The sequence below is a fragment of the Hibiscus syriacus genome, unplaced genomic scaffold, assembly GCF_006381635.1.
Source record: "Hibiscus syriacus cultivar Baekdansim isolate YM2019G1 unplaced genomic scaffold, ASM638163v2 tig00016637_pilon, whole genome shotgun sequence".
Taxonomy (NCBI): domain Eukaryota; kingdom Viridiplantae; phylum Streptophyta; class Magnoliopsida; order Malvales; family Malvaceae; genus Hibiscus; species Hibiscus syriacus.
Window position 1 is genome coordinate 732505 of NW_024062389.1, and position 72089 is coordinate 804593.

General features: G+C 34.7%; 3 protein-coding genes across 5 annotated transcripts; 1 reads left to right on the forward strand and 2 right to left on the reverse strand.

Annotated features, from left to right (window-relative positions):
* The first annotated feature begins 23899 nt into the window (after window positions 1–23899).
* On the forward strand, window positions 23900–26830 carry LOC120208585 (3-oxoacyl-[acyl-carrier-protein] reductase FabG-like). 2 transcript variants are annotated; one of them, XM_039207813.1, is made up of 5 exons: window positions 23900–24022; window positions 24133–24201; window positions 25413–25779; window positions 26094–26323; window positions 26447–26830. In XM_039207813.1, the coding sequence occupies exons 3-5, from the start codon at window positions 25443–25445 to the stop codon at window positions 26723–26725; spliced, it is 846 nt and encodes a 281-aa protein (XP_039063744.1). In that variant the 5' UTR covers window positions 23900–24022; window positions 24133–24201; window positions 25413–25442; the 3' UTR covers window positions 26726–26830. The 2 variants fall into 2 exon arrangements, with proteins under 2 accessions (XP_039063744.1, XP_039063743.1); XM_039207812.1 differs by having other exon boundaries at window positions 23900–24017.
* A 1168-nt stretch (window positions 26831–27998) lies between these two features.
* Window positions 27999–31941, reverse strand: LOC120208586 (cationic amino acid transporter 4, vacuolar-like). Of its 2 annotated transcripts, none has more exons than XM_039207815.1 (14): window positions 31293–31397; window positions 31047–31258; window positions 30824–30908; window positions 30577–30717; window positions 30384–30502; window positions 30202–30298; window positions 29903–30075; window positions 29725–29791; window positions 29437–29595; window positions 29082–29343; window positions 28774–28882; window positions 28564–28676; window positions 28354–28429; window positions 27999–28274 (listed from the first exon to the last, which is right to left on the reverse strand). In XM_039207815.1, the coding sequence occupies exons 1-14, from the start codon at window positions 31365–31367 to the stop codon at window positions 28094–28096; spliced, it is 1869 nt and encodes a 622-aa protein (XP_039063746.1). In that variant the 5' UTR covers window positions 31368–31397; the 3' UTR covers window positions 27999–28093. The 2 variants fall into 2 exon arrangements, with proteins under 2 accessions (XP_039063746.1, XP_039063745.1); XM_039207814.1 differs by lacking the exon at window positions 31293–31397 and adding an exon at window positions 31710–31941 and having other exon boundaries at window positions 28001–28274; window positions 31047–31248.
* Window positions 31942–36092: 4151 nt separating this feature from the next.
* LOC120208573 (BTB/POZ and MATH domain-containing protein 4-like) lies at window positions 36093–39671 on the reverse strand. Its single transcript, XM_039207802.1, has 4 exons — window positions 39269–39671; window positions 38787–38793; window positions 36952–37231; window positions 36093–36361 (listed from the first exon to the last, which is right to left on the reverse strand). The coding sequence occupies exons 1-4, from the start codon at window positions 39640–39642 to the stop codon at window positions 36093–36095; spliced, it is 930 nt and encodes a 309-aa protein (XP_039063733.1). The 5' UTR covers window positions 39643–39671.
* Between the last annotated feature and the right edge of the window lie 32418 nt (window positions 39672–72089).

Here is a 72089-nt window from a genome sequence, read left to right on the forward strand (position 1 = left end):
CCCAAGAATACCACCAAGCTCAGGAATGATTGGATATCCTTGAGCTCTTTAATGAATGAAATAAAACTGAACACTAAAATTACCAAAATACCCTTGTGACCTAGACTAAGTAGATGTTGGATTAATTAAGTAATCCAAATAAACATGGGTGTGGTACTGATCTTAAAAGTTCTGGATCACCTATTAAGCCGAGAAACCAATGCTAGTGTTATATCAGTACCTGAACGACATAGATGTCACTTGGATGCATGTTTGTATCTTCAAGTTTGGTTCGATAATAGTTTTGGAAGTATTCAACTCAACTCAACTCTAGAACGCATTCAATAGTAAGGAGTTGATATTTGTTAGACAAATCGACCACGAAGACCAAATTGAATTGAACGAAAGTACAGTATGTATCTGAAATTCATAAACGTCTGGATTACCCTGAAAACCCCTGTATATTACGGGAATGGACATGACTGCTAAATGAATTAGGTAACCTCAATGACTGAGGATTTAGTAAGTGATTTGGATAAGTCTGGAAACTCTGATGAGTTTACATAGTGTACAATTACAATGGTTTATGATTAAAACAATCAAGTACGTCAACATTACACGATATTGTGGGAGCGTGGAAATGAAATGAAGACATTGGAAGATCTATTCAGTGATGATTCTGAAAATGATCTATGGACAAGAATTTGTGGTATTAAAGAGTAAATACCCTGGAAGAACAATGAATTGATCAATCAACAAGCATTAGTTTTGGGAGCTATTCATCTAAGAGTTGTTTGATAATCCGATCAATCAACATAGATTGTAAATGTCCTGAACCTTTATTTCTTCCTTACCAGCTCAAGTCATATTCTGAATAATTGATGATTTTGTCAGTTATTGAACTCTTCCAATAGTGATTCTGAATTCTGATATTCTTTTGGTATACTGAAGATCTGTGTTCCTCTATCTGCTAAGATTATTCAGTACCTCTGAATAATTTCTATATACTGATAAATCATTTTATAAGTTACATGTTTTAATAAAAGTTTTAAATTTTCTGCCATTTTTACACTGGGTTGCTTTGGTGGGCCTAATGTGACACTTCAGATCGGATCGGGTTATCTGTATCGGTCTGAGAGGGTTACTGGTGGTCAGTTCTCGAGAGAGGCTGATCACCAACGCAGGCGCAGTGCTAATCATAATTGTCACGACATAGCCCCCGATTTTTGGAGTCGTTCTTCCTTTGTTTTTAATTTCTTTATGTATTTGGGGTTGTATTAAAACGATGATACTTGGATGACTTTTTGATAACACCATGACTATCTTACTTGGTGTTAATCTTTGTTTTGCCTAGACAATTATTTTCTGCTTTATGAATGATGAATTATGATTTTGCTCATGATTGTTTTGTTCATTGTTTGAATATTTTGCCTTGACACTGTAAGAGCCTTGAGAGATTGTATGGGGTCTTGGTGAAACATGTCTTGGCAATTTAAGAGCGTTGGGAGATTGCCTTTTGTCTATATATTGATTCTTAGATTCGAGAGAATTAAGACAGATCTATATTAACAATGGAATAGATCTGAGATGGTGATGTTCTAACTTGTCTACCTTAGAGATAAGGAGCAGGTTTCAATCGACTAAAAGGGATAGACGCTAGAGTAGGATAGACAACGACTATAGTTCACGCTGAGAGGTATTGCTACAACTACATTCTGAAAAACCAAGGGTTGTAGTTAACACTGAGTAGTATTGCCATAGCAATCGTCTAAGAATACTTAGTAATCCTATCGGGCAGCTTAAGCATGTCATAATAATTCATTATAGACTTAGAATAATAGTTAGTCTACACAAAAGATTATCATAAGTGCTATGTGATAAGTCTGAATATCCGAGGTTGTTTGAATTATATTTAAATCAACGTTTGTCTTTGTCTTGTTTTGTTTTGTTTTGTTTCAATAGTCTGCTTATTAATTTTGTCTCGACCAAATTTTTCTGCAATCATACTTTATAGTATTTTCTTGTTTTATTAATAATAGTTTTCTAGTTTGACAAGATAGTAGGAATTAGCTTGTGACAACTAGTTCTGGTTGTGGTGAAGCTTAAAAACTTTTGACCAATCCCTGAGGAGACGATAACTCACTTACCCTATATTACTTAATTCGATTGTGTATACTTACACAAAATTGCTTGCCTTAGCATATACATTTACAAGCGATCAAGTTTTTGGCGTCATTGCGGGGGATTGGCAACTGACGAATTTTTTATTTTTCGCCATAACAAGTTTTTCATGTCACCTTATATCTATTTAGTCTAACGTATTTTATTATTTACTTTTGTATGTTTTTATTATTGCATGACCCTGAGATCCACTGGTAAACCATTGGAACCATTCAAACCTGAAGTTGAACAGTCGTTCAGACAGAGGCGACGTGACCAACGACCAGAGAATATCTAAACCAACTATAATTATAAGGCAACAACATGGGATTTTACGAAGATCCTGATGTAGCAATTAATCTTCAAGTTACAAGACAAGAGCAATACGAGATCATTTGAATCCAATTCTTGATGACCTCAATCTAGGCATCGTGGCACCTGAAATACAAGCAACTCATTTTAAACTTAAACTGATGATGTTTAATATGTTAAATTATATCGGTAAATTTGGTGGGTCACCTAATGAGGATGCTAGACAATATATTCGTACCTTCCTTGAAGTATGTGATTTATTTCGACAATAAGGAGTGCATGAAGATGTGCTTAAACTAAAACTTTTCCCTCATTCCCTACGCGATAGAGCTAGAGCTTGGCTCAGTGGAGTTCCTTCAGGCTCAATGGAATCATGGGCAGATTTATGCAAGAGTTTCCTACTTCGATACAATCTTCTCAATATGAATACACAGCTTTGCAATGATATTGCAAGTTTCTCCAAGGAGATGATGAATCAATGTGCGAATGTTGAGATAGGTATAAAATTCTACTTCGTAAATGTATCAACCATAGGTTTCATGACTGGACTCAAGTAGTGATGTTTTATAATGGAGTTAATGAACCTACTCGAATGATGTTAGATGATTCAGCAAATGGCACCTTACTTGACAAATCACCCGAGGATGCCTTTGATATCCTCGACTAGATAGCAAATAATGACTATCAATTACCAAATACAAGATTGGGAACTGGCAGAAAAGCATCTGGAGCATATGAATTAGAGGGTAAGGATTCGGTAGTTGCTCAACTTTCTGACATAACTAATATGTTGAAAAATTTGTAGCGTCTTAATGAGGTAAGAGAAGTCAAGGTGACCAATATCGCATGCATATTTTGTCACGACAACCATCATGAGAGTGAATATCTGGAAAACCATGAGTCCACAAATTTTGTGGCCAATTATAACCGGAGCAATAATAACCCCTATTCAAATACGTACAATCTTGGTTGGAGACAACATCTGAAGTTTTCATGGAGTAAACAAGGGAACAATAAAAATCAAGCAGAAAGTTATAATAGGCCACAAAAAAGTAACTCAAACCATCAACATTTCCAGAATCAGCATCATCAGCTGCCCTGGCAAAACAATAAAGGTATAGCTTCTTCCTCTAATACTAATTCCAATACTAACTCCATGGAAGTGTTATTGCATGAATTTATGGCCTCGACAAAAGATTTCAAGGCTTTAACAAAAATCTTAATGCATGAGCATTCTGCAACAATCAAAAACCAAGGAAATTTGTTACAAACTACGCTTTTGCAAAGCCATGGTTCATCTCTAAGAGCATTGGAGAATCAAGTGGTCCAAATTGCTACGGCATTACATTCTCGCCCGCAAGGAAATCTCCTTAGTGATTCTAAAATCACTAAGCATCATGGAAAAGTGCAATGCAGTATGCTTACACTAATGAGTGGAACACAGGTTAACCAAAATGAAAGGTTTGGGGGAGAACAGTTAAACAATTCTCGCAATGGCATAACACAACCAGATGATAGAGCTAAAAATGAGAAACATGATGAATTGCTCAAAGAGGATGAAGAGGATGAAGGCTCAGAAAAACATCATCCAAATAACGAGAAATTCATGTCCAAGGCCAGAGATTCCTCAAAACCAATAGCAGATATTGTGAGACCTCCACCACCGTTCCCTCAACGATTAAAGAAACATAATGATGACATCCACTTCAAGAAATTTGTTGATATTCTAGACCAGTTGTATATCAACGTGCCCTTCCTTTAAGCCATCGAGTAAATGCCTTCTTATGCCAAGTTTCTTAAAGACATCATTACAAAGAAGAGGAAGGTAGAACATGTTGCCACGGCAACAGAAATCTATTCTACAGTGAGCAAACTCCCACCAAAATAAAAAGATCCTGGCAGTTTTATAATACCATGTTCAATTAGTAATAACTTTGTAGGACGAGCTCTTGTTGATTTGGGATCGAGTGTAAACTTGATATCAAAGTCCATATTTATGAAACTAGAGGGGTATCACGCTTGTCCAACCACAGTTATCCTACAGCTAGCCGATCAGTCTTATGTGCGGCCTGAGGGCAGAATAGAAGATGCCATAGTAAAGGTTGACAAATTCGTATTTCCAGTTGATTTTCTTATCTTGGACCGTGAAGTTGATGAAAGTGAACCTACCATCCTGGGACGACCTTTTATAGCCACTGGAAGAATCCTAATAGATTGGGAAAAGGGAGAATTCACAATGCGGGTAAGATAGCAAAGCGTCAAAATCAATGTATTCAACTCCATGAAATATGTGGACGACTCAGAAGAATGTCAATGCATTAGAGAATTGAATTCAATAGAAGAGGAAGAAAAGGTAATTCTTGGCCACGATAAACCTCTAAAGCTAGACGAATACAACGATGTGTGCCACGACCCTATAACCGTGATATACGAACAAGAAAATCTCGGCCCATGCGAATTATTTTCAACAGACGATTCTAAGAGTTATGGCCCTGACAATAGTAATCTGAATAAAGCACACAATGGATTCCCTGAAACGATACCAAGGCAGAACACGAAGGAAAGTCAAATGAACAATCAAGTCTCCTTCATAATAGATCAAGTACAAAATTCGAACCCTTAGATTTCAATGAAGTTAATTCTCCAGATCATCTTTACAACATGCACCCAAATTGGAACTTAAAACTTTGCCATCATATTTCAAGTATGTATACTTAGGAAGTAATGAAACTTTACCAGTAATAATCTCTGCCAATCTAACCTCTGAATAGTAGAATAGTTTGTTGAATGTTTTGTCACAGCACAAAAAGGCTCTCTGATGACCAATGGCAGACTTGAAGGGAATTAGCCCTACCATATGCATGCACAAGATCAATCTAGAAGATAGCCATAGTACTTCGGTAGAACCCCAAATAAGGCTCAACACAATCATAAAGAAGGTAGTCATGAAGGAAATTATAAAATGGCTGGATGCAGGAGTGATTTACCCTATATCTGACGGTTCATGGGTCAATCTGATGCAGTGTGTGCCAAAGAAGGGTGGTGTAACCGTGGTTAAAAGCAAACATGATGAGCTCCTAACTACTAGAACAGTAATGGGCTGGCATATATGTATGGATTACAGGAAGCTTAATAAAGCCACAAAGAAATACCATTTTCCCCTACCATTTATAGACCAAATGCTTGATAGGTTAGCAAGAAAAGCATTTTACTACTTCCCTGATGGATACTCAGGATATAATCAAATAGCCATAGCACCGGAGGATCAAGAGAAGACTACTTTCACATGCCCATATGGTACCTATGCATTTAGACGAATGTCGTTTGGGCTATGTAACACTCCAGCTACCTTCCAAAGATGCATGATGGCCATCTTTTCAGATATGGTGGAAGAGTGCATGGAAATATTTATGGATGATTTCTCCGTCTTAGGTGATGATTTCAACCGATGTCTTGGCAATTTATCAAAAGTACTGAAACAATGTGAAGAAGCCAACCTAGTACTAAATTGGGAGAAATTCCATTTTATGGTAACTAAGGGAATAGTGTTGGGTCACAAAATTCCATGTCAATGCATTGAAGTCGATAAAGCCAAGGTGGAAGTAATCGTAAACCTTCCCCACCCACCAACATGAGAGGTGTACGCAGTTTCCTTGGACATACATGCTTCTACAAGCGGTTCAAAAAAGATTTTTCTCAAATCTCAAAACCCTTGAGTCTTTTACTTCAACAAAATCATCCATTTGAATTTAGTAACGATTGTCTGAATGCCTTTACAGATTTGAAGAAAAAACTTTCAGTAGCACCAATTGTTGTCCCACCTGACTAGAACGAACTTTTTGAGCTCATGTGAGATGCTAGTGATTATGCAGTCGGAGCAGTGTTAGGGAAATGGAAAAGTAAAATCTTTCATGTTTTCTATTATGCAAGACGTACTCATAATGATCCACAAGTAAACTATACCACCACTGAAAATGAACTTTTAGCAGTAGTATTTGCATTCGATAAGTTTAGGCCATATCTCATAGGCACTAAGGTAATTGTGCCTAGAATAATCCGATGGATATTATTAGTACAATAGTTCGATTTAGAGATCAAGGATAGAAAGGGTACAGAAAATCAAGTAACAGATCATTAGTCTAGACTAGATAACAAAAATGATTATCATGACATAACAGAAATTCAAGAGGGTTTCTGTAATACCCCCAAAAATTTAGATAATGACCAAAATGCAAATTTTGAAAGTTTGATGGTCAAAGTAGAAAATTGGGAAAAGTTTAAGGAATTTAGTGGTGATTTTCCCAAAAAGAATTTTATTCCATAAATGGATTTATTTAGTGACCAATTTATAAATTTGGTAACGTTTGGTGACCAAAGTATAGACTTTAAAAAGTTAAGGGACCAAAATGTAATTTTAGAAAAATTACAAATAGGTCACGAAAATAAGGAAATAAAAATATTATTTTCATATTTTTAAAATGTTGAAAAATAATATTTAATGGTTTAATTCTATGTTTAATCTGAACTGTTTGATTAAAGTGACTGAATTATAATTTTTGGAAAATTACAAGGGCAAATCGGTAAACAAATTTATTATTTGTTCATATTTGACTTATGGATGAAGATAAGGTTTAGATGGTATGATTTAGAAGATGATAAGGATATGAATCTTGGTTTTATGGTAATTATAAAGTTTCATTTTGGGTATATTAGTATTTTCTCAATTTAATATTTATTAAAAGATAATTTAAAGATAGATAAGCATGAAAAATTTCTGAAATTTCATGCCAAAGTGTTCATCTCTTATCCATGGACGTGAGCCATACCAAGGTAAAGGAAAAATATTTGTTTTCCATTTTTGAGTCAATTCCTTTGGAATTCGGGTTATGTCGTGAAATAGGAAAGTGATCTACGCGGAAAACGCTATCATTTGGTACCAATATTTCTTTCTAATCTTGCTAGATTTCAAAGATCCCAAATCTAAGGGTTTATGTTCATGATAGGGTTCATGAAATTGATGATGAATCTTGATGTTTTTGAGGTTGTAAATTCATTTTCAAGCTTGATTTATGGTTAAAACATGTTCAATCACTCTAGAGATTATTATGTAAAATTCGACCAAATTATAAGTTGGAGAACTTTGTGTTCTGATGAGAGTTGATTAGGGATTTGATTGTAGAGATGTTAAAAGGTTGATTGAAAGTTGATTACATGCTTGAATCGAATCAAAATCGAGGAAAATCATGAAAATGTAGTTTTAAAGGATAAGGTTTTCGATCATGAAATATCTAAGTGATAAAATGGTGAAAAACCATTTTATGTAATTGGAAAAGTTGGTGCCAATGTTAAGAGGAATTATTAAGTGTTAAATACTTGGTAGAAAATGAGTTCCAAGTATATTATGAAGTTGTTATGGGATGTGTTTATGTCAGTACAATACTAACATATGTATCGTTATGAATTTGTGATTAATACATATTGTGATTGATTTGTGATCGAAGAAAGTCAAATAGAAAAGGGTTTATTGTGGATAATTAGTGAGGCACATATTGTGGATTTTACAAAGTGTCAAGGTGAGTGCAATACATGCATGACATTATACATGGATGTTTTATACATCATCAGGAAGACTTGCGATAAGTCGACCTTTTTTATATCAACATGATATTATGCTATTTTAATAACTTCAATATGACATTGATATGCCACAGTGTGAAATTATAATGCATTGATAATGAATAATGTGATATTTTACCATGAATGTTATTTCGGGTATGAACTGCCCAATGTTAAATATTGATAATATATTTTGTCATGGATGGATCAAATAAAATAGACTATATGCCCAAATAAGTCATTGAGGGACAGTGTATAGTTGGCATGCCATAGAGTCCAGCAGCAGGCTGCATACGGGATACACTAAAGGATACATAGTGTATATGGTGGGCACGACCTTTTGTGTCATACGGGACTGTACTTAAGGATACCTAGTACAGATGGTGGACACGACCTTATGTGTCATACGGGTTAGCACTACGGTGCTTATATTTGACTCGTGTACCCAGGGTCCTTAGGGTTTTATACTAGGCTATGGGCTATGGATTATGGTTTATTGGTTAATAAATGGTAACCATGCAAATAACCTTACGAGCTTATGGGATTAAATGGTAAGTATATTGGTAAAATAAGCTTATGAGCTTATGGGATAAATGGCAAGAAATTTTATATTATTTTGATCATGGTAAAATATTGGACATGTATGTAACATGATCTTATGGCATTTGTTTTTTACAATGAAATTCATGCATGAATTGTATTGCACTGTTTATTGTTTTAATTTCCTCACTAAGTATATACTTAGCGTGTGATGATTTTCACGCGTAGTTAAAAAGCCAGTAGTTGAATAAAGAGTTCAAAGCGACATCAAGTATCGGGGAGTATATTTCAATATCAGTAAGACATCCTAAGATGTAATGTTGACTTTATTAGTGGCATGTAATTATTAATGTTCTATTTGCTTTGTTGAACAAATTTGGAAACAAAATGGTAATTTTATGAGTTTTATATATTTTGCTGAAATTACTGTAGTCGTGCATCAGTACATTGTTCAATGTTCACAGTATTGTTTATTACTGTTCACGGTATTGTTCATTACTGTTCAAAAATACATCTTTCGTCTTAAAATTTTTATAAAGAATCATAATATATATAAAATGATATTTTTATAATATCATTTACCATTTTAAAGAAAATAAATTTTAAATCACTTTTGAAGTGGAAATGGTTTTAGAAATTCAGGTGACATTTATAATTTGTATAGGTATAATTATATGGGTTATAGATATTACAATTTCCCTTATGAGAAAATATTATTTGTCATGGATATTTCGTGGCATGCTGACATAGTTAACTTTCTTGTTAGTGGTATTGTTCCTTCTGATTTATCTAGCCAAGGCCGAAAAAAGTTTCGACATGATGTGTGACACTATTACTGAGATGAACCATTTCTATTCAAGCAATGTGGAGACCAAATAATCTGAAGATGCATTCCAGAAGAAGAGCACAAAGAAATTGTACTTCAATACCACTCGTCACCGTATAGAGGTCACTTTGGTGGAATGATAACAGCGGTGAAAGTACTTCAATCCGGATTCTATTGGCCAACCTTGTTCAAAGATGCGCATGAATTCTACAAGTCATGTGATAGATGCCAACGCACAGTAAATATATCAAAACGACATGAGATGCCATGGCAAAACATTCTGGAGGTTGAACTTTTCGATGTATGGGGAATAGACTTCATGGGACTCTTTCCCACATCCTTTGGAGATTTGTACATCCTCTTGGCAGTGGATTATATATCCAAGTGGGTTGAAGCCATTGTAACACCTAAAAATGATTCCAAGACGGTGTTAAAAGTTTTGCACAAAAACTTATTCACACGTTTTGGAACACCACGAGCTATCATTAGTGATGAAGGCACACATTTTGATAACAAATTAATTGCCAAGGCATTGAAACGATATGGAGTACGACACAGGATCGCCATGGCGTATCACCCTCAGACTAATAGAAAAGTCGAAGTGTCTAACTGTAAAATCAAACAGATCCTTGAGAATGTGGTCAACCCAAGTCAAAAAGACTGGTCGCCAAAGCTAAATGAAGCATTATGGGCTTATTGCACAACATTTAAGACACCGCTAGGAATGTCCTTGTTCAAACTTATCTATGATAAAGAATGTCATCTATCTGTGGAACTTGAACATAAAGCCTACTGGGCCATCAAAAAGTTAAACATTGATGCTCAGCTCGCTGGAGAAAGAAGACTCTTGGAACAGAGCGAGATGGATGAATTCAGAGCACACGCATACGAAAATGCCCGCCTATACAAAGAGAAAACAAAACGATGGCATGACAGAAAAATATTGCCTAGGCAATTTTATTCTGGACAACAAGTACTACTCTACAATTTGCGTATCAAGTTATTCCCAGGCAAGCTAAAGTCACGATGGTCAGAACCATTCATCGTACATCAAGTTCAAAACAATAGAGCAATAGAAATCAAGAACCAAGACGATAGTTCCATCTTCAAGGTGAATGGGCATAGGCTAAAGACATACAAAGGAGCCTTAGTCATACGGGACAAACCAGCATCAACGACACAAGATGCTCAAGAGTGTGCCTTACTTGAACAAAATTCGTTGCCTAGGCAACGAAAATCTGAATTATGTACATAAATAAATTGTTATTTTATGTACCCATTATCTGTTTTGCTTTATTTTAGTTTTTCTTTATGTATTATAGGCATGCAGAGTACACGTGACAACATGGGGAGATAGTTCACGCATGAAAGGAAGAGAAACCCTAGGGCAAGAAAATTTGGGTGGCAGAATTAAAGAGGAAAAGTATATTTTCCCCCACTTTACGTCCAATCAAATATCACGCAATTAATTCTATATCTTTTCCCCTCTTGTTTTAACTGAATTGCCCTAAAGAAACCACCCATTAACCTTCTAGAAAAAACACCCTTAATTCTATCTTCTTCATCATGCTTCACTCACTCTCTACAGCACGAAAATCTTTTTTCAGCAAAATTTCCTCATTGCCGTCGCTAAACGCACTGGACCAAATAAGTATCATGGTCAGATTGAAGAAACACCTAGCCCCAACACCAAGCTTTGAGCATTTCCAAACGGCTGAAGTTGAGGCACGTTTCGAAAACCTCCAAAAATGGTAAGTGTATTTGGAAGACGAATTCGTTTTTCCATCAGATAACGAAGACTCATTCGGATCAGAGGTCATGGACGTGATTCGGAAGCACAACTGGGAGAAGTTTGCTCGCCACCCTAAAGCCGTAGCACCAGCGATGGTCAGAGAGTTCTACTCCCATCTCGAAGACCCGTCCAACCACACGGTGTATATCCGAGGGAAGCTCCTTCAATTTTCCCCTTCAGCACTCAACAAATACTTCAAGTTGAGGGAAGTGGATGAGCAGCATAAAAGATTTGTGGCTGAGGCAGACCAAGAAACCTACGATAGAGTACTCGAAGATCTTTGTTTCGGGTGGGATAACTTTAAGGGGAATGCACCAACAAGGAAGAGAGTCAATCGTCGAGCCCTTAAACCGATTGTAAAGTTATAGAATCATTTTCTCAAGGGAAAACTTACGCCAACATCTCATAACATAACCGTGCTCGTGAAAAGACTGATGATTTTACACTCGATATTATACAGGAGAAAAATTAATGTTGAAGAACTCATCTTCGAGTAAATCCATGAGTGCGCCAAAAGAAACTGGGGTAATCTCTTATTTTCTAACATGATAACTGCTATATGCAGGAAAAAGAAGGTCCCCGAGAAGCCCTTTGAGGATTTCATCAAATCCAAAGAGGGAATCACCAAAAAGAAAGTGCCCTAATTGATGAGTTTTGATGACAACGCACCGCCTTTAGGTCTGGAGAGAGGAGCAAAATCTGTTGCCGTGGCCAGAGTGGCTGCAGTGGTCACGTACACAAGAGAAATGCGTGAGAAGATCAAGTGCCTTGAGAATCATATGGAGATTTTCTTTGGGTACATCAAGGCACGGGATGCTCAACTCAACATCTTTTTCAAGGAGTTACTCCCAATCACAATCGATAACTTGTCACCTTTCCCCAACGTCATTCTGAAACACACTGCTAGTGGAAGCACATTCCAAGCCTTGAGATCGAATGTTCCCCCAGAGGTACCCACAGATGTCCCACCACTAGCCACCCATGTCTCAACTATACCAGAGGAATGCCATGGTGACACAGACGAATTCATCAGCTTCTCCTCCTTCTCAACCTCTGAAAGCACTCAAGAGCTTCCGCCCAACTTCTTCACCGATGAAGATTTTACTCTAGCCCCGATACAACTAGAACAAGCTCCAGTACAGTCCCCCGCCCATCTAGCAACACCTGCTCCTGAAACAGCTCAAAGCCAAGCTCCAGTTCATGCACAACCCACTCCTAGTGAAGAATAACCAAATCCAACACGAGCCCTGAGCACCAAGAGATGCATCAAGCGAATGACAGGTCGTATCCTATAGCCATCATCCTCAATGATAGCAGTAATCAATTCAGGATCAGAGAGTCCCCCTCCTCCTAAACGACGCCGAACGAGGGTTTCCAATCAAGCCACACCACCACAGTAAGATCACATTTTAATTTTTTTTATTTTTAGCATTTGTATATAAATTCATGTAGTTTAAGTTATCATGCATTAGGATAATGCATCCCTCAAGTTTGGGGATGTATTGTACCATACTTTGTTAAAAAGTAAATGATGATATTTGGTTGAAAATTTTGGTTGTCATGACATAAGCATGTTAAGTTTATTGTTTGGAATGGATTAGGGATACCCAATGATGAATGAATAATTTGAGTGCCTAGGCCAGAATTATTGTTAAGACTATCTAAAGAAGAGGACCAACCCTAGGCTTGATTCTTTGAAATTTACAAACACAGTTGTAGGTTGTCTCTGCTTAATGTAATTAGTAAAATTTTTAGGAAAGACCTTTCTACTTGCTAAGACATCGAAAATATTTTAAGGTTAAGGATGAACTCCCTAGAATTTAAAACTTGAAAAATAAAAGGGACACTCCTCTATGCAAGGGAATGAACAGTAAAACTCCATAAGAAATTGAGATTTGCCGAGGCATATGAGTGAATAAAAGTAGTCACATGATGACTCTACCTGACTAGCTTGGAGGTGGAAGGTATGCTCCATTTCACCTAGAGTGTGGGAAGGTAGGTGTGATGAGTTGACTCCCAAAAAAAATTTGATAAAAAACTAGGAGTAGAAACTAAGCCTGACAAATAATTTGATGTCTTGACAAACCAGAAGCACTTACTTTTAGTTTTCTAATTACTTTAATGCATGGATTGGTTACAATCACACACACACAATAGCAAGGAATCTTGACTAGAGAAGGGACTTGACTGATATGACCGTAAAACATGTTAAAGCAAAAAAAATTGTTGAGGGCTCAAATCTCAAACCATATGATTTTTTAACACGACTTTGTCATGACAATTTTAATTTTCTTCTAGCTATTGTACATTGCTTGAGGACAAGCAATAGCTTAAGTTTAGGGTTGTGATAACTCCATAAAAATACTCAATTTCTAGTCTTTTAACTTAAGTTATTACTCGTCTAAACAAAGTATGCACAATATTTTAGTTGCATTTAGTTACATTTAGGTTATATTTGCTTGTGGTGGATACGTTTTGCTTCGGCAAAATTTATTTGGTTTAACTGATGTTGCTGAGGAGAAACGGTTTACGTGGATTGTGTATGTGCAGGTAATTTATGGAAGAAGAACATTTTAGTCGTGACAACGTAATTTGTAAGGGGTCAATGGAATAGACAAGTTAAAGAACGTGAGGAGCATATTTATCTCGCCAAGGCAAGGTTTATCTGGAAAGTCTGAAGCGGATATGACAAAATTGCCTATGTCATAAGCCAGCTGTACGACTTTCTTCACGTGCAAGCAAGCCCTCAAAATTCTGACAACCGCCAGTCGACTTTCCTTTTTAGTCTGGACAAGACAATAACGGGTATTTAAGGAATATCTACTTATACGAAACCCTAGGAGATTCCCCTCTATAAATATCCAGTCGTAGTTGTCAAAGAAAAAAGGAAAGGAAGTTAGAGCTTTACTGAAAGTGTGAGCGAGCAACTGCAGTACTTCCCCACCGTTACCAACCGACCTTCCTTGGTGTCCTCCATAGCCAGACTGTAACAGAGAGGTGGTCAAGTCTCGAGAGAGGTTGATCACCAAGGCAGGCGTGGTGCTGATCAGAATTGTCAGGATAGAGCCCCCGGTTTTGGGAATCGTTCTTCCTTTGTTCTTAATTTCTTTATGTATTTGGGTTTGTATTAAAACGATGATACTTAGATGACTTTTTGATAGCACCATGACTGTCTTACTTGGTGTTAATCTTTGTTTTGCCTAGACAATTATTTTCTGCTTTATGAATGATGAATTATGATTTTACTCATGATTTTTTGTTCATTGTTTGAATATTTTACCTTGACACTGTAAGAGCCTCGAGAGATTGCCTATGGTCTTGGTGAACATGTCTTGGCAATGTAAGAGTGTCAAGAGATTACCTTTTGTCTAGATATTGATTCTTATATTCGAGGGAATTATGAAAGATCTACATGAACAATGGAATGGATCCGAGATGGTGATGTTCTAACTTGTCTACCTTAGATATAAGGAGTGGGTTTCAATCGACTAAAAGGGATAGACACTAGAGTAGGATAGACAACGACTATAGTTCACACTGAGAGGTATTGCTACAACAATAGTCTGACAAACCAAGGGTTGTAGTTAAAGCTGAGTAGTATTGCCATAGCAGCTGTCTAAGAATACTTAGGAATCTTGTCAGTCAGCTTAAGCATGTCATAATAATTCATTCTAGACTTAGAATAATAGTTTGTCAACACAAAAGATTAGCACAAGTTCTCTGTGATAAGTCTGAATATGCGAGGTTGTTTGAATTATATTTAAATCAACGTTTGTCTTTGTTTTGTTTTGTTTCAATATTATGTATATTTATTTTGTCTTGACCAAACTTTTCTGCAATCATACTTTATAGTATTTTCTTGCTTTATTAATAATAGTTTTCTAGTTTGACAAGATAGTAGGAATTAGCTTGTGACAACTAGTTCTGGTTGTGGTGAAGCTTAAAAACTTTTGACCAATCCCTGAGGAGACGATAACTCACTTACCCTATATTACTTGATTCAATTTTGTATACTTGCACAAAATTGCTTGCCTTAGCATATACATTTACAAGCGATCAAGCACACCAGGAACACACCTCACAAAAAGAATCAGTCCAGGAGATTTATCGAGCACCAACTTCACTACGGTCTTCTGCTGTACGAGAACGAGTAATCACATGCTCTCGTTGACGAACAGTTCCGGAGGGATCAGGTTAAGTAGGCGAATGGTAAGGAGATCCACGAGTACCTTAAATATACGATAACATAAATGATTTAGTCCTTGACTGTAACACCCCCAACCTATACCCTACCCGAATACGAGTCCGAGGTGTCACATTGACTTTTCAAATCATTTTCTTTTACAAAATAACTGAAAATTTAATTTCAAGTTTAAATTAAACCAAATAATTTACATTAAATACAATCATATGATTTTTTTTACAAAATTGATCAAAGTATATCTGATTTAAATCTTTATTTACATGTCAACTACAATCACTATTACAAAATATATACTATTCAATTCTTTTCTGATCTGATCTTTGGAAAGAAGAAACTGACCTGTCTTTCTTAACTTTGCTCCTTCTTCTTCTCGGAACCTACATGTGAAACACTCACACGCTAAGTCATTGACTTAGTGAGGCATATAAAGCATATAATAAAAATCATAGAACATTTCATATAAAAAAATGCATACATGCACATATGTCATCATTATCAACATCAACATCATTATCATGATCTCTATCATTATCATTAACCCATTTAAAATATGTCATCTTGTACTTAACCTTTGTAACATATCATATAATACATTTCACCAAGCAATACACATAGTATCACATATAAATCTTGTAATATATTTCACATAACAAAGCATATACATCACATACAGTGTATTTATGTTATCTCTTTTAATAATCCATGTACTAGCCCATGTATACTTTTAAGAACTAAAGATATGTGAGTAAAGTGCGCACTATGCACAACACGGTGCAAATCATAACTGATAATGAGATATGATGCACTTCAGTGACATCATAACCTGAATAAGCACCAACGGTACTAGACATTGATACACGAATGTACCAAAGCTGATATGATAACATTGATACACGAATATACCAAAGCTGATATGATAACATTGATACACGAATGTACCAAAGTTGATATAATAACATTGATACACGAATGTATCAAATCTGATAATAGATAAATACTCAACTAATGGCATGCCAAGTATACCCCTAGCTCCCATAACAAATAACATGGGCATTATCTTTTATAACTTTTCACGTCACTTGTATCATATAGACATATAATCTCATAACTTGTTATCATGTAACTTATGTAACATTCCTGTATGATCTCATAGATCCTTGTCATATAATATATATCACATGTGCATGTAATCACATAGATCGTATCATATATCTTATATCATTTATCATGTGTTCATATAAACACTTATGTCACATCTTGCTCACATATGTTCACATATATATCACATAGCACATAGAATAACATGTAAACTTATACATGCACTCATGTACACACTTCCATATAGTTCGTATATCAATGCCATATAAATTATATCATATTTTCATATATTTATGTAGTTTAGTATCACATATTGCATATATATGTAATCATGTAAATCATGTCATATATAATAACATATGACACATATACTCATTTTCATGTATTCACTTAATTCAGTTTCACATAGCTTGTCACATAGACATATATTCTCATATATTAGACTCATGTATCTTATATTTTATTCTCATATGTTCACACTAATCATGTCACATAGAATAACATGTCAGACATATCACATAGCTGATATCATGTTCTCATATCTTCACATAGATCATATAACACTTAGATTTTCATCACATATCTTATATTACATTTTTCATATATTCATGCACACATAAGCATTATATCAATCACATGCTTGTACTTATGGAATCATGCATTCAAACATGGGAAATAGACTTATTGCAAAACTTATTTCCATAAATATCTTATATAATATAGTACGCACTCACCAGGGCCTCAGTAGTCAAATCAATACTTATAACTCTTATCTCTCACTTGAACAATCTTATCTCGTTGACTCGTCCGTTACTTGCTTTCGATCTATATCTCGATTTTCATGCAATATCAATCAATTAATCTCCATTTGATTGCTCTCAAACTTTAAACAAACATCCAATAATTTTTAGATACATAATAACAGAAATTTCATAAAAAAACGGAGCTTAATTATGAAAAACGAATCGAACCAGGTTTGAATTTGGCAAAACAGACCCCAAAAACAAACTCAGAACATCAAAAAATGTTAGGATATGTGTACTCGGAAAAAGTCAATGGGCGGTCAATGGTCAGTCAACGCCAGTCAACGGTCAATCAATGGTCAACGGATCGATTTGGCTCATTTCGGCTCGATCCGATTCGATCCAGTTCAGCTCAGTCAAACCGGTCCAATCGGTTCAGACCGGTTCAACCCATTTTCCTACTGGCAGACGACGCCCACTCTCAGGGGACAGCGCGTGCGAAATCATACAATGTCCAAAAAATTTCACAAAAATTTCTAAAATTATTTTAAGGGATTTTGAGACACTTACCAAGCTTGGTTCACAATTTTGAATGGCAAAGTGCTCGATTTTAAAACATCAGAAACTTTAACTTTCTCACCCCCTCATGCGTCGAAGACGATAGAGACAAGAAGGACACCGGTGGACTCGGAACGATGTAAGGAACACGATGGCATGGAAGGTGTCGAAAACGGGTGGCCAAATCGACCTGAATCTACAGAAAACCAATGACGATCGAGTTAAAACAGACGAAACTTCCGGTTGAGTTTTATGATGAAAGACGCCGATTCACAACGGGATAAAGGTCAGGTTTTGTTCACCGTTCAACGGTGAGTCCATTGGTGGTGTCGGGTCGACAAACGGTGGCCAGACGATGGAGAATCGAGGCTACAAAAGTGGGTCGATGGAGAGGAAAAATTGGGGAAAACTTTCTGGAGAATACCAGATTACACGGGGAAAGGGATTTTATTTTTCAACATCTAAGAAAATTGGGTAAATTCAAGACTGGGTCCTTGAATTTCCTTCACTTTCTAAATATGTCTATAAGTTTCAAAAACTTATAATTTGACCCTTAAATTAAAGTGTTTAATTCATTTCTTATCAAATGATCATTATACCCTTCTATCCTTACTTATTTGCTATTCAATCATACATAAAAAAATATTTCAATTAAGCCCCTGAACTTTTCATTTTTTCTTTTAAAATTAACCATAAAGTTTCAAAAACTTACATTTTAGTCATTAGCCATCTTTTTGGGATGTTACATTGACCCTCAAATTAAATTAGATACACTAAAATAAATACTTAAATTACATATGTACGTTCAGGTTTGACGATCAATTTGGAGGCTTTCGGGTTCGAATTTGGAAAAAAAAACTTTGGATTCAGACTTAGGACTTCGAAAAACATAGAATATAACTTTTTTGGAAATTTTGGCTTTTCGATCAAAGTCAACGGTCAGCTCAGGTCAAAGGCCAGTCAAAGTTAATGCGTTGAGTCTGTCTTAATTGACTCAACCGAGTTGACTCAACTCAACCTGATTCGATATGATTGGACCGATTCTAGAAGACATCTGGACCGATGAGGGGTCATTCTGGATGGTTGATTACTCTGGTTGCAACCTATTCTCCAACGAACTCAATCCCAATAAAAAACAATTAAGAAAAAATCGATAAGAAATTAACCGAAAAGGTAACCCGAGCTTACCCACTATGGCGATGACGAAAATGACAACCACGATACAACCCAAGGGTTAGGTTTCGGGCGCACGTGGATGGCGAACCCAACTACGCCGGCGGTAAGGTGAGGGGACGACTGTGGCAGCTGAAAAAACGTGATTAACCGAGGGAAGACTTGAGTTTTCGGTGAAGCTTTCAAACGCCTCTCCCCGACGAACAATAGCGGCTGATTGAGGGTGGCTAGGAGGGGCTGGTTTGCGGTGGTCGGATGCGCCTGATAGGGGTGTCGATAACTTACACCACCGATCAGAGCGACTGTCGAGGGATGGATAGACGGGGGGTTTGTTTATTTGGGGGAAATGGGTTTGGGGCTGTCAATCACTGGGGGTTGAAAAATCAATGGGTTAACACCCATTTATTAAAATAAAATTTTATTCAATAAAAACACCAATAGATGTCTAGCCTAGTGGCTAAGGCATGGGCACCCATGACCCTAGGGTCACGGGTTTAAACCATCCCAGCCACCTAATTCACATTTTTTTTTATTTTTGGTGTCAGGAAAGTATGAGAAAATTATAGGGCTAGTCCCTAAACTATCTACATATTTGAAATTGACACAGAAAACCTTAAAATTATTCATTTTGGTCCCTTAATTAAATAAAATAAATTAATGACATTTTATATAAAATTTGGGGTGTGACAATTTGTGTCACCTATTGCATAATTATTACAACCGGAAAATTGTTTCTCAAAGTTGTCATTCGATCATATCATCTCTAATACTGCCAAAATTCCATACTTGTATATTGGAATGTAATTTGACTCGAACATCGTTTTCATCTCCTTCTTCTGTCACTTTTCGCTTTCATAGTAAAATTTTAGGTTAGGGTTTTGATAATAAAATCTATTTTCTAAAATTGCTCCAAATAAATAAACTTTACACCTTTATTTTATTTAATGTAAATTTGATATGGCCTGTTTAATATTAAATTAATCTAAATCAAGTTAATAGTGAGAAAACGGACAAGTGAACAAAAACTAATCTATAAATTTTAGTTATTAAATTAAAAAATTTAAAGTTTAGTGAGTAAAATAAGAATAATAAGAAAGTTTAAGTATAAAATTTGTAGTTTACCCATTTCTGTTTGTTGTTTATGTGTTAAATTTCCTTTTGTGTCGCGTAGCTGGCATCTATTTTAATTAATAAAGTTCCGTTTCATTAATAAAAAATAATATATAAATATAAAATATTTGAATTAGTTTCATTAAAAATTAATGTAAAAATAAGTATTTAAATTATATTATAAATTAACTTTAGTTGTTTAAAGAATTTTTCGTTAGAAGTATGTACTTAATGTTTTCTTTGATGTTTATCCCATAACGTCTTTTAAAATAATCATAAAATGATTTTTTAAATTTCCTTCTTTTTGAAAAATAATTATTTTTTTTACAAAAATCTCTCTCTCCCGTCGTCCCATCGTCCCATCCCCTTGCAACAGTTCTTTGTAGGGTTGTAAATGAGACGAGACAGATCGCGAGCTACTCAAGATCGACTCGATAAATACTCTGATCGAATGGATTCGACTCGACTCGAGCTCAACTCGAGTTCTTAACGAGCCGAAACAAGCTACTTGATATTCGACTCGAAAAGCTCGTGAGCAACTCGAAAATATAATATATTAAGATTTTATTTTAAAAAAATAAATAAATTATTAATAATATTAATATTTATGTATTGATTTTTTTTTAAATATAGTAATATTTTTATGTATTTAAGATTCAAGTTCGAGTTTGAGTCTTTAATCGAGTTACGTTTAATATTTTTTTCATTTCGAGTCTTTTCGAGCTGATCACGAGCTTCAGTTCAGGATTCCAAGTTCGAGTTGAGCTTGAAAATTTTAAGCTCGCAAGTTTTCGAGTTAATTCAAGCTCTATTTCAGAGTTTTCGAGTCGAGTCGAGCTCAGCAATACTCGAACTTGACTCGGCTCGTTTACACCCCTAGTTCTTTGGCCACCATTCTTCCATCGTCTCCGAGCAACAACTCCTCGGCCACAGTCCTCCTCGAGCTCCACCTCAGCCCCACCTCATTTCTCCCATTCAATGGTGAATTAAAATTCAAGGGTTTATAATTTCTAATTGATTCATCATTTTCTGCTCTGTAAATTGTTGATTTTATTTTATTTTTTTGCTTGTGAATGTAAATTTTAGAATTACATGCTGGGGAAAATAAATTTAAAAAAGCAAAACAATTGGAAATAAGATTTACAGATTCGAACACCAAATAAACAAGAATATATACATACTTATATGTTGAAAATGAGCTGAAAAGAAAGAAGAAAATCAAAGACCAGACAATATGTAATGATCTTTGAACGATAGAGTAAAAAGGGTTCATTTCCATTAATCCCTTCTCCAACAAAAACATCAGATTGACAGTGAGAAAAAAGCTTTTCTTAGTTTTGGAAAGATTTTTTAAAAAAAAAAATTCAACAACCATTACGAGTATCTATCTAAAAGTACAACAGATAAAATATTAGACATACACTTTTAACAAAAAAATTATTTAAACACCTAAAATTAACTTAAAAATATAATTTAGACTTTCATTTTTAAATTAAAGCTTTTATTAAAGAGAAAATAATCTCAGTGACCAAAAATCCCAGATAATATACGATTTTGACCAAATTTTTTTGATTTGCGAAAATGATCAACAAAATCACAATGCGATCTCTAATTCGCATTGCGATCTCCACTATCGCAAATTCGCGTTGCATTTCGCGTTGCGATAGTTGAAAATCGCGTTGCGATAATCTGCAATTGTCGTTGCGATTTTCCAAATTCGTTGCGATTTTTCAAATTCGTTACGATTTTCCAAATTCGTTGCGATAGTCTACAGTTGTCGTTGCGATTTTCCAAATTCGTTGTGAAAATTCGTTGTGATAGTTAAAAAAAAAAAGATTTTGTTTCTTAAGAATTTTTTCTAAAAATATAGTATCCGCGCGGACGTGTCGAAGACACGTATTACCACGACCACGACCACGACCCGACCCGACCCGAGACGTGACAGACGGCGGCGGCAGCGCACGAGAGTCCCCTTTGTTCTCTATCACTCAACAAGAAAGTGGGAAAGTCAAGCCTTAAATACCATTCCCAATAGTGTTTCCAATACTATGTGGGATTTGAGCATTACCAACACTTGTTCCCAATACTATGTGAGATTGAGCCTTAAATAGTGATATTATTTTTGAATGTTTTGCTTAAAATTGCAATAATCGCGATTGATTGTAGATTGACTTTTAATTATGACATATTTAATCGTATAATACTAATGCAATTTGTTGTTGATTCAGTTGTTTTAAGGTGCATGATTGTTAATTGTTTCCTGAATAATCACATTGTATTGGAAACAAGTGTTGGTAATGCTCAATCCCACATAGTATTGGAAACACTATTGGGAATGGTATTTAAGGCTTGGCTTTCCCACTTCCTTGTTGAGTGATAGAGAACAAGGGGGACTCTCGCGCGCCGCCGCCGCCGTCTGTCTCGTCTCGGGTCGGGTCGGGTCGGGTCGTGGTCGTGGTCGTGGTCGTGGTCGTGGTCGTGGTCGTGGTCGTGGTCGTGGTAATGGTAATGGTAATGGTAATGGTAATACGTGTCTTCGACACGTCCACGCGGATACTATCTTTTTAGAGAAAATTCTTAAGAAACAAAATCTTTTTTTTTTACTATCACAACGAATTTTCGCAATGAATTTGGAAAATCGCAACGCGATTTTCAACTATCGCAACGCGAAATGGAAAATCGCAAAGCGATTTTCAACTATCGCAACGCGAAATGGAAAAGCGCAACGCGATTTTTAACTATCGCAACGCGAAATGGAAAAGCGCAACGCGATTTTCAACTATCGCAACGCGAAATGGAAAAGCGCAACGCGATTTTCAACTATAGCAACGCGAAATGGAAAATCGCAACGCGATTTTCAACTTTCGCAACGCGAAATGGAAAATCGCAACGCGATTTTCAACTATCGCAACGCGAAATGGAAAATCGCAACGCGATTTTCAACTATCGCAACGCGAAATGGAAAATCGCAACGCGATTTTCAACTATCGCAACGCGAAATGGAAAATCGCAACGCGATTTTCAACTATCGCAACGCGAAATGGAAAATCGCAACGCGATTTTCAACTATCGCAACGCGATTTTCAACTATCGCAACGCGAAATGGAAAATCGCAACGCGATTTTCAACTAACGCAATGCGAAATGCAACGCGAATTTACGATAGTGGAGATCGCAATGCGAATTAGAGATCACATTGCGATTTTGTTGGTCATTTTCGTAAATCCAAAAAAAGTTGGTCAAAATCGTATATTATCTAGGATTTTTGATCACTGAGGTTATTTTCTCTTTATTAAATAGGCAAAATGATATTTTTGCTTCTATAGTAGACCTAGTTCATCATTTTCGACCTTATCATATTTTCACACTAATTTAATCATTGAAGTTGTTCAATTATATCATTATGTACTCTACCCTAACTTAAAACTATATATTGAGTGTTTTAAATTAGAGTTTAGGGTTTAAAAATTAAGAAATTATGGTTTAAGATTTTAAGTTAGGAATTAAATATAGGACGATAAACTTAAACAACTACTAAATTGATGAGAAAATAAATTGAGAGGTAAGAAGGTAACCCATAAGCCTATTTAATAAAAAAGATTAAACACGTGAAGTAGGTGGGAAATAAAGAGGAGAAAAACAGATTATTTAATGGAAGGATGTAGATCATCCTTAGCTAGATCTGGGCCATTGATTACAAAACGAGTAAGTGCAGAAAAACAAGACTTTTCTTACTATTTCCTTTTCATTGACTGAGATTTCAGGGAAGAGAAGCCACCATTCCATTGACCGGGAAGAAAACCCCACCATTTATTTCTTCTCTATATTCCTCACCTTCTCAAAAATCTACTTGAATCTAATCTCTACAAGAATTTGGTGGTAGATTGATACCAGTAGAGTACTGGAGGTAAGGTATAACTAACCATAGATTTCATCATTTTTTTTTGACATAGAGAATCATTATATATATTTTTTATATGAGAATGATTTTGATTATGTTTGAATGTTGATATATTTTGAAGGAATTCAAGGGGAAAGGGAAGATACTAGCTTGAAGCAAGCATTTTGGATATTCTTTTGGAGTGAATTAGGTTTGTGCTCTTTAATTTGTTAGATTTTCTTGGTTCTTTTCATTATATTAAAACTCATGTTTGAAAATCAGTATTATTTCAAAGATGTTTTTGTATTTATAAATCAATTAAAAAACGAATACCTAGGAATGAAGCATGTGATCAATGAACTCGAATACAAATCTCTTACGACTCCTCCACCTGCACTAACTTATTGAGCTAATTTTATAAATATATTTTTGGACTAAATATTCCCTTTCACCCTCATCATGTGTGAGAAACTCTAATATATAAAAGTATATGTTGAATTCGTTTTGTGAAAGACTGCTTTGAAGAAGAATTTAGTTTTGAAATTAGAATATGGAACCCATATTTGAAAATCAATTGGGATTGAGTTTCATGAAAGCTGTATTTGGGAGTTATGTAAACATATGAAATGGAATTTATATTTATATGGAAAATACAGTAAATTTTGAGACATTCAAATGAATATATGAAATTTGGTATGGGAATTTATGCATTTGGCCCTTGATGAACTGGTGTATTGGATGGACATGGAGTTAGGAGATTATTGGTACGTAGATATTCAGTTGGATCCTCCGGAGAGAATATCTGTTCGGTAAATCCAACGGAGAGTATCTTCGATTATGTGATTCATGGGCGTTATACGGATATGATAAATGTATTTTGAAAATTGAATTGTTGATATCAAGCGCATGACATGATATTCTGGTATTTATTTAGTGTGTGGTTTTGCATTTGAAATTGTGAATGGTTGAATTTATTAGGTAATTAAGCTGTGAAATTTCAATTTTGACGTGTATAAGATATGGAATGTGATTTGAATGATGACATTGGAAGTTATAACTTCATATATGGCTTTAGTTGTGGTTAATTGATGTTGAGACTATGGGAGGTTGTGGAATTTGTGAACCACGGAAAATGTTTTAAACCGCAGGAGGTTAGGTAATATTCTAGGGGAAACTCTATTGAAATTTCTGAGAAATCTTGTGTCAATTTGGTGAAATGAATTAATAAAGTTCAATATTACGTGATTAATTATCAGAAATCATAGTAGATGCTCTCGAGCATTCGAATGTGGCACTTCTTGCCTAGAATCACCGACAGTCCGAGTAAGAAGTGTTACAAATGAGGGTTATGGATGGCTAGTACAGTTTTTAACTATTATATTATTTGATGTTGGTATCCTTCGATTTCCACTTTTATCTCAGATTGTTTGAACATCCACTCTGTTCTTGGGAATGGCGGAACAGCAGCAACTAGAGCCATGGACCGACCTCAACGGCAAAGTGGTGATGGTAACGGGGGCATCTTCCGGCTTAGGTCGTGACTTTTGTCTTGACTTGGCTAATGCTGGCTGTCGTATCGTTGCTGCCGCACGCCGTGTTGATCGCCTTAAATCCCTCTGTGATGATATCAATTGCCTCAGCTTTCCTGAACCCCAGTCTAGTGGTCCTCGAGCTGTTGCCGTAGAGCTTGATGTATGTGCTGATGGAGCCACCATACAGAGCTCTGTGAAAGCAGCTTGGGATGCCTTTGGGAGGATCGATGCTTTAATAAACAATGCTGGCATTAGAGGTACTACATCTACATTTAGCAATCATGAAAGGATTACTAGTAAATTAGTTGTTGAGTGCTCAATAGTTCGAGTCTCATGAAAATTGGTTTAGTTGGTCGATTAGTTCAATTGGTTTGAACACTGTCCTGTCAAGCCAAAGCTCTGGGTTTGATCTATCGGAACGTATCCCAATCCAAAAGAAATTCAGCTCCGGCTTCATTTTTTTAACAGATTTTTGTGAAGCATTGTCAATCTTTTATGCTCCTTTTGCTCGATTCGTAATCATTGTGTTGGAAATTTCTTCATCATTTGCATCTATTACACGTATTGGCAGGTCAGGTGAAGGATCCTTTGGAATTGTCCGAGGAGGAATGGAATCAGAATATTAGAACCAATTTAACAGGGTCTTGGTTGGTGTCAAAGTATGTTGCGAGGCACATGCGCGATGCAAATCAAGGAGGATCCATAATCAACATATCTTCCATTGCTGGTCTTAACCGTGGGCAACTACCCGGAGGCCTGGCTTACGCTTCCTCAAAAGCAGCCCTAAACACCATGACAAAGGTACATATTATACTAAAACATCCATACGACTTCATGATTGTTTTTCAGTCGTGCTGTGCTCAAACACTATTATGCAATGATTTTTGCATCAGAATGATGAAATTTACTATGATGGTTACGCAGACCATGGCCATGGAACTCGGGATGCATAAAATCCGAGTGAACTCGATATCACCTGGGCTTTTCAAATCGGAGATCACAAAAGACCTTATGAAGAAGGACTGGTTAACAACTGTGGCTGAAAAAACGGTGCCGTTAAGAACATTTGGAACAGCGGATCCGGCTTTAACCTCGCTAGTGAAATATTTGATCTATGATTCTTCGGAGTACGTAACAGGTAATATATTCATCGTTGATGCTGGGGCTACCTTACCAGGTGTTCCCATATTTTCTTCGCTTTGAGGATAGTAGGAGAATAGTAAAACAAGGATGGAAGGGATGTTTTCCGTCTTATAATAAGATTTGTTGCATAAAATTCTAGTATAAACTGGATATTTAGTATCTGAACTATACTTTTATTCCGTTTTGGTTCCCAAAATTTAGTTTTTTTTAAAATCATACTTAATTTTTAGTTTAAGCTTCATTTTGGTATCCCATCATTAAAAATTTAACGGTGATATTAATGTATCACTATAAGATAATGTTAGGTCATAATTGAAAAAAATAAAAAAAAATATCATGTCAATAGTTCTGTTAAGTTTTTAACTGCGGGTACTAAAATGAAACATAAACTAAACGTTAGGTATGATTTAAAAAAAATAAAATTTAGGTATCAAAATTGAATAAAATTAATAGTCTATGTATTAAGCATGTTGTTTACCCTATTCTATTCATGTTTTGGCTTTTTGTAGTCTTCTAAATCGTACACCAGATGATTATGTACCATTAAGATGGTGATAAAATAGTGTCTGATTCTTCCCTTTTTTTAAAAAAATAAGAAATATATTTTCTTAATCGTGATCATAATGTTGATACATATAATTTTTATTATAAAGCTGATGCACATTTATTTTCAAAATAGTTAGAAATTTTAATATTTGACCTAAACTTAGAGAATTTTTCTTCAAATTATTTTCAAAAAAGTTGAAAATTTTAATTTAATCATTTCAAAATTTTAATATTTTTCAATAAAACTTTTAAGTTTTTAAATATTTAATTTCATCCTACAATTTTCTTTTAAATTCTCAAAATTTTGATTAAACTTTCAAAGAAAATTAGAAACTTTTATTAAAAAAATTAATTAGACCCCTTCAAAACTTAGTACCAAGATCTGTAACTAATCCTTATCTTACTATTCTTATTATATCTTGGGTAAATTACACAGGTAATCACTCAACTATTGTCTCCTTTCATTTTGACTATTGATATTTCAATTTTATTAATCAGACCATCTAATTATTTAAATGCTTCAATCAAACCATTGACCATTAACTTTTAACAGAATAGGTGACATGATTAGTTAAAAACGTGGTACAATTACATATTTAATCTTTAATATTTACATATTTTATTAATTTAGTCTTAATTTTAATTTAATTCTTTAATTGAATCTTAACACGTCACCATCTCGTTGAAGAAATTCTTCTTATTTTTAATTTATTTAGTTATAAAATATTGTCTACATTACACTCGAATATTATATCGGACATCAATATTTTCGAGAAAAATAAAAAGTGAGCATTCTGTTTCATCACTATACACAGTGGTTCAGAACATTGTGTTAAAGAATCATCTTTGTTTGAAAAAAAACCAGCAGATGCTTGAAGCCAATCAATGGCTACCCAAATTCAGAGTTTGAACGTGATGGCTCGATGATGCGCAGTAAATGTGGTCCAGATACTCCATCGGAACATACACTGCTGTCCTAAGGGAGCTGTGCCTCCATCCATAAAATACATACACCGATATCCCGATTATCAACCACACCGAAACACGGATCCATGTGCCGACGCTGTTCGAAAGTATCAATCAAATGGGTTATCAGAATTGTAAAACAACTCATACAATGCATCTGCAAGTTGATTACTCACCCCAGACTAATTAGTAAATATACATTGATCAGAATACACGCTGCCGGTAAAAACGGAACAAATGGGCAGAGGAAACCTGTAAACGGGTGAATATCGAGTCATACACCTAAAGAACATGTTTACCAGTTTACTCACCATCGAACTGGTAGATAAGTACTTGAAAAATTTACGAAATCTTATCCGTATTTGTTGCATAAAAGTTGAGCATACCTCCTGTGTGCCCGAAGCTGTGCCTAGCTTCGTCCTGTTTTAGACATGCAAGAACTATCAAACTGCACAACAGAATCGCTGCACCAACAGCGCCCACGCTGAAACGAACAAGGCTGGTACAGAGATGGAGCAATTAAAAGCATAAGAGATAAAAAATCGTGCTTTTTCATTCCACATTCAGAAGAAATATATTCCGAAACGTTGACAAACCTAGGAAGATAATCAGCGGAAGCTGCCGATGTAAGAATGAGAACACCTATGCAGAAAAGAGCTATATTCCACACTGCAATTTTCCTCCGTTTGCGTTGACATTTTTTATCTGTAAAGGCATGTGAATCCGAAATGCTATTCATTAAAGAAACTTGAAAAAGAAAGGAACTTTCTAAACCTCCTCGGAATTAAAAATAAATGCGGTCGCAAGCTAAACGAATGCATTGTTCATAAACAACGGAGGCTGCTACGTCAATTCTGAAAGCAAAACAAACAAGAGCAGGTACATTCCTGATCATGTCGATTACCTGCAGTGAATTGTTTTTCAATAAGTGGAAATTGAATTGAAGCCTCCCCAGGCTCCGACAGATGCGGACTTTGCTCAACAATATCGTCATCATTATATTCCTTTCGTTCTATTGCCTTACTATCATCATCAAGCTGCTTTCTCACCGAATCAATAAACTGTTGAAGCGATGATGGAAGTGGCACCTCATCTGGAGGAGCATATCTGAGTATTAAGATCGAAATTGCAACAACAGTGAATGCAAGCAGAGTACCAACACTAACCTGCAGGGAAAAATATATTTTATGCTAAAGAGACATATATCCTATCCCATGAAACTTTTGTAATTCACAGTTAATCGGTATGAATTAACTTACCATCCCCGATAATTCCGAAACATCCATAAATAAAGCCAACACTGCAGCTAGCATACCAGCTGTCACTGTGCTCTTTACAGGAACTTGAGTACTCGTATTGATGTCGGAAAAGAACGAGGGTACTAATCCATCCCTGGCCATCGCCATCAAGAGCCGTGGCTGAAGGAGTATGCATATAAAGTCACTTTTCACTTTTCGGAGTTACAAACAATAGTAAAACCGAAATTTAACAAACATATACAGCACTACATTCTCATGCAAGTTTAAAACCGATTAAGCGCCACATACCTGAGGAAGAAGTGAACCCATCAAACTTGCACAGAGAGCGGTAACTGCCCCAGCCGTGACTATGTACCTACAAAGTATGAAAATCGAACATAGAGTTCAAAAGTAAGTTTGGAGAACAGGCCTTAGAATTTAACCAACGAACCGACACCGGGAACTACAAAAAGAATATAATGCTTACGCTGCCCACTGCATTCCGTTGGCAGAAAAAGCTGAGGAGATAGGAGTGTCTGGATTCAATGAAAAGTATGGAACTAAGCCGACAATAACAACTGATACGAGCATGTACAAAATACAACATAGTGTCAATGTCATCCCTATGCCCACGGGTAAATCTCGTAAAGGTCTTTTCGCCTGCCATGAAGCAGGTAAATGTATATATATCAATGATCACAATTAGATAAAATTTATATTATTTGCCTTGACAGATTATGCGAATTCACTCATGCTAAAAGATAGATAATGAAGAACTTGAACTACCTCTTCAGCTGCACCGGTAACTGCATCGAAACCTATGTATGAAAAAAACACAATAGCAGATCCTGCAAGCATCCCATTTACACTGAAGGGGAAAAACCTGCAAAATCGAAAGGGAAATGTAAACAGGAGAGCAAACCATACAAAAAAGCTTGAGAAAAGTAGATGAAAAACGTTATAGTTACCCGTCACGAAGTTCATAACCGGCCCACCCAGTCTTGCAAGCCAAATAGCCACCAGCTATTATAATGAAAAGCATGGCGCACACGTTCAGCGTTGTAACAATGGTTTGTACCAGTGAACTCTGTAATATCAAGTGTTAAACGAAAGCAATTAGCAAAACCAGATAGTAAAACAGATAGAAAACCAATAGCCTACCTCTTTGATTCCAGCACACAGAAGAGCGGTAACCATAAGAACTAAAACTGCTGCACATGGATCCACCACGACGCCAAGCTGAGGGATAGCGTGACGAACCAAAAAGGCAGGTAGCTTATCTTCACCCCCAAAAAATAAGGCCTAAAGCACAGAGCAATATCTTACAACAGTCGGTAGAAATGGTGTTTTTCCCTCACACACAATAAATTTACAGTGTTACTCAGAAATTTTAGAAATAAATCCTCACTAGATTAGGGGATATGCCACGAGCAATAGCTGAACCGCCAATTGTGTATTCCAGAATCAAAGACCAACCGATCAACCAAGCAACACTGCAAGTAATCGTGTTCTTACATTACAAACTAACATCAGATTCAATTATACATATAAAATGTTGCCATAACCGATGATGTCCCGGATCTAATTCTTCATTCAGTAACATATAAAATGGTAAAAGGATTTTAGTTTACCTTTCCCCTATGCATATATATGCATAATGATATGCACTCCCGGCAGATGGGCAACGACTAGCGAGCTCTGCATAACAGAAAGCCGATAACGCAGCAGCTAGACCGGCAATGAGAAATGAAACAGTAAGAGCAGGTCCCGTGTGCTCTCTAGCAACCGTTCCGACAAGAACATATACGCCGGCGCCAATGGTTGTCCCAACTCCTGATTGAATTAATCAAGATGTATTAATCAATTTGCTAGTTCCGACAAGAACATTTAGCAAATGTCAAGATGTATGAACATCTCGAACGGCGGCCATCGCTTGCTCTAGGTCCATACATGAATAAAATCCTCAAAGAAAAACCAAATACCAGCCAGGGACGGAACGGATACAGGATTTTATGTTAGTGGCGAACTTATAATATTTCAGATTCTATTTATAAAATTAGCACCGAATACATAAGTAAAAGGTTAAAAAGAGAAAACAAAGCTATATTCATGCTGGTTCCATCTCCATCACTAAGACCAAACAAACTAATGACCAAATTTTCACAGAAACAAAACCAATCAGAAAAGAGACCACACAAATAAAACTTAGATGCCTATAGAAACAGAAACAAAAAAAAATGAAATAACCCCAAATTGCAGAAGAAGGAATTGAAGCAAATAGTGATAAGAATTACCAATGGCAGTGAGGTCAAGAGCAGTAAGTTTCCTGGCTAATTGGTGACCTTCTCTCCTGACATGGACTGAATCAACTTGTTTTCTTCTAACTAAGCTTTTGAAAGCCTTTGAACAGTTTGAAAAGAGTACTTCACCCTTGTTTTGCATACTGAGAATCAATCTTTTGTTTGTTTATTTACTGTTTCGTTGATCAGTGTTGTTATTGGCAAAGAAATGAAGAAGAAAAGAAGTGGAAAGAATGGGGAATTATTTGCAGATAAAGACAGGTTCAGAGACAAAGAGATAACAGTTATTATCTTAATAGGGAAGTACACGTCGTGGTTACGTCTATATTTGTCTTTCTACCTACTTAGGTACCCGTTAATTAGGGATGATAACGGGTCGGGTTTGGGTCGGATATTGGTCATCGTCTTCGTCCCCGTTTAAAAAACTCGTACATGTCTCTGCTTAAAAACTGCGGGGATTTAAACGGGGTTCTCCATCGGATAATCGAGAAAAATTGTGGGGAAACGGGTATCCCCGTTTAGCATAAACAGTTATTTAAACAGGTATCGGGTTGGATATCGGGCCGGTTATATATATTTAAATTAAATATATAAATATTATATATATTTAAATTAAATATATAAATATTATATATTTTTTTAATTTAAATTAAATTTATTAATATTATATATATATATATAATAATTATTTTTAATATTTATCGGGTCAGGTATTAGGGTAATCGGGGCGGGGATTAGCAAATCCGTCTTCGTTTAGCATAAACGATTTTTTCCTGTCCCTGTCCCCGTTTATCATCCCCGAACCTGACCCGTTTAATTCGATTTTCAATTTTTCCCGTCGAATTCGATTTTTTTTGCCCATCCTACCGCTAATCCCCATTCATTACATTACTTTCATATTTATTGTTAAGGCTAGGGAGTGAATAGGATTCGAATTGGACGAATTTTGATTTAAATTTTATTTTATCAGATTAATTTTTAAAAATATAGATCTAGATTAGGTCAGATTTTTTAGAGGTTATGTTTGAGTCGGATCGGATACAAGTTTAGAGTAAAAAATCTGACTTAATTCAACCTGAAAAAAATATAATTTTATCTTATATATTTAGAGATAATTACAATAACATATATCTATATATATTTTTTTAAAATTAATTTAAAGTAATATTTTTTTATAAATATATTATTTCGGGTCGGGTCGGGTCATATCAAGTTCGAGTTTTATCTTAAAAAGGTGGGTTAGAGTCGAGCTAGGTGAAAGGTTTATATTTTTTGGGACGGGTGGAGGGTCTATAATTTTCTCCGACCTATGCCATCCCTAATTAAGATCCACTAACACTTTTAATCTATATTTAGTTATCTAATATGATCTATCTAAAATTAAAAAAAAAAATTATATTGTGTAATAGGATATGATTCCTATATATATAGTGTAATTTTTTTAATTGAGATTAACCATGTAACTTTTTTTTTTATTTTACATAGATTTTAAAACCGTTGGATGAGTAGAAATAGAAGGTTGAGATTCATTTCTTGTTTTTTCACTTAATTTCATCTTAATTTTTATTATTAAACTTAGTCATCGATTTTCATTCATCAAATAGTCTTAAATTAATGTAAAATTAAAAATATATATTTTATAATTGGATCTTTAGTATATATATATATATATATATATAAAGATATTATTTCTTTTTTTGAAAATTATTAAAATTAAAAGAATCAAAGTCGACATTTTATTATATTATTTAAAATAAATTTATTTTATTAAGCGCTTAATTATATCCTTTAAAAATTATAAACTTGACATTTAATTGTATTTATCAAATAATTTAATTATCTCTAGTATATAATTTTAAATAGAATATTTAAATTTCAAAATATATTTGATATTCTATTTAAAATTATATATTTGATATAATTAGATTATTTTATTAATTTAATCTTAAAAATAAAATATAATTAAAAAATAAAAAAAGTGTTAAAAATGTTTTTAATAGTAATAAGTAAAAATTATCTAATATATTTTACAATTTTCATTAAAAAAAACCTTATCAAGTAATTTTTAGTTTCAAATCATGTTTGATAACACATTAAAAATAATTAATTTCAATAATTTAATAATATTTTAAGGATGACTTTTGCAAGGGATCTAAATTGATATAATTTTTTTATTAATATGGTGTAAGTACAAGGCATTATATGCTCAAACATAATTCTTAATCGTTCGGCATTGAATGCTTACACCCCTTGACATTTATGATATTTGAACCTGAATCCTCAAGTAACAATAATAATTTCTTTACTGTAGAGGTCACTGGTTTCGTGACTAAATTGATATAGATGAATGTATAATAGAGTAATATTTTTATATATTTTTTTAAATTGATAATGTGAAATCAATGGAGCATATAACACATGATATATTCATATCGAATGTCAGATAATTGAAATATTATTTGTTTAATAATAAGACAAAACAAGAGGTGGCTTTTCTGAACATGACCACAGAATACGTCTAGGTTCATGAACATGTTAATAATTGAATTCATCCACAATATATAAAACACCCACGAGAAACAACATTTACATTTTGTTTTTTTTAATGAGTAAAATATATTGCTTAAACTAAATGTCGGGTACATTAGAAGAAAAAAAAAAGCAATAATCTTGGGACAATCCGAACCAAAAACACAATAGAGAGATTGAACATTTGCAACAACGATCTAGGATGGTTGTGCCCTTTCTTCGTATACAATTATATTTCGTCCATTCCACAAGTTCCATAGAAGCACCCCAAAACTTGCAAAAGAATCAAGGTTAGTAGTATTTAAAGTGTTCATATATCAACCAATCTAATGGTGATACGAGCTGACTTGAAACCATCGATGAGGGTAATTCGAATAAGTTTAGAGTCTCATTCGTTTTCACACAATCTCGCAGCGCATGCACTACGGTTTCTTCCTCCTCTCGGCATGAAGGGCAGATCACATCCGTCAATCTTGCAGCTCGAAGTCTACTGCCAATTGGAAGGGCACCATGGGACGTTGGCCAAGAAAAAATACGAATTATTGGTAAGACATTGAGCTTGGCAATCACTGTGCACGCCTTCATCGGTTGTTCTTAACCATGGCTAGGCTTATGGTCAATGTCGGGTCGAGTCGACATATTATTGGTAAGATATTGAAGGTAAAAAAAAAAATTTGGGTCGAGTCGGATCGGATATTTTTCACTCTAAACCTGAACCCGACCCAAACATCACATAAAAAACCCGACCTGATCGGGCCGAGTTGGGTCGGAACTGGACGGGTTTGGGTGCCATGCCCATCCCTACACATTTGAGTAGAGCTTCCAATGCCTACCCTTCAGAACAGCCCGGGAGAAAATTCCTTTAACGCTCGATGCATGCAAGACCATGAATAAGAGCTTTTGGTGTGCAAAACATCACCCGAGGGATAGTATTTGGCACGTAAGACTCGGGCAATAAGCCTCTCGGGCTCCTTGATCGGACCACGTACTTGTTTTCCAATGAGAGCCAAATTAAAGCATTGAAGATCACGAAACTCCAATCCTCCCACACATTTCGGACAACACATCATGTTTAGCAGAAACTTTCCCTGACTACCAAAATTTACGCATTACTCAGATCATATAATTGATCAAACAGTCCGGCAACAAACAACAACACATAACATATCGTGGTAGTACTTGGACAACAGATTTAATAAACACCTCTCACCTGTCAAAAGATGGAAGATTCTTAGTCCGACCCATAACCCTAGCAACGACCTTATCCCGAAGCTAACCAAATGCAATTATTTTACTTTTTCCTATGTGTAAAGCCATACCAAGATAATGATCCAAATCAGGAATTTCTCTAATACCAAGGGTTGCAACCATCCATTGGCAATATTGATCAATAGTAAATGGGCTAAAGAACACCATAGATTTGTCGAGAATGACCTTAAATGTTTGCAAGAAGATTGGGAGGTACAAGAAGCAGCATCGACTCATTTATAAAGTATACTACGTTTGTTCCTTATTTATATATATATATATATATATATATATATATATATATATATATATATAGAACTTTTCTTTTTTGATATACATAAAAAAAACAAAGTGATTATTTAATTTTCTTATACAACCTAAGACCAAATTATACTGTGACAGCATACACCATCAAACAATAAAAGAAAAACACATTCAGAAGAGGCAAAAGTAAAATGTTTTCCTCAATTAATCATTATTTATTAATAATAATGTTCATTTTCATTTCCACCATGTCCTTTTCTTATGTTTTACCCCAATCTAATGTCCTCAAATGTTAGTTGTAAAAACAATGTACCATGTTTCCAGCAGCAGCAAGCATTATTCTTCTTGCCTTGGACTCCCTTCGCCGCCACCTTCTTCAAGCTGAACCCACACACCTTCATTTTGTTCCCCTCCATTTTCCCACGTTTGTTGCCTTACACTCCTGTTAATCGTATCACCACCATCAGAAAACTGTGCCCACACGCTTCGGCTCTTTCCCTCACCGCTGAATTCTTCCTCGCATCCTGCAACTGTCTTGAGTATCTCCGACTGCAGTGACGGGCAGTTTTCTTTATGATACTCGAAACCATCTGAGCGCATAACAGCTGCATTGAATAGAACAGTCAATTACAATACGAGTTAGGGTGCTGAGAGAAAAATAATTTACTATACTAATAACGAAAAGCTTAGGTTCTGATGAAAAAAATTCTTCACAAACACAAGAGAATGGCCACACGAGAGATCTTAGCTACCATCTTGTTATCATCTAGAATCCTCGATACTTGACCTTACCCATTGGCAGGGACAGGCCGGCTTAGGCTTGAAAACCATAACCGAAGCCTGACCTCAAACAGGCAAGGCCAGCAGGCTGGCTGCAGCAATGCCAGAACCAAAAACGGAAAATATGACCCATCTCGAAAACCAAGTTCTTCCTAAATCTGAACGCCTAGCATCATCTCGAGACATTTTTGGATCTGGAATACACATAGACATGCCATGAAAGGGAAATATTCAACTTTTTCCATGTTTATCATACATGTGAATGCTGAGGCTGAGCATTATCTAAAGACATTTTATCTTAAAAACAAGTAGTTTCTCATAAACAGACAACCAGACATTACCCAGAACATGGCAACATCAAGTTTCTATGCAATGTAAAATTTTGGAAAAGCAATAGACGAACGGAAGAATTTACCAACAAGATTTTCAGCAGCGAATTTTAAGCAAACAGCTTTTAGATCCATAGCATGATGATGATCGGAAAGGGCTAAAATGTTTGCAACTGAGTTCACAGATACGTCCTTGCAGAGTACAGACTCACACATCAGTCTAAGTCTAGGCAAGTCATATTTTTCTGCTGCTGCAAACAATTTTTCTGTTAATGCATCAGGTATGGATGGCATACAAGATGAACTAGTCCCAGCAAACTCCTCATCATCAATAAGGCTGTCTCTGTAGATGAAGTGCAGCAAAGCCTGCCAAAATGCACACAGCAGAGAATGTCAGGTAACTAAGAAAACCATACTGACAGAAAATTCTAGTGCCATATAAAAAGTGATAACATGAATTTAGCAGAATTACAACCAAATCCAAGGTGTATCTGTTTGATAGATCTGCTCATTTTTCTAAGTATTTCCATTTATTTAGAGGGTCCCGGTTTCATATATATATCTGAATGTGTCCGACACAACTCCTTCAGTGAAAATGAAGTGTTGGAGTAACATAGAACATAACATAGAACATCAGAGGTGAATTAGGTGAAAAGATTCCCCACGTGGTTGAAATCCAATGATCATAATAATAATTTAGTGAATACAATCTATTGAGATTTATCTTGTCAAGAAATAATAAATGTTAAGTTTAAGGAACCAAATATTTAATCCAAGAGATATGTTAGTAGTGTGAGAGGATTTAAAAAAGGAAGCAGAAATTGTTCCTCCTCTCCAATCTTTGACTTCCTCATAACCACACAGACACAAAGAGATAGATATCGTAACGGAGCTCCAAAGAATAAGGAATTGAGATACTATCTCCTTCCACGTTCACATATAGGGAAAGAGAGGGTACACATGTAGAAAGAATTTATGGAAGCGTTAACACCGGAAAGTGGATCTCATAAATGAAAGGAACTTCCATTAGAAGTTTTTTCTCATTATCTCTATAAGCGACAAATAACCCCTGTAAATGCATACGTCCCATGCAATCTGGTGTAGCTATGAGTTGGTTAAGTATTTATCTGCACCAATAATAATTCTTCTACTATCTATTCCTTTTGGTTGAACATTTCTTATTTATTATCATGTGTCTTATGCTAGTTCTATTTCCTTAAACTCACTGTCTTGTGTGTTTTTGAGCCCCCTTCATAAAATGAAATTACGTCTACTTTAGTTTTAAGTAAAATTAATTTCTTACCGAGAAGCTTTAACAGAACTTGCACGTCATGACTATGATAGACTGACCATTTCTTTGTTATTCTAGGACCTAGACAGATGCTTATCTTAAGAATGTTTACTAACAAATTATGATAGAACTCACTATAAAAATCGTACCAGAAACTTACTCCATTAGCATGAAATTATGATAGAACTCACTATGATAACCGCATTGATAGTTTACAATTACATATTATTCAAAAAAGTTAAAGTGTCAATGCAGGTATGGCAGAAATAGAGATACCATGAACTTACAATCCTGAATCTAAAAGAGTTCGATTTTCTCTTTGCCGATATTATTTGCCTCAGTAATGTAGCAAACGCTTCACCTTTATTTTGACCTAAAAACTCGGTAAAATGATATATCATACTTGGGTATGCAATTACAAGTTCGACAGTTTCCATTGGTGCCAATCAACATACCTAGCTATAATCTATTCTGATTAATCCTTTCTATTAATCATTCCTAATCTAACTATCCCAATTTTCAATTCCTTAATGGATTTCTTTTTTCCAGTATTTATTTTTCTCGGCCCTTTAAAAAATTGTACAAAATATCCATCACAAAACTTAATTAAAAAACGTAACAATTACAAACCAACAAACTAGAAATAATCAAAATTATCTTTGATTTTGTACGGTATAGAAGGGAGCATTGCGACAGCTTGAACCCATAATTTAAACTCATACCCATCCTTAGCACTTGAGCAGCAAAATTATCCTCAATTCCTAATGCATTAATCATACATCCTTCACCAAAACATCATCAACCATTCACGTCTAATTCTTCAAAAGCATCAATATTTGGCCATTCCCCCAGTTTTCTAACACTTATTTCCTTAACCTACTTCCAAAATTGTTCAAATCCAACAACCAGAATGACCCCCCCCCCTCAAAATTTAACTACGAATTTAAATAAGAAAGCAATCGTTACATTATTTTCTTCAATAAACTTTCTCCAACCCTTTTCTCTAACATTTTAAAAAATTCTACCAAAAAATTACCAGAAACAACGGTCATGAAAATTAAAGAAGTCCCAAAAGATAAACAAATTCAAAAACCAAGAAGCAATTTCCTTACCACATACTTCTCCTATACTTAAGCGTATACGGGCCGCTCTCGAGAGCTCGATCGAAATGGCTATGAACTTTATGTTTCCCTTTCCCACTTTGGTACAAAAGAGTTAACTCGAAAAGGGCTCTAACATCCGTGCCTTCGCTTGCTAAAGCCACGAAAACCGAGACGTAGGTAGAATGATCTTCAGAGTTTTTGCCATCTGGGTAAAAGTAAATTGCCCATTGATAACTTCCAACGGTGAAGGTCTCGCTGGCTATGTGTATGCCAACGCCCATGCCTTTGGCTAAGGAATAGCCCTTGATTGTGAAGCGGTGGGAGCCATTGACGGTCTGGGTTACAGACCGGGAGCTCGTGGGCGACCCCAAGGGAGAGGGCATGGGTCGGTGGAGTTTTGAGGGAATTATTTTGATTTCTTTGGAACAAATTCCTTTTACGTTTTAAATTTATTTCCATTATTTATTACTTTTTTTTTCAGTTTGATTATTTAAATAATTTTTAAAAAATAAATTGATGTAAATAATATTTTAGTTTTTATTAATTTTGATATGTAAAATTTTTTATTATAAATATTTACGTGCATGTTTATTATAATTAAAATATTGTGTATTAAATATAGTTTTGATGTATTTTATTATTAAGATTTTAATATTCATTATTATTAGAGTTTTATATAATATCTATGTTTTATTTTTATACATATAAAATTTAACGAAGTATTGTACAGAATTTATTTGAGATAATAGTGCATAATTCATATTGGGATATATGATCCCTTGAGTTTTTATTAATTTTATAGAATTTATGAAAATAAAATTTTTAAAAATACTCTATAAAAATATTAAATTATAAAGTTAAAAATAATAAATTTGAGACAATAAATAAATAAATAAATTATGAACTCAAATTTATCATTATTATTATTATTATTATTATTATTATTATTATTATTATTATTATTATTTGGTGTGACAAAGGGAGCCATTACACTAACAGTGGGTTAAACTATTATTTAGGGGTGTATTCAGTTCGGTTTGGTTTGGTTTTTTATCAAAAATTAAATCGAACCGAAATAAACGGATTTTCAATACTTAAACCGAAACCGAAACCGAATAGTTAAAAAATCGAAAAAACCGAAATCTGTTTTTTCGGTTCGGTTCGGTTTTTTTAACTGTTCGGGTTTTTCGGTTCGGTTTATCGGTTTTTCAATAAAAAAATCACTTGAAACTATAATTTTTTTTACAAAAATTGCCTATTCGGTTCAATATGGAACAAATGGATTCCATATGGAAAAGCCGAACTGAACCGAATCAAAAAAAATGAAACCTTTAAACCGAACCGAAAATCAAACCGTTTAAAGTTAAACCGAACTGAACCGTTTTACTAGGTTCATATCGATTTTCGATTTTCTCGATTTCGTTGCTCAGCCCTACTATTATCCATAGTGGATTTATCAGAATGCAGAAGAATTTGGATCTCTCTTAGGGGACTGAAAGATAGAGAGCCCCACGCAACCATTCTTTCCAATATGAGCTAGACCATCAGCGACCATGTTGGCTTCACCCTTAATGTGGGAAATCTTAACAATCCAATGGTGAGAGCAAATGCGACGGGCACGCCGGACAATGGTCGTGTCATATATAGGGGTGTATTCGGTTCGGTTCGGTTTGGTTTTTTACTAAAAATTGAACCGAATCGAAATAAACGGGTTTTCAATATTTAAACCGAAACCGAAACCGAATAGTTAAAAAACCAAAAAAACTGAAACCGGTTTTTTCGGTTCAGTTCGGTTTTTTTAACGGTTCGGGTTTTTCGGTTCGGTTCGGTTCGGTTTATCGGTTTTTCAATAAAAAAATCACTTGAAACTATAATTTTTTTTACAAAAATTGCCTATTCGGTTCAATATGGAACAAATGGATTCTATATGGAAAACTCGAACCGAACCGAATCAAAAAAATGAAGCCTTTAAACCGAATCGAAAATTAAACCGTTTAAAGCCAAACTGAACCGAACCGAACCGTTTTACTCGGTTCGTGTCGATTTTTCGATTTTCTCGATTTTGTTGCTCAGCCCTAGTCATACACCAGCAGGGCAGGTTTTAGAGTTTTAACCAACTCGCTATTATCGATTTCAAGTTCGATATTCCTAAAACCATGATTCCAAGCAATAGTAAGACCATCGAACACCACTCAAAGCTCGGCATTATGCGGACTACAACGACCAATATTATTGTGGTAGTTGATCAACCAGTCACCATTAATGTTACGCAGTAAACCTCCTCCAGCAGCCTCCATTGAAGTTTGTTGAACTGCTCCATCAGTATTAAGCTTCTCCGAACCTGTGGTGGGAGACTGCCATTTTTGCTTTTTTGGACGAGCAGTGTTGCGGTGCGAGTGATTCCAAGGACAGTCTCGGATAGCTTGAGCCCAAGACCAAGCAGAATGTATTATCTCCACCGCCGATCGAATCTGCCTATTGAAAACGAGGTCGTTACGTTGCTTCCAGAGCTGCCACATCGTGATCCCAAACAGGTGCCTCCATTGAATTAAATTAGTATGGAGCCACTCAAATAAAGATAAGGAATAAAAACTTATTGTGGGTTGGTCGGGAAGCAATTGAGTCCAAAACATGCATGCCGAAGCAGGACCGGTCCTGACATTTTAAGGGCCCTAGGTAAAATAAGAGATAAGGACCTTTAAAAAAATAACTTAAAATTCAAGAATAAATTTCGGTAAACGTCAAAAAAAATTTCATTAAAATTTTTACGAGTAGATTCTATTACATTAACCAACATTATTTTACCAAATATATAAAGAGACATCTCAATTTTTCACTCAATTTACTCTTATTATGTATTCAATCATCTCTTAGAATCATTGCTCTCAATCGAAAATAGACGTCTCTCACCTACAAAACAACATACACAAATTCTCATAAGAAACGGTTTCTTCTAGCATTTTGAGATGCAAAGTCGTTGATAATAACATCAACATCAATGTTTCTTGTCATCTCCTTGTCAATAGCTAATGTTGCTAAACCATTCAACCTTTCTTGTGACATTGATGACCTCAAATACATTTTTATTAATTTAAGCTTTGAGAAACTTCTTTTTGCTGAATCTATGGTCACATGCACAATTAATAAAATCCTATAAGCAATTGAAGCATTCGGATAACAATCTGCAGATTTGACAAACTTAAGAATTTCAGTGGCAGATAACAATTATGTCGGCAAAGTCATTTGTAAGACTTTCAGTTCAGAGAAAAGATAATCTAAGTCAACATCCGATGAATTACCATGAGAAAAGGTAGAATGAAAATGAGCACAACATTCTTTCAACTCATTATCGTCTAATGACTTTAACTTATTTGAATCATATAAAAATCCAAAAATACTTTTAAATGTCTTCAATTGCTCAAATCTATTCATCAAAGAAGTAATTGACATATCTACCACAACCAAAAAATAATTGACTCTTCAGGCGATTCAACTTCGTTATCCTCATTATTCTCTCCAAAAAATTTCTTCCTAATCACACGACGTTTTGTGGGAAATATAGGCTCCACATCCATTTCAAGTGCAAGACTTTTAGCTACATTCATACTAGTTGTAAAGCCTTCATCTCTATATTTTTCAAAGTACGACATCACACCTTCTAATTGTCTTATGGTAGTATCAATGCACATAGACTTAGATTGTAATTTGTTGCTTACCATATTAACAGCAAATAAAATGGCATACCAAATCACAATACCAAGCAAAAACTCAAAACTTGAGAGTGCATTCACCAAACTTTCAGCTTCACTTTTTGACTTTGCATCATTTTCACAAGATTCATATAATTCACACAAAGCCAATCTTATTTGGAGACATTGAAATCTAATAGCTTTGACACTTTTAATTTGACTCTCCCATCGAGTATTTGATAAATATTTCACAGTTAATCCAGGAACATTATCAAGTAAAATTTTCCATCTCTTTGTAGAACCCGAAAACAATGCATATATGCGTTGAACGACTCCGAAAAAAGAAATAGCTTTAACACAAGAATGTGCCATATCACCAAGATTGAGATTTAGACCATGACAATGACAAGCACAAGGCATGTAAAATGTTTTTGGATTAATTTCAAGAAATCTTTTTTGAACACCTTGTGTTGTCCTTTCATATTATAATCGTTATCATAACTGTATCCCATCACATCATCATCATTAAGATCAAGATACTTCAAAACATTTTGTAGTTCATTAAAGAGTCCTAATCCAAATGTATCATCCACTTTCAGAAACTCCAAAAAGAACTCCTCAATTTTAACTTTGTTATTTAATATATTAACACATCGAACTATGAGGGTCATTTGTTCTTGATGGCTCACATCAGGCGTACAATCAAGAATTATGGAAAAGTATTTAGCGTCTTTAATGATCTTAATGATAGAATTTCTCACACTTTGAGATAAAAGGGAAATGAACTCATTTTGAATTTTATGTCCAAGATAATGATAATGAATTTTACGATCCTGAATGCATCTAACATGATCTTGCATAATCACATCAAACTCTGCAATCATTTCAATCAATCCCAGAAAATTACCATTGTTATCTTGATATAGTTTTTCATTGGATCTTCGAAATGCAAGATTATGATTAGCAAGACATTTCACAACTAAGAATATTCTTCGTAAAACTTGTCTCCAACGCTCTTTCTCTTTCATAATCTCTTCTTGCAAATTTTTATCGATTATTTGATTTTTATCCAATCTTACCCTCAATTCGTTCCAAGTATTCATATTAGTCATATGTTCAACACTATTTTCGTGTTGTTTAAGCCTTTGACTAATATGTTTCCAATCACTTAAGCCATCATTTGATAACAAACTTACATTACTAATCGATTTGAACAACTTGCAACAAAAACAATATACTTTGTCAACATTTTTGGAATAAACTAACCATTTTCTATCACTAGTCTCACCATTGCTCAACTTTCTATAATAACATTCATATGAGAAATGTCTATAATAATTATCAACAAAAAATTTAAGATCTATTTCTCTTATGGGCCCTTTTTCAACTAATATATCCCTCGCATTATTGTCAAGATTCTCCCAATTTATAGGATTATATATATTCAAATGAGCAAGTGTTTCTTCACCAATGCCTAAATTTTTATCAATTGTCACATCATTAAAGTCAATTGGATCATTCAGTTCATCATTCACATTTTTAGAATTTCCAGGATTTTCAGTATGCAAATTTTCAATTGATTGATTCAAAGTTTCATGAGAATCAGCCTTTTTAAACACAAATTTGTCAAGAGCACCTTTTTGTGACTTCTTTAACTCCTCCTCTCGCTTCCTTTTTTTTCTTTTTTCACTTCCAGACAAATATTTTTAAGCAACATCTCATCAAAAACTCAAACACAAACCAATTCTAATAAATAAGTATAAGAAAAGAACAATTGCACCGGGATTCTTCAATTAGAATTGTAACCCATTGGAGTAAGATAAAATCCTAAATTTCTAATTTGATAATTGACACTGTTGACATTAATATTAATAGTTATAACATGAATTGTAACACCCCCAACCCGTATCTGACCCAGATCCGAGTCTGAGGTGTCACATCAACTTTTAAAACCTTTACTTACTCAAAATAATGAAAATTTATCGTTAAAGAAAACTTTATAATAATTCATCATACAAGTTTACAAACTTATCAGAGCATATACTATTCAAATCATTTATATTACACGCCAACTATATCTAAAAGAATCAAATACATATCAAACATTTCTTTTCTGATCTGAAACATTGTAAGGAAAATGCTGACATTTCTTGTTCTTCTTAACGTCTCTTCTCGCTTTCCGGAACCTACGAGTGAAACACTCACACGCTAAGTCGATGACTTAGTGAGGCATATAAAATATAATGTAACCATGACTCCTAACAATGAATGCAGGTTTTCTACTATCATATCAAACAACCTCATATACACTTCCACATAATGAATATATACATACATATACATCATCATATCATCTATGCTTATATATTGTTTCATGTCCATAAAGTCATGTGTATTTATTCCATTCAGCTTATCACATTTTTCTATTATCATTTAATCATTTCTTCTATATAATTCTTAATCATAAATTCCTATCCCAAATTCACATATCTTATCCCTTATTCCATAAGTTCTATCTATCATATACCCATAGGTTTTGGTGACATGCTCTATATCATATTCTTGTATAACAACTCCTTATATTCTATTAATTTATTTTTCGTATAAGTTATCACATAAACATATAAATTTTTGTAACTTATCGTAAATTAACTCCTATAATATTTTTCTTTAAAATATATGGTCTTCATATACCGCTTATCTCAAATATTCTTATTCTTATACCTATATATATTTTTTCCATTGGATATATTATTTACTTTATCTCTATTCTAATATAACTTCCATTATACTATTTCACTCACAAAGTATATTTCACACTACAATCTTAATTATTCTATTCATATAATCCTATAATTCACTCCCCATTACATATACTTATACTTATGGACTTCACAACATTTCTCAAGTAATTACTCATAACTTATCATATAAGCTCATTTTATTTCTTTATAATCCAACATATCAAACAATCATAAATTATAGCATTAAACCATGTAACATATGCAATACATTTAACCAATACATCCACTTCCAATTACATAATTAAATAATAATCATATTACTTCTTATTTATATTATATCTTTACTGGCCCATGTACACTTTGGAGAACTAAAGATATGTGAGTCTATTAAGGTTGTGCACTATACTGTCACCACAGCTCGTATAAATACGCCGAAGTGTCATGTAGAATTGCACCGAAGTGTCGCGTAGAATTGCACCGAAGTGCCGCGTAGAATTGCACCGAAGTGCCGCGTAGAATTGCAGCGTAGTGCTATATAAGATGTCCCTAAGGACCACATAGAAAAATTCCTTAAGAATCATATACATATGCCAAGGACCAAATATGTGTCTCAAAAGACCTCATACATGTTCCAAAGAATACATATATGTCCCGAAGGACCGCGTAGACCCTCGACTCTTGGCATGCCAACTATACCTATAGCTCTCGTATCATATAACATGGGCATTTTCACTTATATCATTTCACATATACACTTTCATATCACATGTCATATAAGCTCATAGCTTCTTTCACATATACATGTAGTCATATAGCTTCTTTTCATATTCTCATAGAATCACATAGCTCATATCTTATACTTTGTTTTCTCATGTACATATAGTTCAGTTTCACATATGTTCATATATATATATACATCACATAGCACATACTTCTTATATCATTACATAAAAAAGCATGTTAACACCCATAATCATCCATACATACAATTCATGTGATCCATATACATATAATCATATATTCATGCGTTCTAACATAGGAAATAGACTTGTCGCAAGTATTGTTTCCATTTAGCACCATAAACTAACTAATATGCACTCACCTTAGCCTCACTAAGTTCCAATCCACTTTTATGATTTCCTCTCTTTCGATCGAATCTTAACTTGATAATCGTTCTGGAACTTGTTCGTGCTCGATATCTACATAAATATACATTGATACATATCAGTATCCAATTGATACATTCTAATCTATCATTTCTTAGACCAAAAAAAAGGTCTAATTCTATTTTCCCTTGAAGTGCATCGGTGCATTCTACAGTGTATCGATGCATCCCTTAACATGTGCATCGATGCACTACCCATGCATCGGTACACAAATCACCTTCGATGTTTCAATCTTAAGGGGGTGCATCAATGCACTCCTTATGCATCGATGCACTAATTACATTCGATGTTCATTTATTTGAGAGTGCATCGATACACATTGAAGATTCATCGATGGACACAACCCATAAATTCCATTTGTGCTCGAAAATTCTTACTTTGTCCTCAAATTCTACTTATTAACCCCTCCTTATGTCTTAAAACTCATCTATACATATGTAAACCTTCTTATAACACTATAACACTTCACTATCCCTCATAATTCACCATAATTCTTGAATCAAAGAATTTCATCAAATTTTCCATGTGTTTTTTAATTCAATTCTATCACCTCTAACTTCTTAATTAACCATTTGACAAGTCAAATTAAATTCAAATTCTGTTAACTCCTTTTATTTTAATAATTCACTTAAAAACTCTTTTTACTTAATCTCTTATAACTTGTTCATTTTGGAGTTTTAGGTCACCATAAATCTTTCCTTACTCTTTCTTATCACTCAAGAATCAAAAGAAACCATAAGATTAAAGAAACAAGCAAATTAAATCAACTCACCTTATACATGAAGGGACGAGAAGAAGAAGAAACTGAACCCCATCTCTCCAGAATTTTCTTTCCCATTACACGTGGTTATCTCTTTTATAAAGAGATAATAAAAATCTTTCTTTGCAAAGACCAATTTACCCTTACTTCCTTACATATTTACCAAATAATCCTCAAAATATTCCTAATTAAGTCTTTGAACTTTCAGATCTTTCGAACTTAGACTTCAAATTTTCAAAACTTCTATTTTAGTCACTTGCTCTGGTTTTGGGATGTTACAAATCTCTCATTCTTTTAAGAAAATTTGTCCTCGAATTTTCATTGCACACATTGATAAGAACATATATTCTAATGTTCTCATATTGCTTTATTTACTTTATTCTTTCGAAATTTATAATCATTGATTTGCCTTCAACTTCTAAAGAACACAATTAATTTTTGTCTCTTCTCTCCTTTGATTCTACATCTTTCTTTGACCTTTCTAAAATTCCATATAATGTCACTTATCATGTAAACAGTAACATCTATTCTCATCACTTCACATCACATTTCTATCTCTAATTACCTTACCACAATGACCAAACTCTTATTCCATCACTATTTGACCAAGAACACCACCTTAAATCTTCTTCAAATGTGATTAAACATATACTTTACGGAATCAAACAATCTTTTCACATCACCTTGTACACTTTTCTTATTTCTATATCAAACTTATCATCTACACTTCCATATAACCTTCATCATATTTGATCCCTTAAACTCAATCCTTTTCATTTCTTTATTCCATTATTCCTTTATTCATTCAAAATTGAAATCTCCTTATACATAAATCATATCTTTCCTTTCATATTCATATACTCTTGTCCTATCACCTATACTCATCTCTGTGTACCAATCTTCATTGAATCCTCGTAACTTTGATAACCCAATTTACTTATACTGAACTTCATTTTTACCATCTCTTATACTTGTATTTTCCTTCCTTAAAGCTCCCTACAATTACTTTTCTCCTTATCTACATCATAGTTATCCGATCAGAATACACAACTATATTCATATCCACATCATAATTAATTAATTCAACTTTATCCTTTCTTCTTATCTTATAACTCTATCACCTTTACTCTGACAGCTAGTCAATAACATCTGTCCAATCTAGGGCACTAGTCAACCAATCATATACATACTTTCCAATCGAAATTATCTCAAAATTAGTTTACTTAACTTATCAAATTCACCTTTATTCTCATACATCATGTAATTTTCGTTGTTCAAACTCAGCATTTTGACTTCCTTTTTCTTATAAACTGATCATCGATATACTCGTTCTTAAACTCTTCTTATAAATCCTTAGCATGTATCCAGATCCACTTCATATTTATTTATCTTAACCTGACAATATCTTATAATCTTATAATTCCGGTACATTTTTATCACATACTCTTGTTAGCCAACGCTAACTATTTCCATCTTAACTGGAAATCCTTATCATATACACACTCTTTCTTATACACAATATTATTCCTCCATTTCAAACTCATAAGCTCTGACTTTATACATCTTATACACTTGTCACTAATACACTTATTCTTGAACTCTTCAACCAATTCTCACCGCATCATTTGATCTTTTAATACTCTTATGGTGACACTTGTTCACCATATTCTATCTTATCCACGAAATAACAAAATTACTCTATATCATTTTTGCAATTCAAAACAATAAATACCTTCTATTACTATTTTGATATGATTTCAACTTTCTGAAATCATAAAAATTTTCACTATCACTATATCATACAAATCTTATTATATTAGCAATACAACATACTCCTTACACTATCAAATCAGAAATTTTCACTTTGAGTTGGTATGTACAAATTTTTAAAACTCTTTTACCTTCGGTTTAAGCCTAGAATCGGCTAAACCTTAGCTCTGATACCATTAAATGTAACACCCCAACCCGTATCCGACCCGGATCCGAGTCCGAGGTGTCACATCAACTTTTAAAACCTTTACTTACTCAAAATAATGAAAATTTATCGTTAAAGAAAACTTTATATTATTTCATCATAAAAGTTTACAAACTTATCATAGCATATACTATTCAAATCATTTATATTACACGCCAACTATATCTAAAAGAATCAAATACATATCAAACATTTCTTTTCTGATCAGAAACATTCTAAGGAAAATGTTGACCTATCTTGCTCTTCTTAACGTCTCTTCTCGCTTTCCGGAACCTACGTGTGAAACACTCACTTGCTAAGTCGATGAGTTAGTGAGACATATAAAATATAACGTAACCATGTCTCCTAACAATGAATGCAGGTCATATCAAATAACCTCATATACACTTCCACATAATGAATATATACATATATATACATCATCATATCATCTATGCTTATATATTGTTTCATGTCCATAAAGTCCTGTGTATTTATCCCATTCAGCTTATCACATTTTTTTATTATCATTTAATCATTTCTTCTATATAATTCTTAATCATAAATTCCTATCCCAAATTCACATATCTTATCCCTTATACCATAAGTTCTATCTATTATATACCCATAGGTTTTGGTGACATGTTTTATATCATATTCTTGTATAACAACTCCTTATATTCTATTAATTCATTTTTTGTATAAGTTATCACATAAACATATATATTTTAGTAACTTATCGTAAATTAATTCCTATAATATTTTCATTAAAATATATGGTCTTCCTATACCACTTATCTCATATATTCTTATTCTTATTCCTATATATATATTTTCTATTGGATATATTATTTACTTTATCTCTATTCTAATATAACTTCCATTATACTATTTCACTCACAAAGTATATTTCACACTACAATCTTAATTATTCTATTCATATACTCCTATAATTCACTCCCCCATTACATATACTTATACTTATGTAGTTCATAATATTTCTCAAGTAATTACTCATAACTTATCATATAAGCTCATTTTATTTCCTTATAATCCAACATATCAAACAATCATAAATTATAACATTAAACCATGTAACATATGCAATACATTCAACCAATACACTCACTTCCAATTACATAATTATATAACAATCATATTACTTCTTATTTATATTATATCTTTACTGGCCCATGTACACTTTGGAGAAATAAAGATATGTGAGTCTATTGAGGTTGTATACTATGCTGTCACCACAGTTTGTATAAATGCACCGAAGTGCCATGTAGAATTGCACCGAAGTGCCGTGTATAATTACACTGTAGTGCTATATAAGATGTCCCTAAGGACTACGTAGAAAAATTCCTTAATAATCATATGCATATGCCAATGACCAAATATATGTCTCAAAAGACCTCATACATGTTCCAAAGAATACATATATATCCTGAAGGACATCGTAGACCCTCGACTCTTGGCATGCCAACTATACCTATAACTCTCGTACCATATAACATGGGCATTTTCACTTATATCATTTCACATATACACTTTCATATCACATGTCATATAAGCTCATAGCTTCTTTCACATATACATGTAGTCATATAGCTTCTTTTCATATTCTCATAGGATCACATAGCTCATATCTTATACTTTGTTTTCTCATGTCCACATAGTTCAGTTTCACATATGTTCATATATATATACATCACATAGCACATACTTCTTATATCATTACATACAAAAGCATGTTAACACCCATAATCATCCATACATACAATTCATGTGATCCATATACATATAATCATATATTCATGCATTCTAACATAGGAAATAGACTTGTCGCAAGTATTGTTTCCATTTAGCACCATAAACTAACTAATATGCACTCACCTTGGCCTCACTAAGTTCCAATCCACTTTTATGATTTCCTCTCTTTCGATCGAATCTTAACTTGATAATCGTTTCGGAACTTGTTCGTGATCGATATCTACATAAATATACATTGATACATATCAGTATCCAATTGATACATTCTAATCTATCATTTCTTAGACCAAAAGAAAGGTCTAATTCTATTTTCCCTTGAAGTGCATCGGTGCATTCTACAGTGCATCGATGCATCCCTTAACATGTGCATCGATGCACTACCCATGCATCGGTACACAAATCACCTTCGATGTTTCAATCTTAAGGGGGTGCATCGATGCACTCTTTATGCATCGATGCACTAATTGTATTCGATGTTCATTTATTTGAGAGTGCATCGATACACATTGAAGATTCATCGATGCACACAACCCAGAAATTCTATTTGTACTCAAAAATTCTTACTTTGTCTTCAAATTCTACTTATTAAGCCCTTCTTATGTCTTAAAACTCATCTATACATATGTAAACCTTCTTTTAACACTATAACACTTCACTATCCTTCATAATTCACCATAATTCTTGAATCAAAGAATTTCATCAAATTTCCCATGTGTTTTTTAATTCAATTCTATCACCTCTAACTCCTTAATTAACCCTTTGACAAGTCAAATTTAACTTCAAATTCTGTTAACTCCTTCTATTTTAAGAATTCACTTAAAAACTCTTTTTACTTAATCTCTTATAACTTGTTCATTTTGGAGTTTTAGGTTACCATAAATCTTTCCTTACTCTTTCTTATCACTCAAGAATCAAAAGAAACCATGAGATTGAAGAAACAAGCAAATTAAATCCAACTCACCTTATACATGAAGGCATGAGAAGAAGAAGAAACTGAACTCCATCTCTCCAGAATTTTCTTTCCCATTACACGTGGTTATCTCTTTTATAAAGAGATAATAAAAATCTTTCTTTGCAAAGACCAATTTACCCTTACTTCCTTACATATTTACCAAATAATCCTCAAAATATTCCTAATTAAGTCTCTGAACTTTTAGATCTTTCGAAATTAGACTTCAAATTTTCAAAACTTCTATTTTAGTCGCTTGCTCTGGTTTTGGGATGTTACATTAACACCAAAATAAAAACATCAAAAAGTATATTAAATATACAAGGGTTGAAATAAAATAAACTAAAACTTGAAGTTTAATTCGAAATAAAATAGAAATAAATAGGCTGATGACTACATCCAAAACCTTAAAACTAACCTCGAATCTAACCCGAAAAAGACCCGACCATTTGAATACCTCGTACTCCGACAACCCTCGACGGCAGAGCAGCCTCTACTCACCCCCAAAACCGCCGAACCTACCTCACAAAACCTAGATCTAGGTATAAAACCAACATGCAAGAACACTAGAACATTTAAGCTATTCGGCCTTTTTCCCTATGAACTAACCATTGGCCCCAACTCCGGTGAGACCCCTTTCTTTCTCAGGTAAATTCTAGGCTTATTTATTTTTTTATATTTATTATTTCGAATATATCTATGAATCGTTACTATGCTCGACAAGAAAAAAATGTTATGTATTCGAATTAAAAAAACATAATCTCTCGATGAACTAGAAGTGAACCGATCAGAAAAAAACACATACATTCGAACAAAATAAAAAAAATATGTAACCTTTGGAGTCTGCTATTTCTTGAATATGAGCGTTTAGCCATTTACAATGTATTTTTGCTAAGATTTTTTCCTTGTTTCAATATGTTTTTTCTCTTCCCGTTCGACTCCTCCCACCTCTTGTTGTTATTCTCCTTTTATTTATTCTCCTTAGGTAAGATGATAAGGTCTAATGAGTATGATTCCATTTTTTCTCTGATTTGGTGAAGAAATCCCCACTTTTCGAGATTTATTATTGTTTTTTAATCCTTAGTGGTTTAGGTAAAAATTTGAGTGGTATGGAAATGGTAGAGGCATGGGTTGCTTGGCTTCAAGTGGGAGCTGAGTTGTTGTAGCATGTGCAATGAGAAAGTGTTTCACGTGGGGTCATGGGTTGTTGAATAAAATAAGAAAAATGGTGCTTACATTGATCTATTTTTATTATTAGATTAACTATATAATTATTCGTTAAATTATGTAAAAATATTTTTTTAATTATTAAAACTTAAAAATTATAAAATTATTATTATTTTTAAGAGTAGGGCCTTCCAAATCTGGGCCCTAGGCGATCGCACTTACGCCTGAGATCAGGGCCGGCCCTGTGCCGAAGGGCAGTCTCGAAGAGCGTGGATGATGGTTTCTTCTTCGCTTCCATAAACTGGACGATGTTGGTCCGATGTCAACCCACACCTAGGTCGCTCGGAGTTGGTCATAATATGTTGGTGTAGTATCATCCAAATAAACTGTTTAACTCTCTGGTGTCCATCATAATCCCAGACGGTATTTCAAATTTTATTGCGGATATTCCAGTTTTCTTATCGAAGATAGAGGAATGCCGAGCCAACAGTGCACATACCCGAATAATCCCACCTCCAATTCAGAAGATCATCACCTACATCGTCACGAGGAAGAGGTACGATAACAATCCTCTGAACAACATCCTCTTCCAGCAATTTCTGGATCTCGTGAGTATTCCAATTCCCCATATCAGTTACGTAATCATGAACAACATCCTCTTCCAGCAATTTCTGGATCTCGTGAATATTCCAATTCCCCATATCAGTAACGTAATCATGAACAGTGGCATGGGGGTCAAGGATCCGATCAAGAGTAACCAGGTCCGCAAGACGGTTCACACCGGGGACCCAAGCATCGTACCAAAATAAAGTGTTTCTCCCATTTCCGATGGACCAACATGTGTTATTGAGGATGAAGTCCCAAACATGGGCAAGGGATTTCCAGATGAAAGAGCCATTATTTGCGTCGACATAAAAGGGAAGAGTATCACAAACCTCATACTTAGCCCAGAGAACCTGAACCCAAAGCGCGTTAGGACGCATCATAAGAAAATTATACCTAGCTTAACCAGGAAAGTCTTATTTTGGGTGTGCAAGGGACGGATGCCAAGACCATCATGACCAAGAGGTTGACAGCACGTTCTCCAATTAACAAAGGCAGCTTTCAAAGAGTAACTAGAGCCTCCCCAAATTAAACAACGAGCAATATGCTCGATTTGGTCACAAACCTCTTTAGGGATGACCACAGTTTGCAGGAAGTAATTAGGGATAGCTAGTAGAGTAGCTTTGGCAAACGTCACTCGACCAGCAATAGATAATTTAGCAGTCACCCAATTGCTTATGTCGAACCTTATCAATAATGAATTGAAAAGTGCTTTTAGTTACCAAATTATGAAAAAGGGGCACACCCAAATATTTACCGAGATCAAAGGATCGTTGGAATCCTAGAGAGCCACAAATACCATCTGCCAGATCATCTGCAACATTAGAGGAAAAGAAAATCCTGGTCTTGTTCGAGTTGACTTTATGGCTAGATAATCTGTTGAATTGATCAAGAGTAGAGGTTAACTTGGTCTTCGGAAGCTTTATAGAGTAAGATTAAATCATCATAAAAAAATAGATGATAGAGGACCATAGGGCCCACAAAGCGACATCCACAGCATACAGAATACTGTGGGTCAAGCGCTCCATAAAAGGACAAACAAATAGGAAAGAAAAAGGACAACCTTGACGAATACCCAAGACGGCTTGAACTCATCCGATAAAGAACCATTATAGAGAATTTGGATAATAGAGGGCAAGACAACCTCCATAATGATGTGGCCGAAATTATTAGGACAACCCATATCCACAAAGGAGTCCGAGAGAAAATCCCACCTAATGCGGTCATAAGTTTTCTCAAGGTCAACCTTCACAGCCATCCAGCGAGTTTTTTCTTTTTTTTCCTCTTCATCAAGTGAATAATCTCTTGAGCCAAGATGATATTGTCTGTTATGTTACACTCTGATATGAAGTTGGCCTGATTAGGTGCAATAATCTTCAGAAAAATGGATTTAAATCTATTGGCAACGATCTTCGTTGCAAGCTTATAGAGCACCGTACACAACTAATGGGTCTGAAGTCAGTAAAGGACTCTGGATTGTTCACTTTGGGGATGAGAACAAGGAGGGTCTTGTTAAGCTTAGGCTCAATAGAATTCCCTTAAAAAATGCCTCTAACCCAAGAACAGACAGAGTCACATACCGTATGCAATTGATTTTTAAAAAAAGGGAGCAATAAGACTGTAGGATCCAGGCTCCTTAAGAGGATTCATATCAAAAGAGCCTGATGTATTTCCTCATTGGAGACCTCCGAATTAAGAGTAAGATAATCCACGGCCGAGAGGCGTGGGACCATCCCTCTTATAGAATATTTGTCCGGGCTCCCACCAATGTCATGATACATGTCAACAAAGAAGATCGAAGCTTTCCGACGGAGAATGTCATTATTATAGCACCACGTGCCATTGTTGATTTTCAAAGCTTAGATCCAGTTAGACTTAGCCTATTCAAAGCACGACTATGAAAGAATTTTGTGTTGCAGTCTCCTTCCATAATCCAAGAACTTTGAGGTTTTTGTTGCCACATGAGCAGTTCATGGTCCATAACTTTCTCCAGCTTAGCCCTTACTTCCAACTCCTCGACACAGAGACGTCTTTCCCGATATTATCAATGGCCGCTTGAATAGCATAAAGTTGTTTTTTGAGCTTCTTTTTCTCCAGGATAATGTGTCCATATATATCCCAGTTCCAAATTTTGAGTGAGGTAGAAATATTATTGATTGAGTAGAGGATGTTACCTTCGAAGTTCCAGTTATCACAGATAAAATTGAATTGAGGGTTCCTCATCCAACCGACAAGGAAACAGAAAGAACGTGAGCCACAAGGCTGGGGAGAGCTAACAATACGAAGCAGAATGGGTCTATGGTCTGATTTGAGACGGGGAAATGATTAATGGTAGAATTCAGAGCTAGAGAGATCCAATCCTCTTTTGCCACCATTCGATCAAGGTGCTTAAAAATATGGCGACGCGTCCAGGTAAAAGGAGGGCCTATAAACCCCAAATCCCTCAAATTGTTATGATCAAGGAAGTCTTAAAAAAGCTTACAGCCAATCCCTTTCCGCACACCTCGCTTTTCATCACACGAAAGAATAACATTAAAATCACCTGTAGGGATCTAGAGAGCCCAATTAATGAGGATAACTTAGCTAAGATCGCGCCAAAGGCCTCTGCATTTAATCTTGTCCTGATGTCCATAAACAAAGGAGACAAAGAACGGTGAACATAAACCTCTACTGATCCTCACATGGATGAATTGAGTGTTAAAGTATCAAAGTAACTCAGTAGAAAAGAAACACCTACTGAACAAAGAAAACCAATTACTCATCTTTTCATTCATTTGTCAATTCATCAATTACAGTTATAGCTCAAGATTTATTTATACACAAAGAATAGAGGAAATAAAAAAGGCGGGAAAGGACTTTAGAGAAGAGATAGAGAAGTTTGTTGAACCTAAACCTTCAACCTGCAAACTTCCAAACTGCACTATGTATACTTTAGATATTAACATTTTTCTTGCTTCTCCAAACCTCCAAACCTCCAACCTGTACACATAAGTTGAACAATAAATAGTTTCTGCCTATGCTTTACAAATAATGGTGCAGACAGTGACTTAGTTAGCATGTCTGCAACTTGTTCATACGCAGGAACCTCATGGACTTGTAATTTCCCTTCTGCAATCATTTCTCGAACAAAAAAGAGATCAAGTTCCACATGCTTGCATTTAGAGTGCAAAATAGGGTTGGCACAAACTACAACTGCACTTGAGTTATCACACCACAAAGCATGTTTACCATGAGGAACAATATGTAGTTCACTCAACAAAGACTCAAGCCACACCATTTCAGCAGCTGCACATGCAACACTTTTATATTCTGCTTCAGTTGTTTATCGAGCCACAACCTGTTATTTTCGAGAGCTCAATGAAACAAGATTACCTCCAAAATAAATGCAGTATCTAGATGTAGAACGTCTATCATCAACATCTACTCCCCAACTTGAATCAGCAAAACCTGTCAATGAAAGACAAGAAGAAGCCAAGAAATGCAAACCAAAATCATTCGTTCCTTGTAAGTATCTTAAAATACATTTCACTGCCTGGAAGAGAGTCTCAAGAGGGGCTTGCATAAACTAACATACACAATTTACAACAAAAGCAATATATGGGAGAGTGATTACAATAAATTGTAAAGCTCCAACAATACTGCGATACTGAGTAACCTTCTCTACTGGATTTCCATCCTTAGCAGACAACTTACAGTTAGTAACCATGGGTGTAGGAAGACTATTTGCCTTCTCAAACCCATTTCGATGTAACAGCTCATGAATATATTTCTACTGGCTTAACATAACACCACCAGATTCATAATTGACTTCAATCATTAAGAAAAAATTGAGAATACCCAGATCTTTTAGAGCAAACGTTTTATGCAACTTGTCAATTACCAACTACACCTCACATGGTTTATCACCAGTGAGAATTATATCATCAATATATACAAGCAAGTACATAAAGCAGTCCTCCCTCTTTCGAACAAAAAGAGAAGAATAAGACTTAGTTACCACAAAGCCTTCAGATTCTAAGTAGCTCCTTAAAATTTCAAACCAAGAATGGGGTGCATGCTTTAAACCATATATAGCCTTATGTAACTTGCATAATATTTTATTATCACCAAACTCAAAGCCAAGAGGTTGAGTCATATAGACTTCTTCTTCAAGTACTCCATTCAGGAAGGCATTATTAATGTCAACCTGTCTAAGTTGCCACCCCTTCGATAAAGCCATAGATAAGATGACACGAATAGTTATTGGTTTAACAATAGGACTAAAAACCTCATGAAAATCAATACCTGGTTGATAAAGAAAACCTTTTGCTACTAACCTTGCTTTATAGCGAGCAATCGATCCATCTGCATTTCTCTTAATTTTGAATAACCATTTACAATTGGCTGCCTTTCTATCATCTGGTAATGACACTAGAGACCAATTCTTATTATTCAACAAAGCCTCGTACTCCTGTTGAACATTAGCCTTCCAATGTGGACTAGCCAATGCTTGTTTTATGCTATGCGATTCTTCATCAATCCAAGCAGTAGACTGAAAAATTTTTGGTTTTGAAATTCCACTCTTACTCCTCGTTGTCATTGGATGAGTATTCAATGTAGAGCTGCAACCAACTCTCACTACAGTTTGTGGTAAATTTATCTCAGTTGGAATAACAGTAGGACTGGACACTGTTTGATCAGTTCCTTGACTGCTTGCTTCATTAACAAGGTGACCAACATCACCTTCCTCAATTTGCACACTGTTTGCAAGTGATAAATCACTTCCAAAAGAAATTCTATCATCTCTCCTATTGACAGGTAAACTTGGGACATCACACCCCTGCTGAGTTTGAATTCTTAGTGCAAAAACAATGGGTAATTCCCATGTTGAGACATGTGAATCAACATGACCTTGATTTGTCAACTTGTATGCTTCATAAGGAAATTTCTCCTCATAAAAAACCATGTCTCGAAACAAACATTCTCCCATCATCTAGACACCAATATCCTTTGTGTGATGGGTTGTATCCAAGAAAAACACACCGCTTGGATCGATATTCAAGTTTGTGATGATTAAACGGTTTCACCAAAGGAAAACACGCACAGCCAAACACCCTTAACATCTAGTAATCAGGAAGTTGATGATGCAATACTTCAAATGGAGACTTTCCATGTAACACTCCTATAGGCAAGCGATTTATAAGATATACAGCTGAAATGAACGCATAACTCCATAACTTCAAAGGCAAGGAAGCTTGCAATAGAAATTCCAGACCCATTTCAACCACATGACAATGTTTTCATTCAGCTTTGCCATTTTGTTCAGATGTGCTTGGACAAGAAAGTTGATATTGAACACCATTGGCCATAAACCATCCTTTTAGATCCTAATACTATCCACCACCATCACTTTGTAATATTTTAATCTTGAACCAAACCTCGATAAGTTTGTAAAAGTTGAGAAAACATTACATAACTTCTGACTTTCTTTTAATTAAGTAAAGCCATGTAAACCTACTATACACATCGATAAAGGACACATAGTATACAAATCCATCACTGGAAACAATTATTGTTGGTCCCCATACATCAGAAACAGCTAACTGAAAGGGAGTAGTGTATTCAATAACTCAATTAGAAAATGGCAGCTTATGAGCTTTACTCTGTAAACAAGCATTGCAAATAGAAGACAAAGTACTTTCATTCGAAGCAACATTACATGATTTAATTACTGTCTTTACCACCCTAACAGTCGAATACCCTAATCGTTTATGCCATAAGTCTAACAGACCATAAGACTTTGACAAATTATTTATTTACATCTTCTTCATATTAGGTAAAAGAAGCTGATATAAACCTTCATCCGTGACCTTTTCATTCAACAACACGCTCTGAGTTTGAGTATCCTTCACAAAACATTCAAATGTATAGAATTCAATAAAGACATTATTATCCCGAGTAAATTGGGAAACATACAACAAATTCTTCTTAATGTCAGGCACATGCAAAACATTTTGCAGAACTAACTACTTCGTTTTAGATGGCAAGCATCTTTGGCCAATATGGGAGATTTTAACTCCTTCACTATTCCCCATATGAAGGCAAAGATTACTTGTATAAGTCATACCAATGTTGAGCAGAGATACATCATTTGCAACATGATATGTTGCCTCCATATTTAGATACCACACTGAATCAGCATTATCAGTTGACACAGCAGGACGAGACGAATGAGTAGTGAATAAAAAGGCAGTTGAAGGATTCACATATCCCTGTGAACCTTTAGCTGAATCCAAATCTCCATATGCTTGCATTGGAGAGTACCATGGAACCCCCTGATAGAAATATCCTAGACTAGACATCATGAAGGAAGGATTAGAGTAGAATAACCATGAAGAGAATGAAAAGCACTCATCGAGGGAAAAAGAGCACTCATTGTATGGAATGCATGAGCATTGGAAGGTGACTACTAATTTCCTATAGAGACTTGTGATGACCTCCATCATTCACTGCTTCGATTGTCAGTGGAAACACCCGTGAAATTCCTATCAAGCCGATGATAACATTTCTGCGTATGACCATATTTTCCATTAAGCTGACATTTAGGACGATTTGAGTTCTCAATATGACCTCAACCACGTCTACGATAACCATCACTAGATTAACCTCACATGGAACCTTCTTGCTTTGTAGTAACAGTGGTCTCAGAAAACTCAGAATCAGGTACCTTGGTATCACTCGTAGACCTGGAAACCAAGTTGGTTGAAATTCCTTCAGTGAGAAATGCCTTATGTCGTGCTTCACAATCAAGCAACATTTTAGTGAGAACATCTAAGGATAAACTATCTCGGGAAACACAGTTTGGAAGTTTGCAGGTTTAATGTTTAGGATAAAGGTTTGGAGTAGTAAGGGGAATGTTAGAGTATATGATCCATGTATGTATCTCATGCATGTGTGTGCATGTGAAGTACGTGAGGTGGTTAGAGCTGTTTTGGATTCAACAAACTTCTCTCTTTCTTTTCTAACATATTGTCTCGTCTCTCTCTTCTCTAACGTCCTTTCCCGCCTTTATTATTTCCCTATATTCTTTGTGTATAAATAAATCTTGAGCTATCACTGTAATTGATGAATTGACAAATGAATGAAAAGATGAGACATTGGTTTTATACATAAAGAAAAGAGGGAAATAATAAAGGCAGGAAAAGATGTTAGAGAAGAGATAGACGAAAAATGACATTAGAGAAGAGAGAGAGAGAATTTTGTTGAATCCAAAAGTTTATTTAATCTAAAACAGCTCTAACGACCTCACGTACTTTACATGCACACACATGCATGAGATACATCCATGCATCACATACACTAACATTCCCCTTACTAGTCCAAACCTTTAACATAAACCTTCAACCTGCAAACTTCCAAACTGCACTCTGTATACTTTAGACATTAACATTTCTTTTGCTTCTCCAAACCTTCAACCTGCACACTTACATTGAACAATCAACAGTTTTAACTTATGCCTTACAAATAATGGTGTAGACAGTGGCTTAGTTAGTATGTCTATAACTTGTTCATATGTAAGAACCTCATAGACTTGTAACTTCCATGCTGTAATCATTTCTCGAACAAAAATGAGATCAAGTTCCATATACTTGAATTTAGAGTGCAAAACAGGGTTGGCACAAACTGTAACTGAACTTGAGTTATACACCACAAAGTAGGTTTACCATAAGGAACAATATGTAGTCCACTTAACAAAGACTCAAGCCACACCATTTCAGCAGCTGCATAAGCAACACTTCTATATTCTGCTTCAATTGTTGATCAAGCCACAACATATTGTTTTCGAGAGCTCCATGAAATAAGATTACCTCCAAAATAAATGTAGTATCCAGATGTAGAAGGTCTATCATCAACATCTGCTCCCCAACTTGCATCAGCAAAACCTGTCAATGAAAGACGAGAAGAAGCCAAGAAACACAAACCAAAATCAATCGTTCCTTGTAAGTATCTTAAAATATGTTTCATTGTCTGGATGTGAGTCTCAAGAGGGGCTTGCATAAACTGACATACATGATTTACAGCAAAAGCAATATCTGAGCGAGTGATTACAAAATATTGTAAAGCTCCAACAATACTGCGATACTGAGTAACCTTCTCTACTGGATTTCTATCCTTAGCAGACATCTTACAGTTGATAACCATGGGTGTAGGAAGACCAATTGCCTTGTCAACCCATTTCGATGTACCAACTCATGAATATATTTCTGCTGGCTTAACACAACACCATTAGATTCATAATTGACTTCAATCCCTAAGAACAAATTGAGAATACCTAGATCTTTTAGAGCAAAATTTTCATGCAACTTGTCAATTACCAACTGCACCTCACTTGGTTTATCACCAGTGAGAATTATATCATCAACATATACAAGCCAGTATAGTAAGAAATCTTCCCTTTTTCGAACAAAAAGATAAGAATCAGACTTAGCTACCATGCAACCTTCAGATTCTAAGTAGCTCCTTAAACTTTTAAACCAAGAACGAGGTGCCTGCTTTAAACCATATATAATATGTAACTTGCACACTATTTTATTATCACCAAACTCTTAGCCAGGAGGTTGAGTCATATCGATTTCTCCTTCAAGTACTTCATTCAGGAATGCATTATTAATATCAACCTGTCTTGGTTGCCACCCCTTCGATAAAGCCATGGAAAAGATGACATTATAAGCTTATAAAAGTTAAAAAATAATTGCATAACTTCTGACTTTATTTTAATTAAGTAAAGCCATGTAAACCTCCTATACATATCGATAAAGGACACATAGTATGCAAATCCATCACTGGAAATAATTGGCGTTGGTCCCCAAACATCAGAAATAACTAACTGAAAGGGAGCAGTGTATTCAGTAACTGAATTAGAAAATGGCAGCTTATGAGCTTTACTCTGTAAACAAGCATTGAAAACATAAGATAAAGTACTTTCATTAGAAGCAACATTACATGATTTCATTACTGTCTTTACCACACTAACAGTCGAATACCCTAATCGTTTATGCCATAAGTCTAACAGATCACAAGGCTTTGACAAATTATTTAGTTTCATTTTCCCATATTAGGTGAATCAAGCTGATATAAACCTTTATCCGTGAGCTTCCCATTCAAAAAAATGCTATGAGTCCGAGCATCCTTCACAAAACATTCAAATGTTTGGAATTCAATAAAGACATTATTATTGTAATATCCCGAAATCCGGGTCAGTGACTAAAATGGGATTTTTTAAAATTTGGGGATTAATTTAGGAAAATTAAAAGTTCAAGAATTTAAATAGGAATATTTCAGTATTGGATAAAAGGGTAATTATGAAAGGATTATAAGGGTATTATAGTAATTTAGCTTGGAATATATTTTATCTCACTTGGGAAGAAAGATATCTGGAAGCTTTCTTTCTTCTTCTTGCTTTCTCTTCTTCACGTGGAGTTTAGCTACAAAAAGTAAGTTGGATTTTTATGGTTGTTTACTTGAATATTAAGTAGGTTTTGATTATTTGGGAGTTATATAAGCTTCAGTAAAGCTTATGTAAGCTTAAAACACCAAGAGGATAGAATTAGAAAGGGGTTTCTATTAAGAGTTTAGAAATAAACTTTTGTTATAGAAAAGTTTTTAAAGTTCTAAGGATGGATTTGACTTGTCAATGGGTTAATTAAAAAGTTAGAAGTGATAGAATTGAATTTAGAACACATGGAAATTTTGATGAAATTCTTTGATTCAAGAATTATGGTGAATTATGAGAGATGTTGAAGTGTTATAAGAAGGTTTACATATGTATAGATAAGTTTTAAGGAATAAGGAGGGATTAATAAGTAGAATTGAGAACAAATAAGACATTTTCGTGCACAAAATGTAATTTATGGGCTGTGTGCATCAGTACACATTTAATGGGTACCAATGCACTCTCAACGAAATAAACATCGAATGCAATGAGTGCATCGATGCATAGGGAGTACATCGATACACCTCTTAAAATGGAAACATCGAAGGTATTTTGTGTACCGATGCATGGGTAGTGCATCGATGCATATGTTAAGGGATGCATCGATACACTGTAGAATGTATCGATGCACTTCAATAAGAAATGGAATAAATTGTTATTTAAGCTTATGAAATGATAGATTAAAGTATATCAATTGGATCTGATAGTATCAATACATGATTGTGTAGACATCAATCAAAAGCAAAGTTTGGATAGGTCATCAGAGTAAGATACGCAGGAAAGAGAAAGAGCTTGGTAATGTTATTGGTGACTATGTGAGTACATGATATTAAGTGTACGATATGTTAGGTAATTAAGACTTACGAGGAGTCTAATTCCGATACTATATGATATGAGTACTAAAGCATAAACGTGTAGTGATATAGAGCTAGATGTATGGTATATGAGTAAATGCATATGTTTAATTGTTGAATGCATATTTATGTGTGAACTATGTAAATGCATGTATGTATGATAATAGGTCATGCGATCATATGATATATGATAAAATATATGTGAAAGTAATATGACTCATATATGTTTATATTAGAATGTTATATGATATGTTATGTATGTGAAATGAATTATATGAATACATGATAGTGTAATAAGCTATGTTAAATGTTATAATGGAATGAAGTAATTGTATGAGAACATGTATAGGTGAATATAGGTTATGAGATAAGACCCATGACTAAGAGTTATGTGAAAAACAAGATAAGTAAATGTGAAAAACTATGTGACACGAAAGTGTGAATTTCATGGAAATATGCTACGTGAAAGTAAACTATATGTCTACGTGAATAAGTGAAAGGATATAAAAGATAATGCCCATGTCATGTGATATGAGAGCTATAGGTATAGTTGGCATGCCAAGAGTCGAGGGTTCTACTTGGTCCTACGGGACATATGTGTTCTATGTGGTCCTTCGGGACATAGTGGTCCTTCAGGACATAGTGGTCATACGGGACAAATTCTATACGCCTCTAGTGGGAATTATACGAGCTGTGGTGACAACATATGTGCATAATCTATATGTACTCACATACCTTAAGTTCTCAATAGTGTGCATGGGCTTTGAAAAGAAAACATAATTTGATATAATGATATGTGTGTTTCTCTTGAAATGGTACATGTGACATGTAACATGTATAAGTGACAAGTTAGGATCATATGATTATAATGGTAACAAGTGCATGTGTAATGGTGATATGAAATCCTATGTGGTTATGTATGATATGATCATAGTAGTTATTCATGTATTGTTGTGTTTTGAAGTTATATTATATGTTTAGGTTCAATATATGCTCATATGATGGAATTGAATTAATGACAAGGAAATAAGTAAGGATAAACATATTAGTGATTGGTTCAATAGGTATGTAATTATGATGTGCATTATATGATATCTGCATGCATTTGTTGGTTTACATGGTGCATTTACATGTCTCACTAAGTCTATGACTTAGCGTGTAAGTGTCTTACACGTAGGTGCGAATAAGTAGAAGATCAAGCTTTGGATCCGTAAAGCAGCATATCTCCGCACAAAGTTTCGATCAGAAATATTTTGTAAAGTATGTTCTGTCATGTAAAGTTTTATGTTGGCATGTAAACCAAGTTATTATGAATGTACACTGTGATGGAGTTTTATGATGTTTTAAACAAGTTTATGTAAAATATGAACTTTATAGAAAGGAAGTTTTAAATTTTCTATGGTTTTTATAAAGATATGTGCTTTGACTAGTCAATGTGTCACCTCAGATTCGTATCCAGGTCGGATACGGGTTGGGGGTGTTACATTTAATGGTATCAGAGCTAAGGTTTAGCCTATTCTAGGCTTAAACCGAAGTAAAAAGTATTTTGAAAAGGTATACATGCCAACATAAAGTGAAAGTTTCTGATCTGATAGAGTCATGAGTACGTTGTTTTCTAATAAGGTTATATGGTTATGTATTAGATGTCTGATCGTGAGAGTCCTCGCAGTGAAATGAGAAGTAATAGACCTGAGGGTAGTAGCAATTCACTTGTCTAGGCCAGGTATGGTGAAGAGCGAACACCTCCAGTAGTACTAGTGAGAGATCATAGGTTATTTTTCGGGACGTTAAATGTTGTTTTATCGCGTTTTCAACCCTCTGCGCCTTCAGCTCCTCAAATGAATATAGCTAAGACATTGAAAGGTTTAGGAGCACCTGAGTTCAAAGGTGAAGCTGAGGAAGATCCGGTTGTTTCAGATCTTTGGTTGAATGATCTCAAGATTATGTTGGAAGGGCTCTACTGTTCTGATATGGAGAAATTAGATGGAATAGTTTCGTTGTTAAGGGGACAAGCTAGAATATGGTGGACAAATGTCACTATGAGATTAAGAAGGGATCAAGTGACCTGGTTATTCTTCTTGGAAGAATTTAATGGTAAGTATATTGGTGATCAATATATTAGACAGATGAAACAAGAATTTTTGAATTTCAAGCAAGGGAATTATACCGTGTATGAATACGAATGTGAGTTTAATAAGTTAAGTCGTTTTGCTGCTGAGCTTATTCCGACTGAGAAGGATGTATGTGATTAGTTTGTGGAAGGTTTGCGCCCTAGGCTAAGAGAGTTGTTGATAGCCTTGAATTTGTCATCGTTTCAAGAAGTGATTAATCGAGCTAAAGCTCAAGAGAGAGCTCAGAATGAAAGATTTAAAGAATCGAAAGTTCAGAAGTCCAAAAGAATGGGTGCTTCGTCGAGTTCCTCTCCATCCAAGAAAAATAGAGAATGGGATTCTCCAACTCAGGATATGTTGGAATCAGATGTTTTTATTGATAGAAGATCAAATCTCAGTCAAGTTAGGCGATGTTCATATTGTGGAAAGAATCATACAGGGGTATGTAGAGTAATCTTCGGTGCTTGTTTTAGATGTGGGGATGTTGGACATTTTATTCGAGATTGTCCACTTATGACTGAAGAGAAAGTACAGAAAGAAAGATCTATTGCAATATCTCAAAGAAATAGAGGTAGAGGTCGTAGAAGAAATTAATCGGAGTCATTTACTCAACATGAGATGCAATCAACTGCACAAGTTTATAATTTAAGGATTGATGAAGATTTCGAGGACCCACAGATTTTGGCAGGTAAATTTCGATATCGTGGTAAAATAGTTTGGTTTTAATGGATTTGACAATCAGTATAATATTTGTTAAAGGGAATTAGAAGGACAATTGAAAGAGTTGATTTGAAACAATAAGTAATAAATTGTTAAGAATTAATAGTATATGGTTTCCAAGTGAATAAGTTGTATGAAGGTTGTATATAGAATGAATAAGGAATATATATATATATATTGAGTATCGAATGAGAACTGTATATGAGTATAAGGTTAATAGTAAGGTTAAGCTAAGAATTTTTTAGTATTATAAAGGATTACTTTATCTCGAGGTAAAGTGAAAACTTGAGGATGAATTTTCTTTAAAGGATGGGAGATTTGTAACATCCCGAAATTCGGGTCAGTGATTAAAATAAGAATTTTTGAAATTTGGGGATTAATTTAGGAAAATTAAAAGTTCAAGAATTTAAATAGGAATATTTCAGTATTGGATAAAAGGGTAATTATGAAAGGATTATAAGGGTATTATGGTAATTTAGCTTGGAAGATGTTTTATCACCCTTATTTAGGGAGATAACACGTGAGAAGAAAGATATCTGGAAGCTTTCTTTCTTCTTCTTGCTTTCTCTTCTTCACGTGGAGTTTAGCTACAAAAAGTAAGTTGGATATTTATGGTCGTTTACTTGAATATTAAGTAGGTTTTGATTATTTGGGTGTTATATAAGCTTCAGTAAAGCTTATGTAAGCTTAAAACACCAAGAGAAGATAATTAGAAAGGGATTTCTATTAAGAGTTTAGAAATGAACTTTTGTTATAGAAAAGTTTTTGAAGTTCTAAGGATGGATTTGACTTGTCAATGGGTTAATTAAGAAGCTAGAAGTGATAGAATTGAATTTAGAACACATGGAAAATTTGATGAAATTCTTTGATTCAAGAATTATGGTGAATTATGAGAGATGGTGGAGTGTTATAGTGTTATAACAAGGTTTACATATGTATAGATAAATTTTAAGGTATAAGGAGGGATTAATAAGTAGAATTGGGAACAAATAAGACATTTTCGTGCCCAAAATGTAATTTCTGGGCTGTGTGCATCGGTACACATTCAATGGGTACCGATGCATTCTCAACAAAATAAATATCGAATGCAATGAGTGCATCGATGCATAGGGAGTGCATCGATACACTGCTTAAAATGGAAACATCGAAGATATTTTGTGTACCAATGCAGGGGTAGTGCATCGATGTACATGTTAAGGGATACATCGATACACTATAGAATGTACTGATGCACTTCATTGGGAAATGGAATAAATCGTTAATTAAGTTTATGAAATGATAGATTAAAGTATATCAATTAGATACTGATAGTATCAATACATGATTGTGTAGACATCGATCGAAAGCAAAGTTCGGATAGGTCGTCAGAGTAAGATACGCAGGAAAGAGCAAGAGCTTGGTAATGTTATTGATGACCAGGTGAGTACATGATATTAAGTGTACGATATGTTACTGAATTAAGACTTGCGAGGAGTCTAATTCCGATACTATATGATATGAGTACTAAAGCATAAACATGTAGTGATATGGAGGTATATGTATGGTATATGAGTAAATGCATATGTTTAATTGTTGAATGCATATTTATGTGTGAACTATGTAAATGCATGTATGTATGATAATAGGTCATGCAATCATATGATATATGATAAAATATATGTGAAAGTAATATGACTCATATATATTTCTATTAGAATGTTATATGACATGTTATGTATGTGAAATGAATTATATGAATACATGATAGTGTAATATGCTATGTTAAATGTTATAATGGAATGAAGTAATTGTATGAGAACATGTATAAGTGAATATAGGTTATGAGATAAGACCAATGACTAAGAGTTATGTGTAAAAGAAGATAAGTAAATGTGAAAAGCTATGTGACACGAAAGTGTGAATTTCATGGAAATATGCTATGTGAAAGTAAACTATGTGTCTACATGAATAAGTGAAAGGATATAAAAGATAATGCCCATGTCATGTGATATGAGAGCTATAGGTATAGTTGGTATGCCAAGAGTCGAGGGTTCTACGTAGTCCTACGGGACATATGTGTTATATGTGGTCATTCGGGACATAGTGGTCCTTCAGGACATAGTGGTCCTACGGGATAAATTCTACGCGCCCCTAGTGGGAATTATACGAGCTGTGGTGACAACATATGTGCACAACCTCTATGTACTCACATACCTTAAGTTCTCAATAGTGTACATGGGCTTTGAAAAGAAAACATAATTTGAAATAATGATATGTGTGTTTCTCTTGAAATGGTACATGTGATATGTAACATGTATAAGGGATAAGTTAGGATCATATGATAATAATGGTAACAAGTGCATATGTGTAATGGTGATATAAAATTCTATGTGGTTATGTATGATATGATCATAGTATTTATTCATGTATTGTTGTGTTTTGAAGTTATATTATATGTTTAGGTTCAATATATGCTCATATGATGAAATTGAATTAATGACAAGGAAATAAGTAAGGATAAACATGTTAGTGATTGGTTCAATAGGTATGTAATTATGATGTGCATTATATGATATCTGCATGCATTTGTTGGTTTACATGGTGCATTTACATGTCTCACTAAGTATATGACTTAGCGTGCAAGTGTCTTATACGTAGGTGCGGATAAGTCAGAAGATCAAGCTTTGGATCCGTAAAGCAGCATATCTCTGCACAAAGTTCCGATCAGAAATATTTTGTAAAGTATGTTCTGTCATATAAAGTAGTATGTTGGCATGTAAACCAATTTATTATGAATGTACACTCTGATGGAGTTTTATGATGTTTTAAACTAGTTTATGTAAAATATTAACTTTATAGAAAAGAAGTTTTAAATTTTCTATGGCTTTTATAAAGGTATGTGCTTTGACTAGTTAATGTGACACCTCATATTCGTATCCGGGTTGGATACAGGTTGGGGTGTTACAATTATCCCAAGTAAATTGGGAAACAGACAACAAATTCTTCTTAATGTCGGGCACATGCCAAAACATTTTGCAGAACTAATTGCTTCATTTTAGATGGCAAGCAGCTTTAGCCAATATGGGAGATTTTAACTCCTTCATCATTTACTCCTTCATCATTTCCTATATGAAGGCAACGATTTCCTATATAAGTCATACCGGTCTTGAGCAGAGACACATCATTTGCAACATGATGTGTTACCCCTGTATCTGGATACCACACTGGATCAACATTACCAGTTGACACAACATGACGAGACGAATGAGTAGTGAAGACAAAGGTAGCTGAAGGATTCATATATCCATGTGAACCTTTAGCTGAATCTAAACCTCCATATGCTTGTATTGGAGAGTACCATGGAACCCCCTGATAGAAAGATCCTAGAGTAAGCATCATGAAAGAAGGATTAGAGTAAAAGAACCCATGAGGAGAATGAAAAGAACTCATCGAGGGAAAAGGAGCACTCATTGCATGGGTGAATGCATGAGAATTGAAAGGTGACTGCTGATTTCCTGTAGAGACTTGTGACGGCCTCCATCCTTCACTGCTTCGATTGTCAGTGGAAACACCCGTAAAATTCCTATCAAGACAATGATAACATTTCTAAACTGTATGACCATATTTGCCACAAAGTTGACATTTAAGATGATTTGAGTTCTCAAAATGACCTCGACCACATCCACGATAACCATCACTAGATTGACCTCGCACGGCACCTTCTTGCTTTGTAGTAACAGTTGTCTCAGAAAACTCAGAATCAGGTACCTTTGTATCACTTGTAGACCTGGAAACCAAGTTGGCTAAAATTCCTTCAGTGAGAAATGCCTTATGTCGTGCTTCACAATCTAGTAACATTTCAATGAGCATATCTAAGGACAAACTATCTCGGGAAGCAATTGCAATAACAGATTCAAATTCCATGGACAATCCTGCAAGAATTACATTGACTTGCTCTTGTTTAGTGATTGGATTGCCTGTAGCACTTAATATCACAAATGGACTTGACCTTGGCAAGAAACTCATTCACCGACTGTCCAGCCTTACGTTGAGAGTGAAGACTATGCCGAAAAAACAATATCTTGGCACTCGATCGAGAACCAAACAAGCGTAAAATAGTAGTCTAAATAGTATTAGTAGAAGAGAGCCAGTAAGATGTGGTAATATAGCAGTACTTACAGTGGTAAGCAACCATGATGCTAACAACTTATCTTGTTGTTGATAAATAACGAATACCAGATTGTCCTCAACATGGCTGGACTCCATCGTTATAACCGCCACAGGAGGCCCTCCTTCATCTGAAATAAACTGAAGTAATCCATAACCATCAATAATGAGATATACCTGATGTTTCCATAGTAAATAGGTATTCTCAAAGAGCTTGACCACATCCTGTTTGGGAATATGCTGAATAGAGGAGAGTTCCATCAGACACAATCATGAACAGCAACAGACTAATAAAGATTCTACTCCCAATCCTGGTGAATGATACCATGTTAAAGTATCAAAGTAGCTCAGTAGCAAAGAAACACTTACTGAACAAAGAAAACCAATGACTCATCTTTTCATTCATTTGTCAATTCATCAATTACAGTGATATCTCAAGATTTATTTACACACAAAGAATAGAGGGAAATAATAAAGGCGGGAAAGGACGTTAGAGAAGAGAGACGAGAAATGACGTTAGAGAAGTGAGAGAAGTTCGTTGAATCCAGAAGTTTGTTGAATCCAAAACAGCTCTAATCACCTCACGTACTTCACATGCACACACATGCATGAGATACATCCATGCATTACATACACTAATATTGGGGATGCATAGAAAGAAAATTGATAGAAAAGGATTGGTTCCGGAGAACCCAAATCTTGTCGGTGAAACCCAAAGCCTT

Coding starts and splice junctions, on each gene's coding strand:
- LOC120208585 (XM_039207813.1), top strand. CDS start 25,443: ATGGCGGAACAGCAGCAACTAGAGCCATGGACCGACCTCAACGGCAAA. Junction 25,780..26,093: donor AAACAATGCTGGCATTAGAG/GTACTACATCTA, acceptor ACGTATTGGCAG/GTCAGGTGAAGGATCCTTTG. Junction 26,324..26,446: donor CCCTAAACACCATGACAAAG/GTACATATTATA, acceptor ATGGTTACGCAG/ACCATGGCCATGGAACTCGG.
- LOC120208586 (XM_039207814.1), bottom strand. CDS start 31,857: ATGCAAAACAAGGGTGAAGTACTCTTTTCAAACTGTTCAAAGGCTTTC. Junction 31,249..31,709: donor TCTTGACCTCACTGCCATTG/GTAATTCTTATC, acceptor TAATTCAATCAG/GAGTTGGGACAACCATTGGC. Junction 28,430..28,563: donor CAGCTTCGGGCACACAGGAG/GTATGCTCAACT, acceptor ACCCGTTTACAG/GTTTCCTCTGCCCATTTGTT.
- LOC120208573 (XM_039207802.1), bottom strand. CDS start 39,642: ATGCCCTCTCCCTTGGGGTCGCCCACGAGCTCCCGGTCTGTAACCCAG. Junction 36,362..36,951: donor CGCTGCTGAAAATCTTGTTG/GTAAATTCTTCC, acceptor TATTCAATGCAG/CTGTTATGCGCTCAGATGGT.